Source organism: Aegilops tauschii, chromosome 6 (genome assembly GCF_002575655.3).
Source record: "Aegilops tauschii subsp. strangulata cultivar AL8/78 chromosome 6, Aet v6.0, whole genome shotgun sequence".
Taxonomy (NCBI): domain Eukaryota; kingdom Viridiplantae; phylum Streptophyta; class Magnoliopsida; order Poales; family Poaceae; genus Aegilops; species Aegilops tauschii.
In genome coordinates, this window is record NC_053040.3 from 130,884,979 (window position 1) to 130,957,067 (window position 72,089).

The 72,089-nt window shown below is 42.6% G+C and overlaps 2 protein-coding genes across 2 annotated transcripts; both read left to right on the forward strand.

Annotated features, from left to right (window-relative positions):
• Positions 1–43,491: 43,491 nt before the first annotated feature.
• Positions 43,492–46,468, forward strand: LOC109745928 (L-gulonolactone oxidase 3). The gene is made up of 2 exons (XM_020305044.4): positions 43,492–44,334; positions 45,312–46,468. Exons 1-2 carry the CDS (start codon positions 43,645–43,647, stop codon positions 46,386–46,388), a joined length of 1,767 nt encoding a protein of 588 aa, XP_020160633.1. The 5' UTR covers positions 43,492–43,644; the 3' UTR covers positions 46,389–46,468.
• A 3,350-nt stretch (positions 46,469–49,818) lies between these two features.
• LOC109745764 (ubiquitin-ribosomal protein eL40 fusion protein-like) lies at positions 49,819–50,877 on the forward strand. The gene is made up of 4 exons (XM_020304882.4): positions 49,819–49,921; positions 50,060–50,270; positions 50,359–50,425; positions 50,499–50,877. The coding sequence occupies exons 1-4, from the start codon at positions 49,819–49,821 to the stop codon at positions 50,523–50,525; spliced, it is 408 nt and encodes a 135-aa protein (XP_020160471.1). The 3' UTR covers positions 50,526–50,877.
• Positions 50,878–72,089: the final 21,212 nt, after the last annotated feature.

Here is a 72,089-nt window from a genome sequence, read left to right on the forward strand (position 1 = left end):
CGGATCTACTCAAACATCATAGGATAACCATAGATCATTGGGAAATAATATATGGAGTTGAGCACCATGTTTAAGTAGAGATTACAACGGGGAGAATGGGTGTTACACCGCTGCATAGAGGGGGAGAGAGTTGGTGATGACGGTAGCAAGATTGTTGATGTAGATCGCCGTCCCGATCCTTACCTCGGCTGCACTCCCGCGCCACCAGGAGAGAGGGGGAGAGAGCCCCCTCCTTCTTCTTCCTTGGCCTCCCCCTAGATGGGAGGAGAGTTCCCCCTCTAGTCCATGGCCTTCACGGCGGCGGAGGGGCGGGAGCCCCTCCAAGATTGGATCTCCCTCTCTGTTCTCTTCTGTTTCGCGTTCCTCAGATCTGGCCAAAAATCATTTCTTATATTCTCGGAGATCCATAACTTCGATTGCGCTGAAATTTTAACACGATTTTTTTTTCCGGATATAAGCTTCCTTATGCCCGAAGTAGAGCCCCAACCAACGAACGAGGTGAGCACAACCCACCACCACGTGCCTGGAGCGTGGGGCGCGCCCTGGTGTCTCTTGGGCACTGTGGGCCTCCGTTTGCATTGATTCCAAGTCCCAAAACTCACATATATTCCAAAATAATTCTCTGTAAATGTTTATCGCGTTTGGACTCTGTCTGATATGGATTTTCCGCGAAACAAAAAACATGCAAAAAATAGGAACTGGCACTGGGCACTGGATCAATAGGTTAGTCCAATAAATCACATAAAATGTTGCCAAAAGTATGTGAAAGTTGTATAATATTGGCATGAAACAATCAAAATTATAGATACGACGGAGACGTATCAGCATCCCCAAGCTTAATTCCTACTCGTCCTCGAGTAGGTAAATGATAAAAAAGATAATTTTTTATGTGGAATGCTACCTAGCATAAACTTGATCATATGTCTAGTCATGGCATGAATATTAAGACACGAGTGATTCAAAGCAATAGTCTATAATTTGACATAAGGACATCAATACTCAGGCATCCCAACAAACAATCATGTCTTTCAAAATATCAACACTAAAGAAAGCTATCCCTACAAAATCATATAGTCTTGTCATGCTCTGTCTTCTTAACACAAAGTATTTATCATGCACAACCCCGATGACAAGCCGAGCAATTGGTTCATACTTTTTAACGCACTTCAGCTTTTTCAACCCTCACGCAATACATGAGCGCGAGCCATGGATATAGTACTACAGGTGGAATAGAGTATGATGATAGGGGTAAATATAGAGAAGACAAAAAAGTAAGAAAGTCGCACATCGACGCGGCTAACGAACGGGCTATGGAGATGCCCATCAATTGATATCAATGCGAGGAGTAGGGATTGCCATGCAACGGATGCACTAAGAGCTATAAGTGTATGAAGGCTCAACATGAAAACTACGTGGGTGTGCATCCAATGCCATGCAATGGGTGCACTAAGAGCTATAAGTGTATGAAGGCTCAACATGAAAACTAAGTGGGTGTGCATCCAACTTGCTTGCTCATGAAGACCTCGTGCATTTGAGGAAGCCCATCATCGAAATATACAAGCCAAGTTCTATAATGAAAAATTCCCACTAGTATATGAAAGTGACTAAATAGGAGACTCTCTATATGAAAAACGTGATGCTACTTTGAAGCACAAGTGTGGAATTAGCACGCCCTTCTCTCTTTTTTTTTCTTTTTTTTTCTTTTTTTCTCTCTCACATTGTCTGGAGTCTCATCCCGATGATGTCTACTATGCAACTTTATTCTTGTAGACACGTGTTGGGCCTCCAAACGCAGAGTTTTGTAGGACAGTTGCAATTTTCCCTCAAGTGGATGACCTAAGGTTTATCAATCGGTGAGAGGTGTAGGATGAAGATGGTCTCTCTCAAGCGACCCTGCAACCAAATACAAGAAATCTCTTGTGTCCCCAACACACCCAATACAATGGCAAATTGTATAGGTGCACTAGTTCGGCGAAGAGATGGTGATAAAAATGTAATATTGATGGTAGAAATATATTTTTTATAATCTGAATATATAAAACAGCAAGGTAGCAAATAGTAAACGGGAACAAAAATGGTATTGCAATGCTTGCAAACAAGGCCTAGGGTCCGTACTTTCGCTAGTGCAATCTCTCAACCATGCTAATATAATTGGATCATATAACCATCCCTCAATGTGCAACAAAGAATCACTCCAAAGTTCCTATCTAGCGGAGAACATAAGAATAAATTGTTTGTAGGGTACGAAACCACCTCAAAGCTATTCTTTCTGATCGATCTATTCAAGAGTCCGTACTAAAATAACACAGCTATTCTTTCCGTTCGATCTATCCTAGAGCTCGTACTAAAATAACACCAAAGCAAATTCATATTCATAATACTCAATCCAACACAAAGAACTTCAAAGAGTGCCCCAAGATTTCTACCGGAGAAACAAAGACAAGAACGTGCATCAACCCCTATGCATAGATTACCCCAATGTCACCTCGGGAATCCGTGAGTTGAGTGCCAAAACATATATGAAGTGAATCAATATGATACCCCATTGTCACCACGAGTATTCAATTGCAAGACATATATCAAGTGTTCTCAAATCCATAAAATTATTCAATCCGATAACAACGAAATCTCAAAGGGAAAAATTAATTCATCACAACAAGATAAAGAGGGGAAAACACCATATGATCCGACTATATTAACAAAGCCCGCGATACATCAAGACTGTGACATCTCAAGAACACGAGAGAGAGAGAGAGAGAGAGAGAGAGAGAGAGAGATAAGTTAGTATAAACTCAACAAGAACTCGTGAGATAAGTTAGTATAAACCAATACAAAAACCTTATCATTCTCTATTGTAGCTAATCACTAAAATTATTATTCAACATTGCATACTAAATGCCTCTGCATATTTAATACTCCTATCCTCAAATAGAATCATTAAACAAGCAAACATATGCAAACATAACAGCAATCTGCCAAAACAGTATAGTCTGTAAAGAATGCAAGAGTATCAATACTTATTGAACTCCAAAAATTATGAAAATTTACCACACTGCAGAAAATTTATCAGAGCTTATTGTGAAAAAAGTTTCAACATTTTATGACATTCTGATTTTTCTAGGGAGTTTTTGCAACAGCGGTAAACTTTCTGTTTTCAAACAGCAACATGTATACTTGCAAAATAAGCATGGCAAAGGCTATCATTGCCACTTTTATTGAAATAAAAGATGCAAAACATTATTCTAAATAACAGCAAGCAAATCCTAACAAAATAAAATGAGCTCCAAGTAAAACTCATATCATGTGACGAATGAAGACCTAGCTCCAAGTGAGGTTACCGATAATGTTGAAGACGAAAGAGGGGATGCCTTCCGGGGCATCCCCAAGCTTAGTTGCTTGGATATTCCTTGTATATTAACTTGGGGTGCCTTGGGCATCCCCAAGCTTAGGGTATTGTCACTCCTTATCCTCCTCATATCGACATCTCACCCAAAACTTGAAAACTTCAATCACACAAAACTTAACGGAACTTTGTGAGATAGGTTAGTATGATAAAGAGCAAACCATTTAACTTTTGGTACTGTCAAAGACAAGATTCATAATAGTTCTCACACAATGCCTACTGTAGCATATCATTTCCACAATTTATATTGAGCACTATAAGCCATAGAAACTAGAAAACAAGCAAACTATGCATTGAAAACAGAATCTGTCAAAAACAGAACAGTCTGTAGTAATCTGTACTCATACCATACTTATGCTACCCCAAAAATTATAAAAAAAATTATGACCACGTGAGAAATTTGTATATTAAACTTCTTAAAAGAGAATAAACTCAAAATCACTCTTCTGTTAAAAATAAGAATTATTTTCGTGAGGGCAAAAGTTTCTGTTTTCAGCACGATCAAATCAACTATCACCCAACATGATCCCAAAGGCTTTACTTGGCACTTTATCAAAACAAAAGCAATAAAACATGATCAATACAGTAGAATAATCATGATTTCAATGATGCTCGCATAAAAGATAAGAGTTGAAACACAAAGAGAGCATCATGAATCACATGGCAAGCACATTTAAGCCTAACCCACTTACTATGCATAGGGATTTTGTGAGCAAATAACTTTTGGGAGCTAGAATCAACTAGCATAGGAAGGCAAAACAAACATAACTTCAAGATTTTCAACACATAGAGTGGAAACTTGATATTATTGCAATTCCTACAAGCATATGTTCCTCCCTCATAATAATTTTCAGTAGCATCATGAATGAATTCAGCAATATAGCTATCACATAAAGCATTCTTTTCATGATGCATAAGCATAGAAATTTTATTACTATCCACATAAGCAAATTTATTCTCATGAATAGTAGTGGGAGAAAATTCAAAAAAATAACTATCATGTGATTGAAAATTAAAATCATGATGACAAGTTTCATGTTTATAATTATTCAATATAGCATATATGTCATCACCATAATCATCATATATAGGAACTTTCTTGTCATAATCAATTGCAACCTCCTCCAAAATAGTGGGTTCATCATTAAATAAAGTCACGACCTCTCCAAATCCACTTTCATCATTATAATCATCATAAATAGGAGGCATGCAATCATTATAACAAATTTGCACATCAAATCTTGGGGGACTAAAAATATCATCTTCATCAAACATAGCATCCCCAAGCTTATGGCTTTGCATATCATTAGCATCATGGATATTCAAAGAATTCATACTAACAACATTGCAATCATGCTCATAATTAAAATATTTTGTGCCAAACATTTTATTAACTTCTTCTTCTAACAATTGAGCACAATTTTCCGATCCATCATTTTCAAGAAAGATATTATAAAGATGATCAATAATATGATGCAACCTCAATTCCATTATTTATGTAGTTTTCTTTTATGAACCAAACTAGTGATAAAACAAGAAACTAAAAGATTCAATTGCAAGATCTAAAGATATACCTTCAAGCACTCACCTCCCCGGCAATGGCGTCAGAAAAGAGCTTGATGTCTACTACACAATTTTATTCTTGTAGACATGTGTTGGGCCTCTAAGCGCAGAGTTTTGTAGGACAGTAGCAATTTTCCCTCAAGTGGATGACCTAAGGTTTATCAATCCGTGAGAGGTGTAGGATGAAGATGGTCTCTCTCAAACAACCCTGCAACCAAATATAAGAAATCTCTTGTGTCCCCAACACACCCAATACAATGGCAAATTGTATAGGTGCACTAGTTCGGCGAAGAGATGGTGATAAAAGTGTAATATTGATGGTAGAAATATATTTTTTATAATCTGAATAAATAAAAACAGCAAGGTAGCAAATAGTAAACGGGCACAAAAACGGTATTGCAATGCTTGAAAACAAGGCCTAGGGTCCGTACTTTTGCTAGTGCAATCTCTCAACCATGCTAATATAATTGGATCATATAACCATCCCTCAATGTGCAACGAAGAATCACTCCAAAGTTCCTATCTAGCGGAGAACATAAGAATAAATTGTTTGTAGGGTACGAAACCACCTCAAAGCTATTCTTTCCGTTCGATCTATTCAAGAGTCCGTACTAAAATAACACAGCTATTCTTTCCGTTCGATCTATCCTAGAGTTCGTACTAAAATAACACCAAAGCAAATTCATATTCATAATACTCAATCCAACACAAAGAACTTCAAAGAGTGCCCCAAGATTTCTACCGGAGAAACAAAGACAAGAACGTGCATCAACCCCTATGCATAGATTACCCCAATGTCACCTCGGGAATCCGCGAGTTGAGTGCCAAGACATATATCAAGTGAATCAATACGATACCCCATTGTCACCACGAGTATTCAACTGCAAGACATATATCAAGTGTTCTCAAATCCATAAAAGTATTCAATCCGATAACAACAAAATCTCAAAGGGAAAACTCAATTCATCACAACAAGATACAGAGGGGAAAACACCATATGATCCGACTATATTAACAAAGCCCGCGATACATCAAGATCGTGACATCTCAAGAACACGAGAGAGAGAGAGAGAGAGAGATTAAACACATAGCTACTGGTACAAACCCTTAGCCCCGAGGGTGGACTACTCCCTCCTCATCGTGGTGGCCACCGGGATGATGAAGATGGCCACCAGAGATGATTCCCCCCCCCCTCCGGCAGGGTGCCGGAAAGGGTCTAGATTGGTTTTCGGTGGCTATAGAGCCTTGCGGCGGCAGAACTTCTGATCTAGGTTCACCCCGAAGGGTTTTGGAATATTTGGGATTTTATAGGGCAAAGAGGGGGTGTGGGAGGCCACCGAGGTGGGCACAACCTACCTGGGCGCCTGGGGGCCCAGGTGTGCCCTGGTGGGTTGTGCCCCCCTGGGGGCACCCCCCAGGTGCTGCTCTGGCCCATCCTGGGTGTTTTGGTCCATAAAAATTCTCCAAAAAGTTTCGCTGCATTTGGACTCTGTTTGATATCGGTTTTATGCGATGTAAAAAACAAGTAGAAAACATCAACTGGCACTTGGCACTGTCAATAGGTTAGTCCCGAAAAATGATATAAAATGATTGTAAAATGCTTGTAAAACATCCAAGAATCATAATATAACAGCATGGAACAATAAAAAATTATAGTTGGAGACGTATCACCCGACTTGTGGGGGAATCATAGTCTCCATCATCCTTTCCTCACTGGGGCAATGCTCTAAAAATGGATAATGATGATCATCACACTTCTATTTACTTATAACTCAAAAGAAATAAAAATTACAACTTGATACCAAGAACAAAATATGACTCTATATGAATGCCTCTGGCAGTGTACCAGGGTGTGCAATGATCTAGCATAACAACGATATCAAAAAAGGACAAGCCATGTAAATATCATGCTAGCTATCTTACGGTCATGCAAAGCAATATGACAATGAATGCTCGAGTCATCAAAATGGAGGCGGTGGAAGTTGCATGGCAATATATCTCGGAATGGCTATGGAAAGGCCATAATAGGTAGGTATGGTGGCTGTTTTGAGGAAGATATAAAAAGGCTTATGTGTGATAGACCATATCATATCACGGGGTTTGGATGCACCGGCGAAGTTTGCACCAACTCTCGAGGTGAGAAAGGGCAATGCACGGTACTGTAGAGGCTAGCAAATTGCGGAAAGGTAAGAGTGCAAATAATCCATGGACTCACATTAGTCATAAAGAACTCACATACTTATTGCAAAAGGGTATTAGCCCTTGAAGCAAAGTACTACTATGCATGCCCCTAGGGGGATAGATTGGTAGGAAATGACCATCGCTCGTCCCCGACCGCCACTCATAAGGAAGACAATCAATAATAAATCATGCTCCAACTTCATAGCATAACAAGAGACTATACGTGCATGCTTCGGGAATCACAAACCTTAACACCAATATTCTTACTAACCACAACCGTTTACTAGTACCTCCCACATATTCCATCTCTATATCGCAAAACTATTGCAAGGAATCAAGCATATCATATTCAGTGATCCACAAGTTTTATGTAGGATTTTATGACTAACCATGCAAATGACCAATTCCTGTTGACTCTCTAAATAGATATAAGTGAAGCATGAGAATTTATTTCTTTATACAAAATACCATGCTCTAATAAATATAAGTGAAGCAAAAGAGCATTCTACAAACAACGGTTTTCTATGTGAAGAGAAACAGGCAATCCAAACTTCAAATGATATAAGTGAAGCACATGAAGCATTCTATAAAGCCATACTCAGAAGATTTAAGTGAAGTGCAATGAGCATTCTATAAATCAACCATGGACTATCTCATACCAGCATGGTGCATGAAAGAAAAGTGAAAAACTAAACAAAAGACGCTCCAAGATTTGCACATATCACATGAACGAAACGAAGACGAAAACATACTGATACTTGTTTAAGAAAGATGGGATGCCTTCCGGGGCATCCCCAAGCTTAGATGCTTGAGTCTCCTAAGATATTTACTTGGGGTGCCTTGGGCATCCCCATGCTTGAGCTCTTGCCTCTCCTCCTTCTCCTCATATCGAGACCTCCTCGATCTTTGATCACTTCATCCACACAAAACTCAACACAAAACTCGGTAAGATCTGTTAGTATAATAAAGCAAATCACTACTATAAGTACTGTTGCAAACCAATTCATATTTTGTTTTTGCGTTGTAGCTACTGTAATATAACTTTTCCATGGCTCATACCACCGATAAAAATGATAATTTCATCAAAGCAAGCAAAACAATGCATCAAAAACAGAATTTGTCTTAAATAGGACAGTCTGTAGCAATCTGAACCTCTACCATACTTATGGTACTCCAAAAATTCTGAAAAATTAGGAAAAAATAAACAATTTGAATAGCAATACTGTGCAAAAAAGTTCAGAAGCTTTTGACGTTCCAGTAAAAAGTGTAAATTCACGCACTACAGCCAAAGTTTATGTTCCTGCACCGCACATACCAACAAGCAATCTAATCATCCTAAAGGCAAATATTGGCGCAATAATTTTACAATAAAATGGATTTGTACAAGGGGATAATTATTTTTGTTGAAAATTTTCTGTAATTAAGATTCACAAAGTTTCCATGGGCATGAATAAAGTTCAAGGCTAGCTCCCACTTTCACAATGCTCGTCCCTCTCACTTTCACTTTTCTTTTTGTGAAGTTTTAAGTTCCCCTCTAATTTTTTTGTTTTTAAACTTTATAAAAGCACTCAACAGAAATAAATGACTCTCTAAAACTTCAGGTTTGTCTCACTGGCAACGCTTTCTGTAAAGCCATTAAGCTAGGCATAAAGTGCTCAAGTAATGGATCCACCCGGGTCCCAAGGTATATCAAAGCCAATTTTAATTAACAATGATTTAGCATTTAGTAGTGAGCACAGAGAAACATATATCATGCAATGACGAAGTATAACTCTCTTCCTATGCATCGGCATGTCATAAAAGAACAATTCATGCACATCAAGTAAATGCCAATACATAGTATAAGCAGTTTCTTGCAATTTTATCGTGTTGGAAACATAGAGAGGCGGAGATATAGTTCCTCTCTCATAGTAATTGAAAGTAGGAGCAGAAAGCACATGCATATTATAATCATCATGTGCAACGGTAAAAGGCAACCCATCAAATCCTTAATAAGTGCCAACTTCTCCGATATAGTGGAGTTTGGAGAATTCAAAAAGATAATAGGACTATCATGTGTGGGTGCAATAGCAACAATTTCATTCTCAACATAAGGAACTATAGCAAGTTCATCTCCATAAGCATAATTCAAATTGGCATCTTGGCCACAAGCATAGCTAGCATCAAGTTCATCAAAAAGGGATATTTCAAAAGAATCAACGGGATCATAGCAATTATCATAACATTCATCCTTCGGTAAGCATGAAGGGAAATTAAACAATGTATGAGTTGAAGAGTTACTCTCATTAGAAGGTGGGCACGGGTAGCTAATCTGCTCTTCCTCCTTTTGTTCTTCGCTCTCCTCATCATCTTTTTCATCCAATGAGCTCACAGTTTCATCAATTCCTTCTTCCATAGACTCCTGCAAAATATTAATCTCTTCTCGGACAACAGAGATTTTCTCAATAAATTCATCAATATCGAAATTGTATTTATAATTTTCGTAACAATATTTAAGGATGGAAAATTTTTTAGGTCTATAAACATCATCATCAAAAGCTTAAAACTTTTCAAACAAAGATTCAATTTCATAAGCACCGTTAAAAGCAACAAATTCTTCTATTCGTTCCGCATCATAGTAATCATATATACCATTAGCATAAGAAGCCAAGGTTTCATTATCATTAAATTTGCATGAAAAGGGAAGGTGTGGAGCCTTCATCCTAGAACAACAAGTATATGTAATCATATCTCTGGCATAAATTCCAAGCATACCAATGCAACATATCAATTTGATCCCATAATAGTTTCCTTTTTGAGTCAAGCGATAATCCCTAAAGTATTCACGTTGATCCAATGTTACTCCCATTATCAAGTTGAATGGGGTTTTCTCAGGATTATCAAAGTAGTGCATAATATTTTTCACATAACAAGCATCGAGGGTTTTAGGAGGTTCCCCATCTCCATGAGTAGCAATGACCACTAATTTTTTGGTGTTTCGTGTTCCATATCCATAACTAAAGATAGAGAACAACTTAGAACAAGAAATAAAAACTACTTAGTGATAAAGCAAACAAGCACACACAAGAATATTCACCCCATGCTATTGCTCCCTGGAAACGGCGCCAGAAAAAGGTCTTGATAACCCACAAGTATAGTTGATCATTTGTAGCCTTCTTCGATAAATAAGAGTGTCGAACCCAACGAGGAGCTAAAGGTAGAACAAATATTCCCTCAAGTTCTATCGACCACCGATACAACTCTACGCACACTTGACGTTTACTTTACCTAAAACAAGTATGAAACTATTTGGTAGGAATAAAACTACGAGTACTTTGCGAGAATAAAACTATGAATAAATCGCGAGATAATAAAAGTAGATAGCTTTTGTCAACAAGAAAGTCATTTGTCCCTAGCCAATCGATAACAAGTACCGGTAATCCTTCTTGTAATTTTACATGAGGGAGAGGCATGAGCTAACATACTTTCTCTACTTGGATCATATGCACTTATGATTGGACCCCTAGCAAGCATCCGCAACTACTAAAGATCATTAAGGTCGTAAAACCCAACCATAGCATTAAGAATCAAGTCCTCTTTACTCCCATACGTCATAACCCACTTATCCGCGTTTAGGCTGCTGTCACCCCCGCAACACCGACAATAAGCAAACCATGAACATATTGCAACACCCTACAGCGGGGCCCCCTCCATTTGCGACACATGGAGGGCACCGTAGGACAACACCATAATAAAATATACAATCATAGCAACCAAGATCACGATTAACCCACAGGACAAAACGGATCTACTCAAACATCATAGGATAACCATAGATCATTGGGAAATAATATATGGAATTGAGCACCATGTTTAAGTAGAGATTACAGCGGGGAGAAGGGGTGTTACACCACTGCATAAAGGGGGAGAGTTGGTGATGACGATAGCAAGATTGTTGATGTAGATCGCCGTCCCGATCCATGCCCCGGCGGCACTCCGGCGCCACCGAGAGAGAGGGGGAGAGAGCCCCCTCCTCCTTCTTCTTCCTTGGCCTCCCCCCTAGATGGGAGGAGAGTTCCCCCTCTGGTCCATGGCCTTCATGGCGGCGGAGGGGCGGGAGCCCCTCCAATATTGGATCTCCCTCTCTGTTCTCTTCTGTTTCGCGTTCCTCAGATCTGGCCGAAAACCGTTTCTTATATTCCCGGAGATTGGTAACTCCGATTGCGCTGAAATTTTAACACGATTTTTCCCGGATATAAGCTTCCTTGCGCCCGAAGTAGAGCCCCAAACGATGTACGAGGTGAGCACAACCCACCACCATGCGCCTGGAGCCTGGGGTGCGCCCTGGTGTCTCTTGGGCACTGTGGGCCTCGGTTTGCGTTGATTCCAAGTCCCAAAAATCACATATATTCCAAAATAATTCCCCGTAAAAATTTTATCGCTTTTGGACTTCGTTTGATATGGATTTTCTGCGAAACAAAAAACATGCAAAAAACAGGAACTGGCACTGGGCACTGGATCAATAGGTTAGTCCAATAAATCATATAAAATGTTGCCAAAAGTATGTGAAAGTTGTATAATATTGGCATGAAACAATCAAAAATTATAGATACGACGGAGACATATCAGTATGCACTGTTGCCAAAGTTTGTCGTTTTGAAGCACCACGTGATGATTGGGTGTGATAGACTCTACGTTCACATACAACGGGTGTAAGACAGTTTTGCACATGTAGAATACTTGGGTTAAACTTGACGAGCCTAGCATGTACAGACATGGTCTCGGAACACTGGAGATCGAAAGGTCGAACATGAGTCATATAGTAGATATGATCAACATAGAGATGTTCACCACTGATGACTACCCCATCTCACGTGATGATCGGACATGGGTTAGTTGATTTGGATCATGTATCACTTAAATAACTTGAGGGATGTTTATTTAAGTGGGAGTTCATTAGTAATATGATTAATTGAACTTAAATTTATCATGAACTTAGTCTTAATAGTTTTTGCATATCTATGTTGTAGATCAATAGCTCGCGATATAGCTCCCCTATATTTTGATATGTTCCTAGAGAAAACTAAGTTGAAAGATGATAGTAGCAATAATGCGGACTGGGTCCGTGATCTGAGGATTATCCTCATTGCTGCACAGAAGAATTGTGTCCTTGATGCACTGCTAGGTGACAGACATATTACAGGAGCAGATGCAGACGTTGTGAACGTTTGGCAAGCTTGATATGATGACTACTTAATAGTTTAGTGCGCCATGCTTTATGGCTTAGAACCGGGACTTCAAAAACGTTTTGAATGCCACGGAGCATATGAGATGTTCCAAGAGCTGAAATTGGTATTTCAGACTCATGCCCGTGTCGACATGTATGACACCTCTGACAAGTACTTTGCCTACAAGACGGAGGAGAATAGCTCAGCCAGTGAGCATGCACTCAGAATGTCTGGGTACTACAATCGCTTGAATCAAGTGGGAGTTAATCTTCCAGATAAGATAGTGATTGACAGAGTTCTCTAGTCACTATCACCAAGCTACTAGAGCTTCGTGATGAACTATAATATGCAAGGGATGACGAAAACCATTCCCGAGCTCTTCAGATGTTGAAATCGGCGAAGGTAGAAATCAAGAAAGAGCATCAAGTGTTGAGTGTTAACAAAACCACTAGTTTCAAGAAAAAGGGCAAGGGAAAGAAAGGGAACTTCAAGAAGAATGGCAAGCAAGTTTCCACTCCCGGGAGGAAACCCAAAGCTGGACCCAAGCCTAAAACTGAGTGCTTGTACTGCAAAGGGAATGGTCACTCGAAGCGGAACTGCCCCAAATACTTAGCGGATAAGAAGGATGGCAAAGTGAACAAAGGTATAATTGATATACATGTCGTCAGGACCGGTTTTCGGGATATTGATTTCCCAGAAAATGGCCCTTGTGCTCACCAGCCCCAGGATTTCTGTTAGCTGATGAGGCACCAACTTGATACAGAAATTCCAAGCAAAGTACAAAATGTGTAGTACAAGACCATTGTGGCCTATGAGTACAACAATTGGTTTCTAGTGGTTGATGGCGGAAGCGGTTTGTTGTTCATCTGCATCTATGGGACTCCATTTCCCACAGGAACAGCTGACCAGGATAACCCCTATCTTCGCGAGGCTGCTATCATCATTGCGTAGGTTCCGGGGCTGTCATCGCAACGCTCCTCTCCACGCATAAAATCTGGCCAAGACAATAGCCAGGGACAAGCCAGTGAGTACTTTTGAATGTACTCGCAAACATTATGAACACTAGTATAATATAACAAGGGATAATCATGCTCCGAAATATTCTATGATCATAACGTCAGTCACGAAATAAAAATCCATGATGCACGCAAGCAGGTTATTCATATAAAACATGAATATGTAATACGGGAGTAGAAATAGGATGCATCGATCGGGTGTCTGAAGCGACGCCTCGAAAGGATAATCATGCCTCAGTCGGGCGTCTGAGCGACACCACATAAAGGGCTTATAAATAATTTAAATAACAAGCATGCCACAGTCGGGCGTCTATGCGACACCACATAAAGGGCTTATAAATAATTTAACTAACAAGCCTGCCACAGTCGGGCGTCTGAGCGACACCACATAAAGGGCTTATAAATTTAAATAACGAGCATGCCACAGTCGGGCGTCTAAGCGACACCACATAAAGGGCTTATAAATAATTTAAATAATGAGCATGCCACAGTCGGGCGTCTGAGCGACACCACATAAAGGGCTTATATAAGAATAATCACAGTGAATATCCAGGAGGTAGAACCGTCCCAGGGATATTCAACAATTCAAACAACATAATGGGTTAGTCCATAATAATAATAATCATAATCATCACAAGTCACAAGTAATGATCCAAGTTCTAGTTTAACAGTTTACTCCTCCGAGGACCGACACTAAGACCAACACTAAGACCGACACTAGACCCATCTCAGACTGTAGTCCTTACCCATGGACACGGCTATCCGAATAGATTTGACCTCTGCAGAGGGTGTACTCTTTACCCACGAGTAACGGATTTCTTTAGTCCATCGGGACTAATTCCATCTACGGTCTTTTAATTGAAAACACACCTGACCGCACACACTAGCCTAACTTACCGGTGTCTGGAATCACCCACGACACCTGTCAAGCAAAACTCTAAGTGGGGAGGCTACAACCTCGATTAGCATGGGATCACAAAATTTATAACGCGCAGAAACTAGGGAGGCCACTCCCCTCGGCTACAACCGGAAACACCCATGCCCCAGGACCAGGTGGCATGCCTACCGGATGCATCTGGTATCTTCCACCATGGCCTCTCTGTACGGTGTGTGCTAGGAGGGGTTGACAACTTACTGAACCGTACCCTACCTGCGGCAGGGACAAGAGGTAGTACGAAACAATTATGGGGGTTACTGGAACAAGACTCGATCTACGGCTGACTCAGGAGGTCCAAGTATTCCTTGATTGATTAGCATAACAAATATATTTCAACTAACAGACAGAATCACCACTCCTCATACCTCATCATGCCATATTGGACACACTCGTCTCGACGAGGAACTAGGGACAAGCTTGTGTCTACCCAAGACAGAGACTTTTCCCGGCTTCCTTCCGGTATGCATGAAAAGCTTACGAGGATGATTACTATCACCAGCATATCCATTTATAACAGCAAGGAATCTTCATTATGCACTCATGCGTATGATTGTATTGCCACATAAAATAACGAATGCTCCATGTCCAGGTGGTGTTGTAACCATATCAAACAACACACAAAAATATTATGCCAGGGTTCAGAATGCTTGCCTTCAAGTTGTGGAGAGGCAGGGTGCATTCCAAAACTTTTGAAAGTTTTCTCCTCTCTCCAATAAATCCTATCTTTGAAAATATTCAAATTAATGCATAGTTTAAAAAACAGTACAAAAAGTTGTTTGGAAAATTTCCAAATAAATATGAAAATAAACTAGACAAAATTTGAGAAACAACAAAAAAAGAATCAAATCAATTGGACTTATATTTAAAAAGTTATAGCCAGTCAAAGTTCTGTTTTTGAAATAAAACGGAAAAGAAAAACGGTTCGAATAGAAATACGTTTTCGAGACGGAGGAGACGTACTTCTGGATTTACGCTTTCACTTAAACCAGCGTGGACGGCGCGTGGGTCACTGACAGTGGGTCCACGGGGCCCACTGTTCAGGTTTGACCAGTCGCCTCTCCCTCCTCTTCCTCTGCCCGAGCAGAGGCAGGACTCCGGCGATCGCCGTCGACGAACGGCGGCTCCCCGCGGGATTCTGAGGGCGGGGATGGATCCGCTGGTCCAGGGCGGTCCTCCTGGTGGTCGCTAGGCAGGTGGGGACGGAGGGAGTCGCCGGCGGCGAGCTTCGCGGCGGACGGTGGTTCGGAAGCAGTTGGGGCTTCGGGCTACGGTGGTTCCCGATCAAGTTTGAGAGGTGGGGCGGCTCCGCAGGGTCTAGGAGGGTCGAATGGCGGCGCTGGATGGACCGGGGAGGTTCTGCTCGCGACGCAAGGTACCGGAGCGTGGCGGTGGCCGAACTGGCCGGAGACGAGGAAGAAGGCCCTTCCCCGTCGATTGCTAGCTGCGGGAGTGTTATGTGGATGGCTTGAGGTTGCCTGGGGGTTTGGAGGAGCTCGGGGGTCCTTATTTATAGCGGTCGAGGTCGGTTCCGCGGCGGCTGGGGATAAGAACGCCGGCGACCGCCATTCTGTAGCTGCAGGGCGACGTGGCGGCGACGAGCGCGTGTCGACGAGCTTGCGGATGAGCTCGAACTATTCCAGGGGCAGCTGGCGCGCGCGGGTGGATTGGGCGGCGCCGTCCATGGCAGAGGCTTGCTGCCGACGCCGGCGTGCTGCCAAGGGGGCTCTGACGGTGGCGCTGTAGGGCGCCAGGGTGGCTTGGAGGGTTCTGGCGAGCGGGCGAGGGTAGGGCGTGGCCCTGCGGGCGAGCAAAGGCCAGGGGCGCGACGCGGCGACCCGTGCGCACGCACGTGCAAAACGCGCGCTCTGGCCGCGCCCAGAGCACGCACGCTACGTGCTCGACGCAATGCCAGGGGGTGCTAGAGGACTTGAGCGAGGTTGGCAATTAACAGGACTATGCTAGAGTTTGCAAGGAGGTTAATTGACATGGTGGTTAGGTCAGGGGATCAAGTTTATAATGTAAACTAAAAATCATGCCAATTCTGGCTATGCACACAAAGTGTTTGACAAAAAGCTAAGTGCATCTAGGCAACTCTTGGGGTGGCCAAACTCTCCAGATCATATTCTCTTTAGATGATAAAGAGGGTGGCAAGGTTAGTTGGTCAAGACCAGAAACTTGTTAGTGCAAATATTTGAGAAAACCAATTTTGGGAAGAAACTAAAGGTTATTATCTCATGAACCAAAAATACTCCAATGGGTCCATTCTCCTGGACTTAAGGGTTTGGTAGGGAGGACTATAAGCAAGAATAAGAATCATGGGCAACAGAGCAATACAAAATGGAGTTGCAGTAGAAAAGGCCAATCTGGTCCAGAGAGTAAAAGAGGATGTTTTGCTCAAATTTTTCAAAGAACACTCATGGATTTTTGCATGAAGTTGAATTATATGCATCTACTGACCTCTCCAAACACTTGGAAGAATTTTTAAAGAAATATTTAAATAGGTTGTAGTGCAAAATTACCTACTGGACCAGATTTGAAAATTTGGCGTAGAGCTCAAAATCTCCAATGACCAAAAGATATTTTTGCATAAAAGTGATGTGGAAACATCACATGACATCCCCAAATTTTGGTTGGAATTTTAAATAAATATATCAAAGGGTTGCAGTGCAAAAGAGGCTCTAAAACTTATGGAAAACCATCTTAAAAGAAATAAGGTTCAAGGGAAATAATTTCAGAAAAAAATTCTACTGACAAAAAGAAATGGTCTTGGGAAGATAAACAAGTCCAACAATATTTTTGAAGGGTTTCCACCTAGAAGGAAAAACTCAGAACTTCAGAGGGAGAGAGTGATCTGAAATTTAAAAAGGGAAACCCAGGAAAATAAAAAAAAATCCTGGCAAAATTTTAATTAATAAAACAAGGTCAAAATTTTGGGGTGTTACACGTGTTATTGATGTGTACCTTACTAATGCTTGTAGCAGCGCCTGGGTATTTGATACTTGTTCGGTTGCTCATATTTGTAACTCGGAATAGGAGCTGCGGAATAAACGAAGATTGGCTAAGGACGAGGTGACGATGCGCGTTGGGAATGGTTCAAAGGTTGATGTGATCGTCGCCGGCACGCTACCTCTACATCTACCTTGGGGATTAGTTTTAGACCTCAATAATTGTTATTTGGTGCCAGCGTTGAGCATGAACATTATATCTAGATCTTGTTTACTGCGAGACGGTTATTCATTTAAATCAGAGGATAATGGTTGTTCTATTTATATGAGTAATATCTTTTATGGTCATGCACCCTTGATGAACGGTCAATTCTTGTTGAATCTCGATCGTAGTGATACACATATTCATAGTATTGATGCCAAAAGATGCAAAGTTGATAATAATAGTGCAACATACTTGTGGCACTGCCGTTTAGGTCATATTGGTGTAAAGCGCATGAAGAAACTCCATCCAGATGGACTTTTGGAATCACTTGATTATGAATCATTTGATACTTGCGAACCATGCCTCATGGGCAAGATGACTAAAACTCCATTCTCCGGAACAATGGAGCGAGCTAATGACTTATTAGAAATAATACATACTGATGTATGCGGTCTAATGAGTGTTGAAGCACGCGGCGGGTATCGTTATTTTATGACCTTCACAGATGGTTTGAGTAGGTATGGGTATATCTACTTGATGAAACACAAGTCTGAAACATTTAAAAAGTTCAAAGAATTTCAGAGTGAAGTGGAGAATCATCGTAACAAGAAAATAAAGTTTTTGCGATCGATCGCAGAGGCGGATATTTGAGTTACGAGTTTGGCCTTCATTTAAAACAATGTGGAATTGTTTCACAACTCACGCCACTTGGAACACCAGCGTAATGGTGTGTCCGAACGTCGTAACCGTACTTTATTAGATATGGTGTGATCTATGATGTCTCTTACTGATTTACCACTATTGTTTTGGGATTATGCATTAGAGACAACCACATTCACGTTAAATAGGGCACCGTCTAAATCCGTTGAGACGACACCGTATGAACTGTGGTTTGGCAAGAAACCTAAGTTGTCGTTTCTTAAAGTTTGGGGTTGCGACACTTATGTCAAAAGGCTTCAGCCTGATTAGCTCGAACCCAAATCGGAGAAGTGCGTTTTCATAGGATACCCTAAGGAAACAATTGGGTACACCTTATACCATAGATCCAAATGCAAGATCTTTGTTGCCAAGAATGGATCCTTTCTAGAGAAGGAGTTTCTCTCGAAAGAAGTGACTGGGAGGAAAGTAGAACTTGATGAGGTAATTGTACCTTCTCTCGAATAGGAAAGTAGCACATCACAGAAAACTGTTCCCATGATGCCTACACCAACTAGAGAGGAGGCAAATGATAATGATCATGAAACTTCAGATCAACTTACTACTGAACCTCGTAGGTCGACCAGAGCACGATCCGCACCAGAGTGGTACGGTAATCCTGTTCTGGAAGTCATGTTGTTAGACCAAGGCGAACCTACGAACTATGAAGAAGCTATGATGAGCCCCGATTCCGATAAATGGCTTGAGGCCATGAAATCTGAGATAGGATCCATGTATGAGAACAAAGTGTGGACTTTGGTGGACTTGCCCGATGATCGGCAAGCCATTGAGAATAAATGGATCTCAAGAAGAAGACTAACGCTGATGGTAATATTACTATCTACAAAGCTCGACTTGTCGCGAAAGGTTTTTGATAAGTTTCAGGAGTTGACTACGATGAGACTTTCTCACCCATAGAGATGCTTAAGTCTGTCCGAATCATGTTAGCAATTGCCACATTTTATGATTATGAAATCTGGTAAATGGACGTCAAAATTGCATTCCTTAATGGATTTCTTAAAGAATATTTGTATATGATCCAACCAGAAGGTTTTGTCGATCCTAAAGGTGCTAACAAAGTGTGCAAGCTCCAGCGATCCATTTATGGACTAGTGCAAGCATCTCAGAGTTGGAATATAGGCTTTGATGATGTGATCTAAGAATATGTTTTATACAGACTTACGGTGAAGCCTGTATTTACAAGAAAGTGACTGGGAGCTCTGTAACATTTTTGATCTTATATGTGGATGACATGTTATTGATTGGAAATGATATATAATTTCTGGATAGCATAAAAGAATACTTGAATCGAATTTTTCAATGAAAGACCTTGGTGAAGCTGCTTATATATTGGGCATCAAGATCTATAGAGATAGATCGAGACGCTTAATAGGACTTTTCTCAAAGCACATACCTTGATAAAGTTTTAAAGAAGTTCAAAATGAATCAGTCAAAGAAAGGGTTCTTGCCTGTGTTACAAGGTGTGAAGTTGAGACAGACTCAAAGCCCGACCACTGCAGAAGATAGAGAGAAAATGAAAGTCATTCCCTATGCCTTAGCCATAGGCTCTACAAAATATGCCATGCTGTGTACCAGACCTATTGTGTACCTTGCCATGAGTTTGGCAAGGGTGTACAATAATGATCCAGGAGTGGATCACTGGACAGCGGTCAAAATTATCCTTAGTTACCTAAGTGGACTAAGGAAATGTTTCTCGGTTATGGAGGTGATAAAGAGTTCGTCTTAAAGGGTTACGATGATGCAAGCTTTGACACCGATCCAGATGACTCTGAGTCTCAATCTGGATATGTATTGAAAGTGGGAGCAATTAGCTAGAGTAGCTCCATGCAGGGCATTGTAGACATAGAAATTTGCAAAATACATACAGATCTGAATGTGGCAATCCCATTGACTAAACCTCTCTCACAAGCAAAACATGATCACACCTTATTACTCTTTGGGTGTTAATCACATGGCGAGGTGAACTAGATTATTGACTCTACTAAACTCTTTGGGTGTTAGTCACATGGCGATGTGAACTATGGGTGTTAATCACATGGTGATGTGAACTAGAATATTGACTCTAGTGCAAGTGGGAGACTGATGGAAATATGCCCTAGAGGCAATAATAAAATGGTTATTATTATATTCCCTAAATCATGATAAAGGTTTATTATTCATGCTAGAATTGTATTGATCGGAAACTTAAATACATGTGTGAATACATAAACAAAATATTGTGTCCCTAGTAAGCCTCTACTAGACTAGCTCGTTTATCAAAGATGGTTAAGGTTTCCTAACAATGTACATGTGTTGTCATTTGATAAGGGATCACATCATTAGGAGAATGATGTGATGGACAAGACCCATCCGTTAGCTTAGCATATTGATCGTTCAGTTTATTGCTATTGCTTTCTTAATGTCAAATACATATTCCTTCGACTATGAGATTATGCAACTCCCGCATACCAGAGGAATACCTTATGTGCTACCAAATGTCACAATGTAACTGGGTGATCATAAACATGCTCTACAGGTATCTCCGAAGGTGTTTCTTGAGTTGGCATAGATCGAGATTAGGATTTGTCACTCCGAGTATCAGAGCGGTATCTCTGGGCCCTCTCTATAATACACATCATAAGAAGCCATGCAAGCAAAGTGACTAAGGAGTTAGTTGCAAGACGATGTATTACAAAACGAGTAAAGATGCTTATCAGTAACGAGATTGAACTAGGTATTAAGATACCGACGATCGAATCTCGGGCAAGTAACATACCGATGGACAAAGGGAATTACGTATGTTGTCATAAGGTTCGACCGATAAAGATCTTCATAGAATATGTAGGATCCAATATGGGCATCTAGGTTCCGCTATTGGTTATTGATCGAAGAGGTGTCTCGGTCATGTCTACATAGTTCTCGAATCCGTAGGGTCCGCACGCTTAACGTTCATTGACGATATAATGTTATATGAGTTATATGATTTGGTGACCAAATGTTGTTCGGAGTCCTGGATGAGATCACGGACAAGAAGAGGAGCTCCAGAATGTTCCATAGGTAAAGATTTATATATATGACGATGGTATTCGGACACCGGAAGTGTTTTGGAGTGTACCGGGTAGTCATCGAAATACCGGAGGGGTACCGGACACCCCCGGGAGGGTAATGGGCCTATTGAGCCATTAGAGGGGAGCACATCAGCCCACAAGGGGCTGGCGTACCCCCCTATGGCAGCCGTCCAAGTGGGAGAAAGGAAAGGGGGATTCGGCCTCCCCCTTCCTTCCCTCTCCCCCCTTTCCTTCCCCCCTCCGACAAATATGGTAAGGGAGGAGCCACTTGGGAAGGACCCCAAGTAGGATTCGGCCTACTTGGGGGCGCCTCCTGGCTGCTCCCTCCTTCCCCCACCTATATATAGGTGGGATGGGGCTCCTAGCACAACCAGAACAATTGCTTAGCCGTGTGCGGCGCCCCCCTCCACCGTTTACACCCTCGGTCATATTTTCGTAGTGCTTAGGCGAAGCCCTACGGAGATAGCTTCACCATCACCGTCACCACGCCATCGTGCTGCCGGAACTATCCACTACCTCGCCGTATTGCTGGATCAAGAAGGCGGAGGACGTGACCGAGTTGAACGTGTGCTGAACGCAGAGGTGTCGTATGTTCGATACTCGATTGATTGGAGCGCGAAGAAGTTTGACTACATCAACCGCGTTAACAAACGCTTCCGCTTACGGTCTACGAGGGTACGTAGACACACTCTCCCCTCTCGTTGCTATGCATCTCCTTGATAGATCTTGCGTGTGCATAGAATTTTTTTTGTTTTCCATGCAACGTTTCCCAACAATATGATATTAATGTTGTTTTACTTGTTTCTGTATGTCATAAGTATTTGATACTAATTGATTGCTTTTAATTGAAATTTGCAATTTCTTAAAGAACTACAGAAAGCTCAGAAGTTGAGAAGAAATAAAGACAAGATGATTGTCAAGGATGGTGATGGGATTGCTACTCAAAACTGATGGAGTCTATCTTCAAGATTTATCTTGGGATCGAATAATAGTTATTACGTTCCAGAGTTGTATAAGACATTATATTTTGGATTATGCAGTGGGCATTCTTATAAAGTTTTGAACAATAGTTGTTGAATTTATTATAAAAATCTGTTTTGGATTTACCACAAGTTTGATGGTTTATTCTTGAAATCTTGATTTAAAATATTACAACATTTATGCTAAATGTCTTAAGAAGACTGATAAGTTCCACATGAATATATCTCTGCCTGGATACATCTGGGAATAATCTTCATATAGATGAAGTATTCGATCATCGTGATCGATAAAATACATAATGATGTACAAAACCGATAGACAAAACATAGTATGTTGGATAAATCAACTTCATTAAAATAAGTAAAAAAATTACTCAGACTGAAATACTTGAATAGTTCAACAGAATTTTAGAATCTATTTGAAGAGTTCAAATATTTTAATGAAGATTAAGGATCATTATGACAATTGATATTGTGATTCTTCATTTGAAGAAATATACCTACAGTCATAAGTTTAGCAAGATCGTTTAAATAAAAATGAAATTATTCTATCTACTATTCATAACCGGGGTATAACCAAAACAGCAAAATATACATTGAAATAGAAAACCACGTATAGATCTTGTTAAAGTGAAATCATATGAGATATGAACATTATTTAACAAGATGATAGTTGAATTATAGGTTTATGTGATTTCTCCCAATAAAATATGCAAGAGACAAAAATATTTGTCACGGATAGACATTGTTTAAGAAAAGGGTTTTCTTGTCAACGGAATAAGTGGGAGGATGTTAAAGCTTGAAAAACCAGTGTATCTTTAATGGTACAAAACTAATCGGAATTTGTTCTGATAAATTATTTACAAGACATACCGTTAATTCCTACATTATATGTAGAAAAATTCTAGAAAGCTAAAACATGATCATGAACATCGCTGAATTTATGAAATGACACAACAAAGTTTTTCATCTTGTATGAAGATGAATGTGAACACTACAAGGAAACAAAGGTGGCGCCTAGCTCATATGAAATGGCCCTTGGTCATGCACACTAGAATGAAAATTCAATCAAGTTTGGAACTTAGTTGTTATTTTGTGACAAGTTTAAAAACTTGACAATACTTCAAAGAGTGTGAAGTAAAAGAAGGATTTCAAAACAAGTTCCCTTAATTGGGAAAAGGATGTATGAATGATACAACCAGAAAAGTTTTTATCCTCGAGATAACCGGATGAATGTGCAAACTTCAAAAACCCGTTTGAAGATTTGAACTAGCATTGTATTTTGGACTTGTCCAAAAGTATTTTTGTGTAAAATTCAATGGGAACTATATAATATTTCTAAGTCATATATGTAATACATATCATGAAACAGAAATAATATAAAACTTCCAAGTACTGACAAAATAGTTTTGTAGAACTCAGTGGGAGCTGTATAAAGTTTTTGATCCTATATGTAGATGACATATTATGGAATAGAAACAATATAAAGTTCCTAAGCACATAACAAAATGATTTTGAATCAAAATTTCCATCAAAGTGTAAAGCAAAAAATTGGGCATGAAAGGATCTATGAAGATAGATCAAGATGTCTGATTAAGCTAAAAACAAAGTTTATATATATTTTGACAAAATTTTAAAAGGGGAGTTTTAAAGTAAAGAGAAAATCATTTTCTGTAAATGTCATATAACTTGATGCTTATGAATGATAAGCTTGGAAGATAAAATTATCTTGATAAGTTATGATATATAATGGCCAAAGTATATTTACTAAAAGTTAGTAAATAAAAGCATCAAAGGATAAAAATGTTTATTTCAAGGTATTGAGGTTGAAATTCATTATTAAGAATATATGAATATCAAACTTCATAGTTGGGCTATAATAATTCAGAATTATATATGATAAATTTGTTGAATCTATAAATGATAAGGATATACGCCTTGAAAACATGAGATGTTTCAATTTTTATTTGAATCAAGAATTGTTTTGATATAAATGTTTTGTCTGAATAGATGTTGCAAGAGTTGTAAGTAACCCATAAAGGTTATGCAAGAAGAATCTTTATAAAATGGGTTAATTCAAGATATGATCAAGAAGAGTCTTGACATAAGAATATTATGATCGTAAACCCAATAATATTTATATTATGAATAAAATATTATGGCTGAAAAGCTAGACGGATTAAGATGTGAGAAGCAGACAATACTAGCACAAATATCACAAAGTTTTGAGTTTTTCAAAACTAATGACGAAGGCCCTGCCACAAGCAATGCATTAATAACACAAGATAAGTTGTTAAGTGTTATGCAACTAGATTATTGACTCTAGTGCAAGTGGGAGACTGTTGGAAACATGCCCTAGAGGAAATAATATTGTATTATTATATTTTCATTATTCATAATTAAGAGTTTATATTTCATGTTATAACTGCTATGATCCCGGAATATGCAATTCAGTGGAAAACTCATATGCACGTGTGGAATGATAAACGGTCAAACAATAGGTTCCCAGCCTAGCCTCTAGGACTGGCTTAAGTCTTTTTGGTGATCATATTTTCTGGATCTTAGGATATCGTTAGGTGCAATGATAGTCCTAAAAACAACATTGAGGGCATGACGTTAGAAGAACAATCATATTGTATCGACCCAATCTTGTATGTTATACTTTGTGATCATATCGTCTGAAATCATCTATTATAACACGAAGTGTTAGTATGTTTACTTTAGTTCCTCAGACCATGAGAGTGTATCGTTTACTTCTTACCAGACGGTGGACTTTGGGGTTGCTCAAACGTCATCTATAACAAGGTGATCATAACGACAACTTTCAGGTTCACCGGAAAGTTTGACAAGTGAACGAACAGCTCGAGAGTGGGATTTGCTCCTCCGACGATGGAGAGATATTCTTAGGGCCCTCTCGGTGTGATGGCATCAATCATCGTCTGGACAGACATAGGTGACTACGTCACGGGGACGTTGGAAGTTGGAACACGTCGACGAGAAAGAAGAACAAAACCGGTAACAGGAGCAACGGTATAGTGGGCATGGTGATGACCCAAGAGGATACTGATGCGCACTGGGTTTTGTAAAGTATCGCAAAGCAAAGGGAACATCACATGATAACCAAAGGTTCACTCGAATATCATTCGTGTAATCATAGGGACCGATATGGATGTCCATGGTTCCGCTATCGGTCATTGAACGAAGGGGTTTCGTTCATGTCTATGTTTTACCGAACCTACGAGGTCACAAGCTTAAGTAATCACGATCTGCTAAGAGTTAGTGGAATGTTAATGATGGGAATATATTTGTGAAATAATTTCATTAATATCCGGAATAGTTCTGAGAGGTTCCGGAAGCGTTTCAGGGTCACCGGAAGGGTTTCGGTGAATATCGGGTAATACCGATTAATTATATATAGGTGGAAAATGTTTCCAAGGATGTCAAGTTATATATATATATATATATAATGCTCTGAATTTTTTTAAAGTATTTTATATATTAATTAAATATCAACGGGCCTTAAAAGGCCAAGAAGGGGAAGTAGACTTGGGCCATAAAGGCCCAAGTGGAAGTGGCGCCCCCTCTTTCCTTGTGGGGGGGGGGGGCGAATCCTACTAGGGGTGGGGGTTGGACTCCCCCCATAGGCCGGCGCACCAAGGGAGGACTTTCCTCCCTTGGTGGCTGCCCTCTCCTCCCTCCTAAACCTATATATACTAGAGGTTTTCCACCCTTTGAGTACAAGTTTTTGGGGCGCCTCTTCTAGTTGATCTAGTTCCAGTTCTAGTTCGTCCTATACTAATTAGAGCTAGCCATAGCCACCTCTAATCCTCATAATTAGAAGCCCAGTGTGGTTCTAATCTCCTCCCTCTAATTCTTCGGTGACGATTAGCTCTGGACGGCGAAGCGCTGCCAGATCGTGAAGACCGTACGCTTGCAACCAAGTAGAGAGGTCGTGCTTTTGGTCTTCTGTTCGAGGGATCGTTCGAGGGCGGTTCACGGGATCATCATCATGGTTCGAGAGACTTCGAGCATGATCTACACCGACTCTTATTCTTCCCCTGCACTCCGGAGTTGGTAATGATCGTTGATCCCAACCATTATGCTTCTTCATATTGATCTTGGTGATCGTAGGTGCGATTTTTTTGTTTTCTACTACATTTCCCAACAAATTTTGCTTACCAAATTCCACTCACCAAATGCGCTTCACATTCCGGCAATGACGCGAGAAAATATCCTTGATGACCCACAATTATAGGGGATCAATCGTAGTCCTTTCAATAAGTAAGAGTGTCGAACCCAACGAGGAGCAGAAGGAAATGACAAGCGGTTTTTAGCAAGGTAATTTCTGCAAGCATTGAAATTATCGGTAACAAATAGTTTGGTAGCAAGATAATTTGTAACAAGTAACAATAGTAAAAATAGGTGCTGCAAGATAGCCCAATCCTTTTTGTAGCAAAGGACAGGCCGGAACGATCCCTTATAATAAGTAAAATGTTCTTGAGGACACATGGGAATTTCATCTAGTCACTTTCATCATGTTTGTTTTATTCGCGTTCGCTACTTTGATATGTGGGTGGACCGGTGCTTGGGTGTTTTTCTTACTTGAACAAGCCTCCCACTTACGATTAACCCCTCTCGCGAGCATCCGCAACTATGAATGAAGAGTTAAGATAAAATCTAACCATATCATTAAACATATGGATCCAAATCAACCCCTTATGGAATAGTGCATAAACTAGGGTTTAAGCTTCTGTCACTCTAGCAACCCATCATCTAATAACTACTCCATAATGCATTCCCTTAGGCCCAAAGATGGTGAAGTGTCATGTAGTCGACATTCACATAACACCACTAAGGGAATCACAACATACACATCATCAAAATATCGAACGAATACCAAATTCACATGATTACTTATGACAAGACTTCTCCCATATCCTCAAGAACAAAAGCAAATACTCACAAATAATATTCATGTTCAAGATCATAGGGATATTAAATAGCATAATGGATATGAACATATAATCTTCCACCAAATAAACCAACTAGCATCAACTACAAGATGTAATCAACACTACTAGTCACCCACAGGTACCAATCTGAGGTTTTGATACAAAGATTGAACACAAGAGATTAACTAGGGTTTGAGATGAGATGGTGCTGGTGAAGATGTTGATGAAGATTGATCCTCCCATGATGAGAGGGTTGTTGGTGATGACGATGGCATCGATTTCCCCTCCCGGAGGGAAGTATCCCTAGCGGAATCGCTCTACAGGAGAGCAAAAGTGCTCCTGCCCAAGTTCAGCCTCGAGATGGTGGTGTTCCGTCCCGAAAGTCCTCTCCTTATTTTTTCTAGGGTAAATGGGCTTATATACCAGAAGATGGGCACTAAAGGCTGGCCAGTGCCTCCACTACCCACCAGGGCGCGCTATGGGGGGGGGGGGGGGTAGGTGCGCCCTGGTGCCTAGTGGACACCTGGGTGTCCCCATCTGGTATTTCTTTTCTCCAATAATTGTTATATATTCCAAACAATTCTCCGTGAAATTTCAGCTCATTTGGAGATGTGCAGAATAGGTATCTCTGACGTAGCTTTGTCAGGTTCACAATTCCAGCTGCCGGCAATCTCCCTCTCCATGTAAATCATGCATATTAAGCGAGAAAATGCATTAGAGTTTCTCCATAAGGTGTTATAATGATTAGAAACACTATAAATAACAGTAGGAAAACATGATGCAAAATGGATGTATCATCCATCTTGAGGATTGCCTAGGTGAATCCGAAGAGTTCACACGCCGGGCATCTGAGGAGCCCCCTTAAGTTCTTGGCCTTTATTAATGCCTTGTTATTTTTACGCCACACCTCGGGTTTAAAGTGTTTCCCGTGTGGCGGTGTCCTCTTGCATCCGAGCTCCAACGCTGGATTGCATCCGAGGTGTCATAGATCACCTTGATTTGAAAAAGTTTAAGGAGTTCAGCTGACCTTAATGTCAGGTCCCTTAGCTAGGGAGCCAGCCACTGCATCCGAGCTTCATGCCGGGCTGCTTCCGAGGTGGTACAACGCTGATTTTTTGCGGAATTTATTTTTGATCGGTGTAATTTATTTACTGTCAATATGTATAGCCAGTAGCTAGTTGACAGGGAAGCTTCGGGAGCTAGTTGATGCAGCGGTGAGAAGAGGTGTTGATATCCTTTGCGTCCAAGAAACCAAATGGAGAGGACAGAAGGCGAAGGAGGTGGAGGATACCGGCTTCAAGCTGTGGTACACGGGGACGGCTGCAAACAGAAATGGCGTAGGCATCTTGATCAACAAGAGCCTCAAGTATGGAGTGGTAGACGTCAAGAGACGTGGGGACCGGATTATCCTGGTCAAGCTGGTAGTTGAGGACTTGGTTCTCAATGTTATCAGCACGTATGCCCCACAAGTAGGCCACAGTGAGAACAACAAGAGGGAGTTCTGGGAAGGCCTGGAAGACATGGTTAGGAGTGTACCGGTTGGTGAGAAGCTCTTCATAGGAGGAGACCTCAATGGCCACGTGGGTACATCTAACGCAGGTTTTGAAGGGGCGCATGGGGGCTTTGGCTATGGCATCAAGAATCAAGAAGGAGAAGATGTCTTAAGCTTTGCTCTAGCCCACAACATGTTTGTAGCTAACACCCTCTTTGAATCACATCTGGTGAATTTTAGTAGTGGCCAACACTCTAGCTAGATTGATTTCATCCTCTCGAGAAGAGAAGATAGGCGTGCGTGCCTAGACTGTAAGGTGATACCTGGAGAGAGTGTTGTACCCCGGCATAAGCTGGTGGTTGTTGACTTTCTCTTTCGGATTCGTGTCCAGCGGGATAAGCGTGCCAAAGTCGCTAGAATGAAGTGGTGGAAGCTCAAGGGGGAGGTAGCTCTCCTTTTTGTTCCCATCGAGCTTTCTTGCCTAGTGACTAAGGATTTTCACACTTGTTGTGTCTATAAAAGATTTTCTCATAAAACACTAACAGAAGTAGATGCAACATTATGAATGGTGTGATCCGAAGTCTTACTATTTACTCAAAATTGACTCAAATGGTTGACTGAACTTCACAGAGGACTAAAGCCAGGAACTAGCAAGAATCACAGCGTTACCTTACCTTCACCATGATACGGACTCCAAGTTCTTATGGCAGAGCACGAGGAGTTTTCGTAGGATCGGTCCAAAGCGCGGCTGAGTTGACGTTGATAGACTTGTGCGTGCTCTACCGCTCATAACCTTTTTTTCCCATCGATCGAATTGAGGTCAAAGCGGAGGAAGGGCGCGCAGCAGGTACCACGAGCCCTCTGTCCCACACATCAGGCATTCAAGGAGAGGGTCATTAAGGAGGGTCCTTGGGAGGAAGGAGGGGATGCAGACAATGTGTGGATGAAGATGGAGACTTGCATTCGTAAGGTGGCCTCGGAGGAGTTTGGAGTGTCCAGGGGAAGGAGAAGCGAAGATAAGGATACCTGGTGGTGGAATGATGATGTCCAGAAGACGATTAAAGAGAAGAAAGATTGCTTTAGACGCCTATACCTGGATAGGAGTGCAGACAACATAGAGAAGTACAAGATGGCGAAGAAGGCTGCAAAGCGAGCTGTTGGTGAAGCAAGGGGTCGGTCATATGAGGACCTCTACCAACGATTAGGCACGAAGGAAGGCGAAAGGGACATCTATAAGATGGCCAAGATCCGGGAGAGGAAGACGAGGGATATTGGCCAAGTCAAATGCATCAAGGACGGAGCAGGCCAACTCTTGGTGAAGGACGAGGAGATTAAGCATAGATGGCAGGAGTGCTTCGACAAGATGTTCAATGGGAAGAATGAGAGTTCTACCATTGAACTGGACGACTCCTTTGATGAGACCAGCATGCGTTTTGTGCAGCGAATCCAGGAGTATGAGGTCAAGGAGGCTTTAAAAGGATGAAAGGAGGCAAGGCGATGGGCCCTGATTGTATCCCCATTGAGGTGTGGAAAGGTCTCGGGGACATAGCGATAGTATGGCTAACCAAGCTTTTCAACCTCATTTTTTGGGCAAACAAGATGCTAGAAGAATGGAGATGGAGTATATTAGTACCAACCTTAAAGAACAAGGGGGATGTTCAGAGTTGTACTAATTACCGTGGAATTAAGCTGATGAGCCATACAATGAAGCTATGGGAGAGAGTCATTGAGCACCGCTTAAGAAGAATGACAAGCGTGACCAAAAATCTGTTTGGATTCATGCCTGGGAGGTCGACCATGGAAGCCATTTTCTTGGTACGACAACTTATGGAGAGATATAGGGAGCAAAAGAAGGACTTGCATATGGTGTTCATTGACTTGGAGAAGGCCTATGATATACCGCGGAATGTCATGTGGTGGGCCTTGGAGAAACACAAAGTCCCAGCAAAGTACATTAACCTCATCAAGGACATGTACGATAATGTTCTGACAAGTGTTCGAACAAGTGATGTCGACACTGATGACTTCCCGATTAAGATAGGACTGCATCAGGGGTCAGCTTTGAGCCCTTATCTTTTTGCATTGGTGATGGATGAGGTCACAAGGGATATACAAGGAGATATCCCATGGTGTATGCCTTTTGCGGATGATGTGATGCTAGTTGACGATAGTCGGACAGGGGTAAATAGGAAGTTAGAGTTATGGAGACAAACCTTGGAATCGAAAGGGTTTAGGCTTAGTAGAACTAAAACCGAGTACATGATGTGCGGTTTCAGTACTACTAGGTGTGAGGAGGAGGAGGAGGTTAGCCTTGATGGTCAGGTGGTACCCAGAAGGACACCTTTCGGTATTTGGGGTCAATGCTGCAGGAGGATGGGGGTATTGATGAAGATGTGAACCATCGAATCAAAGCCGGATGGATGAAGTGGCGCCAAGCTTCTAGCATTCTGTGTGAAAAGAGAGTGCCACAAAAGCTAAAAGGCAAGTTCTACAGGACAGCGGTTCGACCCGCAATGTTGTATGGCGCTGAGTGTTGGCCGACTAAAAGGCGACATGTTCAACAGTTAGGTGTGGCGGAGATGCGTATGTTGAGATGGATGTGTGGCCACACGAGGAAGGATCGAGTCCGGAATGATGATATACGAGATAGAGTTGGGGTAGCACCAATTGAAGAGAAGCTTGTCTAACATCGTCTGAGATGGTTTGGGCATATTCAGCGCAGGCCTCCAGAAGCTCCAGTGCATAGCGGACGGCTAAAGCGTGCGGAGAATGTCAAGAGAGGGCGGGGTAGACCGAATTTGACATGGGAGGAGTCCGTTAAGAGAGACCTGAAGGATTGGAGTATCACCAAAGAGCTAGCTATGGACAGGGGTGTGTGGAAGCTTGCTATCCATGTGCCAGAGCCATGAGTTGGTTGCGAGATCTTATGGGTTTCACCTCTAGCCTACCCCAACTTGTTTGGGACTAAAGGCTTTGTTGTTGTTATGTATAGCCAGTAGCCCTCAAGGTGCGTGTCGGCCTAAAATCTAGGATGCACCTGAAGAATAAAATGAAACCGCTGATCCTAGTAGCCCATGAGACTCATGTCGATTCGCAAAATCGGCCTGAGAATCAACTCCTTGCTCGGTAGCATATATACTTTAGGAATAGAAACGCGGTGTGCGGTAGCCTCTGAGACCCAGGTTGGGTTCGGCTGACCAACCTGAGGATCGTAATCTCCTCGGAAACTATATTGCACTTTGATTTTTCTGCATTGAATCGTCAATGCATTAGCCCCGGAGACTTGGGTTGGGCCACAAGGAGTAACGACAGCCGGCGAGTGTATCTGGGGCATTACAAGTTGGTCTTAGAGCCGACCCTCGTGGTTACACGAATGTTTGCGGGTCAGGTGCGCGGTCATGTTGTGCATGACGTTTGTGACCCATCGTGGCACACGGCATGACACATGTACCGGACTGCTCGCACAAACGTATATGCCAAGAGGGAACGTTCATGTTGCCCAACGAGGACGTTGGTTCCTCTGAGTGAGGGTGTATGTGATAGCCTGGCTTAATTGGGATGATAGACTACTCATATCAATAAGGAATTCCTTCTTTTTTGGGAGCCCATTCAAAAAGAACTCCAAAGTTAAGCATGCTCAGCCTGGAGTAAATTCAGGATGGGTGACCGACCCAATGAGGACGTTGGTTCCTCTGAGTGGGGGTGTATGTGATAGCCTGGCTTAATAGGGATGATAGACTACTCATATCAATAAGGAATTCCTTCTTTTTCGAGAGCCATTCAAAAAGAACTCCAAAGTTAAGCATGCTCAGCTTGGAGTAAATTCAGGATGGGTGACCGACCGTGAAGTTGTTCTCAGGTGCCCACGAGTGAGGACAAAGTGTGCAGAAAAGAGTAGTATTGATCTATGAGGCTAGTCTAGATCTTGCGAGGAGTAACGACCGCCGACCAGTGTATCTGGGGCGTTACACAGCACCTCAGTTCATCCGGGCTACTCGCCGTCTTCGATTGCTGGATTGAAATTAGTTCAATGGAACATCCCTGAATAGTGCCTTCACGCAGCCGAACTTTACCTTTCGAGCCGCCTTCAAGGTGACACAAGCCACCTTGGTCCTTGGAAATGTCGAAGAGAGAAAACCGAGCTACACGTCGGAAAGTTTTCCCGCACAACTCGTCACTAAGCAAGACAAATTCTCACGCAGCGCCTCGAAAGCTCATCTGCATGGTTCTGACAGACCAGGCCGGTCTTATCCACGGACCCGGCTGACCACGTGATTGCCTTGACTTGATGGTCAACGTAACGTGCAAGAGTGGGTCAGGGGACCACCAAGGCCACATCCCATCAAGAGGGAGTGTGTGACTCGATTCCCACATGAGGATTAACAACCAACATGGATTGTTTTGCCATTAACACATAGTCATGGGGATGCGAAGAGATTTGTTTTGCCGCATGGCGGCACTAAGCTGTCGTCACTACAGTTTTCCCTCACTATAAAAGGGAAGCGGCGATGCGGGTGAGAACATGCTCTCATTTCCCCCTTAAAAATGTTCATGGATTTGAAAAAGTTCACGAATTTGAAAAGGTCCATGAATTGGAAAATAACCACGAACTCAAAAAAACTCCACAAATTTGGTAGAAACTTTGGAATTTAAAAATTGTTTGCAAATTTTGAAAAAAGTCAGATTTGGAAATGCTTACAAAATTTGAAAAAGGTTCATGAATTTGTAAAATGTTTATGACTTAAAAAATAAAAATAAAAATGGGAAAATAATCGAAAAGACTACAAGAAATCCTCCCAGATAAAGCCAGAGAAAACTGGCACGGGAAAAATACGTGAGAAAAAAACGTTAGTCAGCCCGTACAGGAACTAGCGCACATGACTATGTGGGCACAGCGTACAGTTAAAGCTAACGAGCGACCATTGATGGGTTGCCAGACGGACTGGTTGACCGTGAATTTTTTGAGAAAAATGGAATTTTTTTAAAAGACCATAAATTTGAAAAAAAACTCATTTTAAGAAAAAAACTAAATTTTGAAAAAGATCATGGATTTTGAAAACATATGAATGGAAAAAAGTTCATGGATTTTGAAAAAAAGGTACGCAGGTTTTGACATAAAGTTCATGGATTTGGAAATATTCATGCATTTGAAAAAAGTTCATAGGCTTTGGAAAAAGTTCGTAATTTGACAAAAGGTCACAAAAATTAAGATAAGTTCTTATTTTGGAAAATGACCGCAGATTTGAGAAAAAGTTCACAGGTTTTGGGAAAAAATCATAATTTAAGAAACGTTCACATAAATTTAAAGAAGTTTGTAAATTAGAAAGAATGTTACACCATTCGATTCTAATTAATTGTTGCAGCTTTAGTATAATTTTGTACTAAAATTATACTAAAGTTACACAATTAATTTGGATTAGACGGAATGATAAAATTTGGAAAAAATCATGAATTTAGGAAGTTCACGAAACTAAAAAAACACGCATTTGAAAAAAAGACAAAAAAGAAAACAAAAGGAAGAAATAAGAGAAGCAAAATAATATAATGAAAAAAAAAGAAAAAACGTAGAAGAAAAACGAGATAAATGGAGCAAAACCCATACTTAAAAAAGACTAGAAGGAAAAGTCATCTGAAAAAACCGGCCAAATGTTGAAATTTACACTAATGAGAATGTAAATATACATTAGATGGCCCATGCCCAAGGTGGAGGGGGGGGGGGGGGGGGGTGCGCAGTTGCCAAATAGCCTTTAGCTGGAGCATAAGGCGCCAAATAGGGCTTGGGTATGTCAAGCGTCAAATAGGAAACCCACAATGGAAGCTAGAGACTTGACAAGGCCACAAGAGTTCAGCATAGGTTTAGCCTGCTGACACTCGAAGGCGACGTCTAGCGGGCTGGCCAAAAAATTCTTCAATCGGGAACATGATGCTCCAACGAATTCAAATGATGGATTAAACTATCTAAAAAAACTGATCGATCAAACATAACCTTTTTCAAAGCAAGTCGTCCGCTCGGTTGGCTGGTTTATCAATTGAGCAGTTGGCCGTCTCACATGTTGAGGATTGAAAAAAGTTCATGAGTTTGGAAAAAGTTTTCCAACTCAGGAATTCGAAACAAAGTTTGATGATTTGACAAAAGTTCATCGATTTTCAATAAAAAATAGTGGATTCAAAAAAAGTTTGTCAATTTTGAAAAAAAGCTCATGAATTCGAAAAAAGATCACCCAATTTTGAAAACAAATCACGGATTTGAAAATAGTTCATCAGTTTTGAAAAAAATATTAACTAAATTGGGAAAAGTTCATGGATTTTTTTAAAGTTTGCAAATTCAGAGAATGTACGTGATTTTAAAAAAATCACAGATTTCGAAAAAGTTCATCATTTTTTAAAAGTTCACAATTTTTAAAAATTCATCGGATTTTGAAAAAAAGTCTACAGTTTTTCAAAAAAAGTTCAGGGTTGGAATAAAGTTTCAAATTGGATGGAGTTCATGTATTTTGAAGAAGGAAAAAATAGAAAAAAAATGAAAAGGAATAAAATCGGTCCATAAAAACAAGAAAAAACCAATGAAAGTCTTGGGGAACGTCTCAGAAATGAGCGACCGTGCGAAACAACCTGTGGTTGGATGGTTAGAAGGACTGTGGTATCCCCAGCCCACTAGGGTTCAAGTCCTGGTGCTCGCATTATTCCTGGATTTATTTCAGGATTTCCGGCGATGTGCTTTCAGTGGGAGGAGACGTTCCCGTCGACGACGAGGCGCCTACGGTGACTTCGTAAATTTCAAGATGACATGCCGGCTCAGTCTCTCGGGGGTGCTCATAGGGGTAGAGTGTGCGTGTGTGCGTTCATAAGGATAAGTGTATGTGTGTATGTATGAGCGCTTGCGTCTATGTTGATGTTAAAAAATATGAGCGACCCTATATGGGCCGGTGCACTAAAAACTTATGTTGATTTTTTTAGAATAAAAAAACTTATATTGATTTTTATTTTTGAGTGGAGCAGTGCCCCGAAACAAATCAGATTACAATGGTTCTCGGGATACCTAAGCCCTCAGGCGGATCTAAGGGCCAAACATAACGGCCAACATTACTTCTAACAGAAGAACGAGCTAGCTTGTGAGCCTCCACGTTTGTGCTACGCTTCTCATGGCAAAACTCAATGCCATCAAACTGATCACCCCTTCCCTTGATCTCCTGTATAATATGGTAGTAGCTCGGCTTCGAATCCTCGTTCAGCGCGTTAATCACCCGTAGGCAGTCCGAAGCGATCTTAACCTTTTGAGTTAGCAGGTCGTTCGCTAGAGAGATGGCCTCCCTGATCGCTAGTGCCTCGACAATTTCAGAATCCACCAGTCCTGAAAAAACCACTGAAGATGCTCCCAAGAACTCACCATTACTTCTCCTAACAACAGCCGCTACGGCCGATTCGTCGTCCAGTTTACCCATGGCTCCGTCCACATTGATTTTAACCCATCCCGCAGGAGATGGGATCCACTCATTCATGTTAGCCTCCACTTGTCTTGTCCTGCCCTCCTGTTTCTTCATATGGTGTACCACTCCAAGTTCTTCAAGGAAGTTTGTGTTGGAAATATGCCCTAAAAGCAATAATAAAATGATTATTATTATATTTTCTTGTTCATGATAATTGGCTATTGTTCATGCTATAATTGTGTTATCCGGAAATTGTAATACATATGTGAATACATAGACCACAACATGTCCCTAGTGAGCCTCTAGTTGACTAGCTCGTTGATCAATAGATGGTTACGGTTTCCTGACCATGGACATTGGATGTCATTGATAACGGGATCACATCATTAGAAGAATGATGTGATGGACAAGACCCAATCCTAAGCATAGCACAAGATCGTGTAGTTCGTCTGCTAAAGCTTTTCTAATGTCAAGTATCATTTCCTTAGATCATGAGATTGTGCAACTCCCGGATACCGTACGAATGCTTTGGGTGTGCCAAACGTCACAACGTAACTGGGTGGCTATAAAGGTGCACTACGGGTATCTCCGAAAGTGTTTGTTGGGTTGGCACGAATCGAGACTGAGATTTGTTACTCCGTGTGACGGAGAGGTATCTCTGGGCTCACTCGGTAGGACATCATCATAATGAGCTCAATGTGATCAAGGAGTTGATCACGGGATGATGTGTTACGGAATGAGTAAAGTGACTTGCCGGTAACAAGATTGAACGAGGTATTGGGATACCGACGATCGAATCTTGGGCAAGTAGCGTATCGATTGACAAAGGGAATTGTATACGGGATTGATTGAATCCTCGACATCGTGGTTCATCCGATGAGATCATCGTGGAACATGTGGGAGCCAACATGGGTATCCAGATCCCGCTGTTTGTTATTGGCTGGAGAGATGTCTCGGTCATGTCTGCATGATTCCCGAACACGTAGGGTCTACACACTTAAGGTTCGATGACGCTAGGGTTATAGGGAAAGTTTGTACGTGGTTACCGAATGTTGTTCGGAGTCCCGGATGAAATCCCGGACATCACGAGGAGTTCCGGAATGGTCCGGAGACAAAGATTTATATATGGGAAGTCCTTATTCGGTCGCCGGAAGTGTTCGGGGGTTTATCGGTATTGTACTGGGACCACCGAAAGGGTTCCGGGGTCCACTGGGAGGGTCCACCTTCCCCGGAGGGCCCTATGGGATTAATATGGAGGGTAACCAGCCCCTAGGTGGGCTGGGCGCCAAACCCCCCTAGGGCCCATGTGTTGGGGAACGTAGTAATTTCAAAAATTTCCTACGCACACGCAAGATCATGGTGATGCATAGCAACGAGAGGGGAGAGTGTTGTCCACGTACCCTCGTAGACCGAAAGCGGAAGCGTTAGCACAACGCGGTTGATGTAGTCATACGTCTTCACGATCCGACCGATCAAGTACCGAACGCATGGCACCTCCGAGTTCTGCACACGTTCAACTCGATGACGTCCCTCGAACTCCGATCCAGCCGAGCTTTGAGGGAGAGTTCCGTCAGCACGACGGCGTGATGACGGTGTTGATGATGCTACCGACGCAGGGCTTCGCCTAAGCACCGCCATGATATTACCGAGGTGGAATATGGTGGAGGGGGGCACCGCACACGGCTAAGAGATCAATGATCAATTGTTGTGTCTCCAAGGGGTGCCCCTCTCCCCGTATATAAAGGAGTGGAGGAGGGGGAGGGCCGGCCCTCTCTATGGCGCGCCCTAGGGGAGTCCTACTCCCACCGGGAGTAGGATTCCCCCTTTCCTAGTAGAACTAGGAGCCCTTCCAAGTAGTAGGACTAGGAGAGAAGGAAAGGGAAAAGAGAAGAGAAGGAAGGAGGGGGCGCCGCCCCTTCCCCTAGTCCAATTCGGACTAAGCCTTGGGGGGGAGGGGCGCAGCCTCCCCTCTCTCTTTCCCCTAAAGCCAAATAAGGCCCATATACTCCCCGGCGAATTCTCGTAACTCTCCGGTACTCCGAAAAATACCCGAATCACTGGGAACCTTTCCGATGTCCGAATATAGTCGTCCAATATATCGATCTTTACATCTCGACCATTTCGAGACTCCTCGTCATGCCCCCGATCTCATCCGGGACTCCGAACTACCTTCGGTACATCAAATCACATAAACTCATAATACCGATCGTCACCGAACTTTAAGCGTGCGGACCCTACGGGTTCGAGAACTATGTAGACATGACCGAGACACGTCTCCGGTCAATAACCAATAGCGGAACCTGGATGCTCATATTGGCTCCCACATATTCTACGAAGATCTTTATCGGTCAAACCGCATAACAACATACGTTGTTCCCTTTGTCATTGGTATGTTACTTGCCCGAGATTCGATCGTCGGTATCTCAATACCTAGTTCAATCTCGTTACCAACAAGTCTCTTTACTCGTTCCGTAATACATCATCCCGCAACTAACTTCATTAGTTACAATGCTTGCAAGGCTTATAGTGATGTGTATTACCGAGTGGGCCCAGAGATACCTCTCCGACAATCGGAGTGACAAATCCCAATCTCGAAATACGCCAACTCAACAAGTACCTTTGGAGACACCTGTAGAGCACCTTTATAATCACCTAGTTACGTTGTGACGTTTGGTAGCACACAAAGTGTTCCTCCGGTAAACGGGAGTTGCATAATCTCATAGTCATAGGAACATGTATAAGTCATGAAGAAAGCAATAGCAACATACTAAACGATCAAGTGCTAAGCTAACGGAATGGGTCAAGTCAATCACATCATTCTCCTAATGATGTGATCCCGTTAATAAATGACAACTCATGTCCATGGCTAGGAAACTCAACCATCTTCGATTAACGAGCTAGTCAAGTAGAGACATACTAGTGACACTATGTTTGTCTATGTATTCACACATGTATTATGTTTCCGGTTAATACAATTCTAGCATGAATAATAAACATTTACCATGAAATAAGTAAATAAATAATAACTTTATTATTGCCTCTAGGGCATATTTCCTTCACCATGCGCCTAGGGTTGGGGGGAAACCCTAAAGGGGGCGCCTCCCTTGACTTGGGAGGCAAGCCTCCCCCCCTTGTCCGCCGCCCCCCCTCTAGATCCATCTGGAGGGGGCCGGGCCCCCCTCTCCCTTGCCCCTATAAATAGAGGGGAGGTGGGAGGGCAGCCGGACCACATCCAAGGCGCAGCCCTCCCCCTCTCCAACACCTCCTCCTCCTTCCGCGGTGCTTGGCGAAGCCCTGCCGGAGTACCACATTGCTCCAACACCACCACGCCGTCATGCTGCTGCTAGAGTTGTCTTCCCCGACCTCTCCCTCTCTCCTTGCTGGATCAAGGCGTGGGAGACGTCACCGGGCTGCACGTGTGTTGAACGCGGAGGCGCCGTTGTTCGGCGCTTAGATCGGAATCAACCGCGATCTGAATCGCTATGAGTATGACTCCTTCATCCGCATTCTTGTAACGCTTCCGCATCGCGATCTTCAAGGGTATGAATATGCACTCCCCTCTCTCTTGTTGCTAGTCTCTCCATAGATTGATCTTGGTGATGCGTAGAAATTTTTTAATTTCTGCAACGATCCCCAACAGTTTGTGACAAAACAATGAGTAGATAAGGGGCTTTGAAACAAGTTTTCATGAATAGCCTTCCGCCGCGCATGCCATATTGCCCACAGGGTAAAAAAACTTCTGCCATTTCATGTGAGGGCAATTTTTCTATGAGCTGAAAAATCCAATCTCTTGCATTTACCTGTTGCGTTAAAGCAACTTGTTCTGCAGAGTTTTCCGATGCCAAGGCCCAAACGCACTTCGCCATCGTACACTCGATCAGCGAATGCTTCCAAGAGTCAGTTTCTCCACATATAGCACACTTGTCATCATCCGCCATGTGCCTGTCCTTGCGGATATCATTCGTTGGCAGAGAATGCCTTGCTAACCTCCAAAGGAACGTTTTTATTTTCGAGGGAACTTGGATTCGCCACAGGGAAGTCCACTGTTTTCGTTCCTTCTTTGTGTCTGAAGAAGAGGTTGAACCTTCCAGCCAAGATTCTCTAGTAGTTTTTGTCTGCACCAACATTTTGTAAGCTGACCGAACTGTGAACATACCTTTGTTGTCATAATGCCATGCCCACTCATCTTGCTGAGTCCTAGTTGACAGTGGGATATTTAGGATTGTCTCCACATGCATCGGCAAGAAACATTGGAGAAGTTTCTCACGGTTCCATGTAGCTGTAGTATGATCTATGAACTCACTGACCTTGGAAGGAACGTCATCCACTAGGCATGCTATAGGGCGCAGCCCGCTATCTCTCGGTAGCCAGTTGTCGTTCCATGGATCAGTCGTGTCACCCGTCCCAATTCTCTTTATGATCCCTTGTTTCAGGGTATCTCTCCCATCCATTATAGCTCTCCATACATGTGATGGCCTCGAGCCTAACTCAGCTTGCAGAAATTCAGTCTCGGGGAAGTACTTCGCCTTCAGTATTCTCGCACTAAGACTCCCTGGTGATTGCAAAATCCGCCATGCTTGGCGTGCCAAGAGGGCTAAGTTGAACAACTCTATGTCCCTGAACCCTAGTCCTCCCATGTACCGAGGCTTTGTCATCTCTGACCATGCCACCCAGCACACTTTCGCTCTCCCGCCTTACATCCCCACCAGAACTTGCGAATGATGGAATCTATTTCCTGACACAGTCCTCTAGGCAGTCTGAAGCACGGCATGGAGTATGTTGGGATCGCCTGTGCTACGGACTTAATCAGAACATCTTTTGCTGCATCAGATAGTGTCTTCTCAAACCACCCCTGAACTCGTTTCCATATCCTATCTTTAAGGAATTGGAATTTGCCATTCTTGTCATGCCCCACATCTGTTGGCATACCTAGATATTTCTCATTCAAGGTCTCAGTGTGGACATCTAGGTTGTCCTTTATTTCTTGTCTCAATGCTGTCGGGCACCCTTTGCTGAAGAATATAGATGATTTTTCAAGGTTTACTCGCTGCCCTGACGCATTACAGTATAACTCCAGCACCTCCCGAATATGACTCGCACTCTCCTGGTTTGCCCTGAAAAACAACAGGTTGTCATCCGCGAAAAGTAAGTGGCTTATTGCCGGAGCCGACCCGCCACTTTAACACCCTGAAGAGTTGATGACTGACAACGATCTTTAATTAGGCTTGACAAGCCCTCTGCTGCTAACAGAAACAAATATGGAGAGATTGGGTCCCCCTGCCGAAGGCCTCTCGAGGGAAGAAAATCTTGAGACTTCACACCATTGAAAAGAATAGAAAAAGAGACAGTAGAAACCAGCCTCATCAGCATATCGATCCACCGTTGGTGGAAACCAAGCTTCAACATGATCACACGCAGGTAACTCCATTCAATTATGTCATAGGCTTTCCTCATATCCAGCTTTAGAGCACAAAATCTGTTCTTCTTTGCTTTGTTCCCCTTCATAAAATGGAGACACTCAAAAGCTGCAATGATGTTATCTGTTATAAGGCGTCCCGGGACAAACGTCGATTGCTCCTCTGCTACTATATCGGGGAGTATCAACTTGAGCCTATTTGCCAGAACTTTAGAAGCAATTTTGTATAGTACGTTGCACAAAGCAATAGGTCTGAATTGACTGAGGTCATCCGGGCTGGCCACTTTTGGGATCAAAACTAAGAAAGTATGATTAATAGTTGCCATATTATCCTCGCCTCGCAGCAGTTGCAAAACTGCCATGGTTACCTCCTCTCCACACACGGACCAGTGTCGCTGGAAAAAATGGGTTGGGTACCCATCTGGACTGGGAGATTTTGTGGGAAACATCTGGAATAATGCTGTCCTCACCTCCTTTTCATCAAAGGGGGATATCAACATCTCGTTCATATCTTGGGTCACCCTAGTCTGAACCACACTCAGAACCTCTTCCAACCCTTGAGTTGGCTCAGATCCGTATAGCTCAGAATAAAACACTGTTGCTAGTGCGCACATTTCCTCATCTTCTTCTGTATAGGTTCCATTCTCCCTCTTCAGACGAGTAATACGGTTTTTCTTCCTTCTCTGACTAGCCCGGAGATGGAAAAACTTGGTATTTTTATCTCCCTCGACTAGCCATTGGATCCTTGATCTTTGGCGCCACATCACTTCTTCTCTGTGTTGAAGCTTTATGAGTGTATCACTGATCTTAATCTCAGCGTGGCTTGGGCCGACCCGTAAAGGATCAGCTCTCAACCTTCCTAACTCGGAAGTAAGCTCATTGATCCGCCTCTTCACGCTCCCAAAGGTATCTCTGTCCCAGACCTTCATTTTGGTTGAGATCGCCTCCAACTTCTGTCCAAAACTTATATTGATGGCTCAGAGGGGTGCGCCGATTTACAGCTTTGACTGTAACTGGCCGAATGGGATTCCTCGCGCAAGGCCACAGCCTAAAACCAGCAAACAGATAGCCAGGCCGGGCCAGGGGAAACAAAACGGGCTGAACACGTAGCCGCGCACGCTAAGAAAAAATACTACACATTGCTCCATTGTGGTTTTTTTTAACACAGTACAGACGCAAGCGCTCATATACATGCACATACACTTACCCCTATGAACACACACGCACACCCTATCCCTATGAGCACATCCGAAAGACTGAGCCGGCATATCATCTTGAAAAAATAGTACACGTTGCTCCGTTGTGTTGGAATGTAAAATGGAAGGTAAATATTCGAATTGTCTCCTAAAAAGGTAAATATTCGAAGATTGATTAGTATATAACATTAAATAGCATTTTTATTCTTTCCTTATTTACCTTCAATATTTAAGTGCGCTATAATCTCTTCATAGTTACCCGCAAAAGAAATATCTTTCCTAATTTTTAGACATAAATAAATCCCTAATAGCCCTGCACAATCATTAACATATTCTACTTTTTCTTTGATAAAAAACATGTTTACTTTTTTTGCGGGAATTTTAACATATATATTACCTTTTTTTTTTGACAGGTTAACATATACTGTATATATTAGTACCTCACAAGAGGTAATACCGTAATAGTAATGTTAGCAATTGAATCACACAAAAATGATGGCTCGCATGGATTTGAACCATTTTTTAAAAGCTCGTCTTAGAAAGGCTAATCCCTCTGAAAGGGAGCGGAGGGCATAACAAATTGCAATGTATAAATCGGATTATAGGAACCATGGCTGACCGACGGTCCAATAGAAGGTCTCTGTATACTGGAGTATAGTGAGTATATAACATTTTAAATTTGACGCGTTTGCTGATCAAAGGCGGTCCAAAAAGTTACACACAAAATGCTATACTTTATACTCGAACAAGGAGAAGGCCGATGCACCACGAATCCTTATAAGGCAACCCTGGCGAACCTTTCCAGCCAAACACGCATTGCTTGACGGAGCAGCCTCCCCACCACCACCGCCGCAACACGAGGAAAGCAAAAGCAGAGCCAAGCTCCAGCCTACAGCCTACAGCTAGCCAAGGCAGCGCGCACTCGCACTCGCACGCACGGGCCGGTGAAGAGGAAACACAATGATCGCCGCTTTTCTCCTGCTCGTGCTCTGCTCGCTGGCCCCCGCCGCCCTCTCCGTCCCGCCCCGCCCGCCGGTGCGCTGCGGCGGGGGTGGAGACGGCGACGGCGACGCGGGCTGCGTGCTCTCGAACGCGTACGGCGCCTGGTCGAGCGACCGCGCGGACTGCCCCGTGGCGGCCGTCACGTACCCGGCGTCCGAGCGGGACGTGGTCGCGGCCGTCGCGCGCGCCAGCGCGGGCGGCATGCGGGTCAAGGCCGTCAGCGGCTTCGCGCACACCATCCCGAAGTTGGCCTGCCCCGGCGGGAACGGGAACGGCAGCGCGGCGTCTCTGCTGATCAGCACGGCCAGGTACGCCGGCGTGGAGGTGGACGCGGGGGCGCGGACGGTGACCGCGGACGCCGGCGCCCCGCTGCGGGCCGTGATCGACGCGGCGGAGGCGAGCGGGCTGAGCCTGCCGGCGTCGCCGTACTGGGAGGGGGTGAGCGTCGGCGGGGCCGTGAGCACGGGGTCCCACGGCAGCTCGTGGTGGGGCCAGGGCGGCGCCCTCCATGATCATGTCGTGCGGCTCAGCCTTGTCGTGCCCGCCGGAGCGGCCGACGGGTGGGCCAGGGTGCTGCCGCTCGCCAAAGGTGACGCGCTCTTCCCCGCCGCGCTCGTCTCGCTTGGCCTGCTCGGGGTCATCTCCAAGGTTAGTATACTGAACTACTGATCACTACTGTACTGTGCCCTCGATGTGAACTTCAGAAAAGGACCAAGAATGATTGTCGAGCGTGTGCCGTAGTTCAGACTTCATGCATGGACTACATTTTGTTGTACTTGTCCCACTAGCCTGTCGGTAAAATCTGACATGTAGTACGGTTTGTACTCTGGCGTTCTATTTCGTACTGCTAGAAAGACAAGAAAATCTCATGTATGTGCTACCATGCTTTAGCTGAAAACGCTGATTCTGAGCTTTTGGTACTTACAAACATGTGATGTACTGGCATAGATACACAATGACAGAAGACAAAAACAGATTTAATATGTGGCATATGTTAAATGTGATAAAACGGATGGAAAATCTCTTAAATGGGGGCAAATCCTGTAAACAAAATGTCAGAAGAGAGGGTACAAATTGAAATTAACTCTATTATCAATATGAAAGATGTAACATAATAAATCAACTCAACTATACTGTTTCTTCTCAGAAAATAATATGGATTCTTTGATTGCAATTTTGGTCCTGTGAGAGTTGGAATGACCCGTGTGACGCATACTAGTCCAAGTGGCCCTGGAAGGCCGTACTAACTCTTCGATTAGCAATTGAGTGCGGCCAACCACTAATGCTTTCTTGACTAGATGAAGCATGAAACATCACCAGATCTAGATCCTAATCCGAGAGAGACAGGTAGTACATGTTGTTAATACACAGTTGCCTATTGCCGCCGAAATGTTGAGTGGCAAATGCTTTGCTGTCGCTATGAATGCAGTGCAGAAACTTTCAGCAGAAAAACAATGTAACATGACAACTCTGAAAAGACAGGAAAAATGCATGCTTGCACGCATTGTCATCCTGAAGAGGTCACATGCTCAGATGCAAGTTTTGTTTTACTCATGTTTCATCATGTCCAACTCCCGACTGATGCATGGAATGATGGAAGATATACTGTTGGGGCGCAACTGCAGGTCACTCTGGCGCTGGAGCCGAGGTTCAAGAGAAGCGTGACCTACGACTACAGGGACGACTCCACCTTCCAGGACGACTTCGCGGACCACGCCGCGCGCCACGAGTTCGCCGACATCGCCTGGTACCCGTCCCAGCACCAGGCCGTGTACAGGCTCGACGACCGCGCGCCGCTCAACGCCACCGGCGACGGGGTCAACGACTTCATCGGCTTCCGGTCCACGCTCATCGCGGTCTCTCAGGGGGTCAGGGCGCTGGAGACCGCGCTGGAGGGGTCGAGGAACGTCAAGGGCAAGTGCGCGATGGCCACGGCGGAGATCGCGGCGAAGCGGCTGATCGGCAACGGGCTGCGCAGAAAGGACGGGCAGCTGTTCACCGGCTACCCCGTCGTGGGGTTCCAGGGCAAGATGCAGACGTCGGGCTCCTGCGCGCACTCGGCGGCCTCCAGCCCGCTCAAGGCGTGCGCGTGGGACCCCAGGTTCAAGGGGCTCTTCTTCTACGAGAGCACGGCCGTCTTCTCGCCGGCGCGGTTCCGGTCCTTCATCCTCGACGTGAAGAAGCTGCGCGACCTCGACCCGGACAACATGTGCGGCGTGGACGTGTACAACGGCCTGCTGGTCCGGTTCGTGCGGAGGTCGGAGGCGTGGCTGGGCCAGCCGGAGGACTCCGTGGTGGTGGACTTCAACTACTACCGCGCGGCGGACCCGTCGGCGGCGCGGCTCAGCCAGGACGTGTGGGAGGAGGTGGAGCAGCTGGCGTTCGTCAAGCACGGGGCGCGGCCGCACTGGGCCAAGAACAGGATGGTGGCCTTCCGGGGCGTGCAGGGGAAGTACCCGGGATGGGCCAGGTTCGCCGCGGCGAAGCGGCAGCTGGACCCAAGGGGACTGTTCGACAGCCCGTGGTCCGACGACGTCGTCGGCGGCAAGGAGCTCAGCAAGGACGATGGGTGCGCGCTGGACGGGCGATGCGTCTGCTCTGAGGACAGACACTGCAGCCCGGGGCAAGGGTACTACTGCAGAACGGGGCTTGTGTTCACAGAGGCCAGGGTATGCAGATACTCTGCCTCGCAGCTTGTATAGGACATGCACCCTCTGTTCCTAAAAACAGAGATAGTACTATACCACTTCTGTTCTAAGTATATTTTTCTAAGTGGCCTGAATTTTAAGTTTGGGTCAGTCGATTTCTTGACCGTTGATTCTGCTACGTTGTGCTGTGCTTTTTTTCGGGGCTGTTCTATGAGCAATTTTTTTAGGGAGCAATTAACGAACAAGTACTCGTTCGGGAGCCCCGCAAGGTCATCTGGGATGGGCTGAGAGCGCCCACTTGGCGTGCTCTCAGCGGCCGCCACATGTCGTGCTCTATGTGCTCCCTCCTATTTTTTATTTTTTGTTTTTCGCACGCGTTTTTGGCTTTTTAGATGATTTTTTTTACTTTTCGGTTTTCCACCGGTGTTTCTGAGCTTTTGAAAAAAAATAAAAAAACATTTTGCGCGAAAAAATGAGTTTTTTTGCTTCCGCAAGAGGCACGGCCATGCCTATAGGAAACAAAAAAATGTTGTGTTTTCCTTTCTTTTTACTTTTACGAGAGGCACGGATTTGCTTCCGTGAGGGGCATGGATTTAGTTCCGCGAGAGGCAAGGCCGTGCCTCTAGGAAACAAAAGAAATGTGTTTCCTTTTTCTTTTTTACTTCCGCGAGAGGCACGGCCGTGCCTCTAGGAAAAGGAAAGGAAACACATTTTTTTTCCTTCCGCAAGAGGCATAAATTTGTTTTCATGAGAGGCATGACTGTGCTTCTCGGAAACGAAAAAAACACACTTTTTTGACTTCCGCAAAAGGCACGGCCGTGCATCTTAAAAAACCGCATTTCCCCCTTCCGCGAGAGGAACGGGTTTACTTCTAGTAGAGGCACGGATTTGATTCCCCAAGAGGCGCGGTCGTGCCTCTTTTAGAAAGGTAAAAAACATGCTCCCGATTCGATTTTTTTTGTCCGGTCTTTTTCGTGAAAAGAAGTTCGTCAAAAACTATCAACATGGGATCTAGTTTTAAGATCTCGACGCGAGGAATTCAACAGTGAAAACGATTCGAGATTTGGACGCTACAAAAAAAAGGAAAACTCACAGGTTGCAACAAGTGGTGCACATGCAGTGCGTCACTTGTCGCAACCTGGGGAGGTGGGAGTACCCCTTACAAAGATTGCTTCTTAATTAGTGATTTCATTTTTTGGGGTGTTCTAAGAGCTATATTGGACTGCTTTTTTTTACTAACCACATGTTTGGGCTAGTATATATGCTACCGGGTGAAGCCCAATTATTTGTAGGCGGCTGCTGGGCGCCGGTGCGCCGGCCGAAAGTTTCGGCCGGTCGAGCCCCAGCCGTTGGATGTGAGCCGTGCAACCTTTGAATTTGGTCAAAAAAAAAAGAAACAAAACGCCGCAGCAGCTTCTTCCTCGCGTGGTCAGGCTAGATCCGCATCTCTCGCTCGGGGGAGCGCGGCGCTGCGCCTCCTGCTCCCTTCAGTGGCCATCCTCGTCGCCGGGCCCCACCCCTCGCTGGCCTTCCTCATTGCCGGTCCTCGCCCTCGCCGGCTGTCCTCGCCGTCGCCTCGACCCATGCAACAGCTCTACCTGCGGCTGCAGCTCTCGACGACGATGGTTGTAGCTCCGCCGCCACCCTCGCCGTTGATGCTGGCTGCAGGGGATTGCATCGACGACGGCCGCCAGTTAATCAACGCCGTTTGAACGGATGTAGCAAAAAACTTCACCGGTAGTAGCAAAAAACAACTACGGTTGCAGCAAAAAACGTCGTCGCGAGGTCGCAGCGGTAGTAGCAAAAACCTTCGGCGATAGTAACAAAAACCTATTATGGTTGCAGCAAATCGCCATTGCCGCCGTCGCGAGGTCGCAGCTCCGCCTTGATCGATGTAGCAAAAAACTTCGCCGGTAGTAGCAAATCTAACTACGGTTGCAGCTTTTCCTTGTTGTGCAGTGCCATTGAAGCTTTTCTGTATCTATGGTTGAAGCTTTTTTCAACAGTTGTTGAAGCTATTCTAGGTGACGGTTGCAACACTTGTATACGTGTGTGGATCCGGCCATGGCGGCAGGCAGCCATGGCATCTCCTTGCTGGTTCCAGCATTCTCCCAGGACATTTTCAGACCCCATGGCCACCTGTGGTCACTGTCGTCAGGCCCCAGTTGCCATGGTGCAGCGCGTGGTCACCGCCATGGGTGTCTCCGGCCGCCGGCGAGGGAGCGCCTGGCCGCCGGCGATGGAGCTCGTAGTGGCCCAGTCACAGCACGCAAAAAGGAGAAATGCATAAAACAGAAAAACAAAAAACAAAAACAAAGGGAAGGAGGGGTGAGCGGGGTACAAATAAGGGAAACGTTTTGGAACGGCGCACCGGCCGAACTTTCAGCCGACTCGTACGCACGCTGGCCCAACGAGTGCACACAGTGGCCCCGCGCGACTGCCTCCTTCCCGACGCGGCTCTGTCCCCTACCTCCAGTAGTATTTTTCTTCACGCGCGTGCATCCCCTTCTGCCCCCTTCCCCCTCCTTTTTGCGTGTCGTGACTGGTAAATATATACGCATAAATACTACTCCCTTCGTTTCTAAATATAATTTTTATAAAGATTCCACTATAGACTACATACGGAGCAAAATGAGTGAATCTACACTCTAAAATGCATGTACATACATCCGTACGTGATTTATAGTAAAATCTTTAAAAAACTTATATTTAGGAACGGAATGAGTATTCATTATGCCGTACCGTGTGCTTTTTTCTCTCCCACCCCTCCTTTACTTCATGCCGAGCGCGCCTGGCTCACAGTGTTGTTTAAACGGCCCGGCCTGATTCAGCCTAGATAAACATGTATGTTTCTCTTTTTTCTTTATTCCTAAAGTTTCCAAAATCATATCTCACTCATTTTAAATCCAAATCTAGTGATTTTTTTTTCTAAATTCAAGCTTTCTTCAATGACACCACTTCTCTAAATTTTGGGGTTTCCTGTATATTTTCTTATTTTCCTTTTTTGGCGATTAGTTATTACTCGGAAACAGATCTGTACCGGAAATAAGGTTGTTGCGGTTGGAAATATTGTTGTATGGAAGCAAATTGCATGAGGCCTTGTTAAATAGATGTACCGTGATTTCACTAAAAAAAAGATGTACCGTGATTTATGGGAGTAGTTATCAAGGAAACTATGAAGAGATTAACGAGACTTCTTTCTCTTTTGAGTTTTTCTGGCGGACCTGTCGCGCAAGATCTTTGGTCTTCCCCTGAAACCGATGAAAAAAAGAAATTATTAGTGTAATATTCTCCATGCAAACTAACTAATTTGATGTGATCATGCATTGGGTTTTCGTAGCGCTTGCGTTTCCTACCCCCTCCCCACTTCTATATAAGGGCGCCACCCACCCCGGCCATTCCCCGTTCCCATCACGACCACCGTCACCTACGCGTATCCTACCTCTTGGGCTCGAGCGAGAGCGCGGTTGGTCGTTCCGGCGAGATGCAGATCTTTGTGAAGACCCTGACGGGGAAGACCATCACCCTCGAGGTCGAGAGCAGCGACACCATCGACAATGTCAAGGCCAAAATCCAGGACAAGGAAGGTAGGTCGATTTGTCCTTTGCTTCGTCTCCCGGCTGATCGATGTGCCGGCCACTATCATGGCCGCCATTTCTCCGGCCGCGTTTACTAAATGCATATGCTTTGCGCTGAGTACTTGTACATATTTGTCGTGAGTGCAGGGATCCCGCCGGTGCAGCAGCGGCTGATCTTCGCCGGGAAGCAGCTGGACGAGGGCCGCACGCTGGCCGACTACAACGTCCAGAAGGAGTCGACGCTCCACCTGGTGCTGCGCCTCCGTGGCGGCAGCCGCGGCGGCCGCCCCACCTCTATCCCGCCCAACCTCCTGCAGCTCGCGCTCAAGCACAACGAGAAGAGGATGGTCTGCCGCAAGTGCGTATACGATCGACCATTGCCGTGCAATTGAGTTCACGCGTGCGTGCCTATGACTGATTCTGTTGCTGTATTTTCTTGGTTGCAGGTGCTATGCGCGCCTTCCCCCCAGGGCTACCAACTGCCGCAAGAAGAAGTGCGGCCACACCAACGAGGTGAGCTAGCGTAGTATAATCAACTTATGCTGTGTGTTGATGCCTTGATCTGATGTACTGTATTAATTTTCAGCTGAGGCCCAAGAAGAAGTTTGTTTGAGCGAGCGAGAGAGCAATTCTGCTTCGTCTGCTATTCTTTCGTTGGCGTCGTCCGGCATGGACCAGCTGAATAAATCGTCTTAGCATCGTGTCCGTGTCACGGTTTTAAGTTTTTTTAGGGTGTCAGGGTTTTAAGTTGAGTCGATCGTTAGTTTCATAGTCAAGTTCAACGCAATATAAAATGTCAGTCCGGATATTGTAATCCTTCGCAACCTGTTTTTCTCCTTCTTCTTTTTCTTCTCAGTTTTATCATTCACCTTCTGACGCAATCGGCCTGCTACAACAAAATCCGAGTTAAATTGAGATGTAATTTTAATCCATGACAAATTATCATTGAAGCATTCATCCCTTTATGGTAAGTCACCTATTAATCTATTTGAAACTTGATGATTTAAAAAAAAACAATTTCCCGAATAATTAACTAATATTATATGATAGAGCCCTGTATGGCATGCAATTTTATATTGTTTAACTTGATAATGGAGTTGCTGACCAGGAACAGTTGGACAGAACCCGAATAACCCCCCACACACAAATAACGATAGATTCCGAATAAGATCAGATACAAATTCTAAATGGGGAAACATCAAAGTATGTCTAGTCGAGAAAATCCATATAAGGAGACTGCTACATGAAGAAATCTTCCACTTCATGAATTGCTAAATTTGCTTTTTAAATAATTTTCTTGCAAATGGATTAATTGGACTAGACGACTAGTTACCCCATTGTGTAAAACAATGTGCAGTAACCTGGACTGTAGACGATACCCAGTGCATTGCTGCCGGAATTACTTGAAATTATGTTAATGGGATATGGTTGCATGAACATTTCTTGGATTAATAATACTAAAGATTGAAACAAAAACTCATGAAATTCATTGTATTTAATAGTTTTTTGGAGTAAGTAAATAATTCCACTTAGGGGGTCTCATTAGCCCTACATGAATAGTCAATAAATCCCAAGGCGGTTAAAGAAAACGAACCTAGAAGGAGAATCAAAGCAGAGGGTAACGAGCGCAAGATCATGCCCTAACTGTCTAATCGGAAGTCATCCCAGTCTCCTAAAATGTGTTTTGAGATCAGCAGTGTCACTAAGCGATGGTCTATTTGTTCGGAGGGCGGATGTGAGGAGCGGATCAAGATGATAAGACACAAGACAACGGATTTCCCCACATTAGGGCCCTTTAAGTGGAGGTAAGACCTTACTCCTACCTTTGATGGTTGTGTTGCTCGAGTGCTTAGAATAATGACATGACTGAATAGAGGTAAAACAAGCTCAAATGACTGAGACATAGATATCAATTGAGATAGAAGAATGACTAAGTAGCAGTACATATAGCAAAGTGGCAAACTACCTTTAGAAAAACATAAGCGAGGACAAAGCTAAACTAGCATGCACAACGGAAATGCAAAGTACTTCCGAACAATCACAGACAAAGAAGACGGGGAGAAGATCTTCGAGCACATGCAAATTATAAAAGTAAATGAGATTGGACAAATAGAACCCGTAAGCTCGACGAAGACAAAGATTTGCTCGAGCGGTTCGAGTTGATGGCACAACTCTGTGTCTTGTTGGAGGCGCTGAGACTTAACTCAAAAGAAAGTCTTCACCCTAAAACTTAAACTCCACCCGACCTTCACATACTTGTTCTTTGGCAGTTCACATCACTCTTGGACGCTTGAAATAGACACCTAACCGTCTAGTGGATGCACACTCCACAAGAGTAAAAAAAGGTTAAGTCAAACTTCGATCAAGTTCTTTAATGATGCTCAATCATTTAGCACTTTTTAGGCTCTCGGTCTCTTCTCTCTTAGGATCCTCAATTTCTAATCGGGAGGATGATCAGTCAACCATCTGAGTTTCAAGTGGGATGGCTATTTATAGAGAGACATCATGAGGGCCTATATGACTGTTGGAGGCACTGGCCCAGCAAAGTACACGCAACATGTGACGAAACGGCCGGATTTCCAATGCAGCCAACAGACTAACTTACGTAACAAGTAAATCAAACTCCTATGGGAGGATTTTTCACCTACGATGTCTCAAAGAACTTCATCTCACACACCATAGAGAAACAAACTACATCAAAGAGATTTCAAAGTTTTCACTCAAAGAAATAGGTTTGGATCGAGCATACACAGAAGACCTAAATCTCAACTTTCACTTAGACTCACCTTAATATATAGTACAGTTTGCCCTATGACTCAATAAGAAAAAAATGGAAGACAAAGTCTTCACTATGGCTTCATTTTTCTTGCTGCCAGTTAATTGTTCCTCAAATAGGCATTTTGAATATATTCATTGTCACCAAAAAATTTTAGGGGTCATAACTCTCATGTTAAACCAAATGTTGAGGGGATTTCACTTGTCTATACTCACAAACACATTAATTAGTTCCCTAACTGTTATGGCATTAATCATCCAAAACCCTCTAGGAGGCACTAGACACACTTACAGGGCAGATGTCCCACTCTATAGAAAGGGTCGGACCATCTGAGGCAGGTCGAACTATTGGAGTAGTCGGAACATCCGAGGTGACTCTGAGGGGTGTCCGACATGCACGAGGAAGTCCGGGACAAACTCGACACCAATAAAATTAATTTTTTGGCTCAAAATCCAAGGAAGGAAAAAATTGGTCTAACTCCATTCAATGGAAGGTAGGTCAACTAGTTTTGCATGAGATGTATGGATCAAAACCAACCAATACTCACAAAATCCAACAAATCACTCAAAATTGACTTTGGGCTCTTTGGGGAAATTTTTGAATTTGGGAAAGAAAAATCAAAGCAAGGCTAGCAAATGGAGGGAGGGCAGTTCCAAGTCATGGAAACCTTGCTCATGTTACCAAATGATATGTGGCAAGCCGTTGGGGGCGATCTTCATGATTTGGAGGTGCATTTGAGGAAGAACACAAAGAACACAGGGGAAAACGAGAAGAAACGCAAGGGAAACATGAACATATCAACATACAAGATGCAATACAAGATACACGTAGATCATAAGAGATAGAGGGAGTAAGATATCATTTCCCCCAAGTCCTAAGACAAGGAGGGCTTGAATTCCTTCCATGGTGAAATATTCACTTGTAGGTTCCTTTGTACTCCGCGGAGTCTTCAGCTCACAAGGTGGTCTTGTTCTCCATGAGGAGCAACCCCTAATGGACTAACCCACTAGGAGAGGCAGATGAGCTAAGCTCTGTATATCAACATGAGTTCTAGTCTTGGCTAACCCTACATCTAGGAGGGGGAATATATAGATCCATCCATGAAGGAGTAAGTGAGGAAGGTAAAGATAGATGAGTTGGGCCCATACATGTGTCTGTAGGTAGGTCGAATAGTCCGAGTAGGATCGGACGGTCCGGGCGGTGGGAACATCCGGGTCATATCCGGGGCATGTTCGACCAGGTCCATGGGCATTGCAGTAAGGTCGGACATGTGTCAGAGGATGCTCGGAGGGTGTGGTATGTTGGAGGTTATGGGCAATGTCTGAGGGGGTCCGGAAGGGTTGTAATAGAGCTGGACCATCCAAGGTATTTCCAACTTGACTGTTCTCCTTCGGGCACCGCCTTCGTGCTACATGCCTTCATCCTCGCGGTTTCTTCTTCACCTCCATGCTTCCCTTTTGGATGTTGTAACCATTCTATTATGCTTGACTTTCTTCAGGCATGTGTGATGTCTGAGTCAAATCAAATCTGAAGGTGCCCCAAGGCACAATGACAAGTAGTATACCATCTCTGAGAAAACCAAGTATACATCGGTAAGGAGAAGACTACACTTTATATGTATGATGTGAAATATGTGTGTGTCTCTTGACGATTGGGCATTTGACATGGTAATTACTCTAGGATGCTCCACGTCACTAAAGTGGTGTAATTACTAAGCCGTCAACGATACCTGGCGAAAACTGATAGTGAATTCGAGTGTGCATAACATTTTATTTTTATTTTTTTCTATCCCAAATATATGCATGTAGATGCCCATGTGGTTAGGCTATGACTGTATACACTATTTGAAAAGAAAAAGGGAAAGCAGGTGCTTGTGCTATCAAGCTTGATATGGCAAAGGTGTATGATAGGGTACAGCGGTCCTATCTCCGAGCAGCTTAGTTAAAACTTGGGTTTGCAGATAAGTGGGTTGAAAGGGTGATGGCCTGCGTGGAGACAATATCCTTCTCTGTTCGTGTGAATGGGGCATTTTCAGACTCTTTCAATCCCTTGAAAGGTATACGCCAAGGCGACCCAATTTCACCTTACTTGTTTCTTCTATGTGCAGAAGGTTTAACTTGTTTGCTAAAGTCGTATGGTTCTGCTCATTTACGAAAAGGAATCAAAGTTGGTATCCATGCCCCTTGGGTTTCCCACCTGCTTTTTGCGGATGACTGTCTAATCTTTACTCAGGCAACAAGTGAAGGTGCAGCCAGACTTAATGAGATTCTAGAAACATAGAGAGAAGGTTCAGCAGATTTCTGAATAAAGCTAAGTCGGCCATATTTTTTAGTGCAAATTGCACCGAAGAGATGAAGGCAACAACACATAATAGTTCAGGGATTGAAGTAGAAGCGTTTATTGAAAAGTATCTTGGGCTGCCCACAGCTATTGGTCGCTCATCTGAGAGTCAATTTGAGCACATTGTCACGCAGATCAAGAAGCCGGTTAATGGGTGGGCTCCAAAACTGATGAGTAGTGCAGCACGAGAAGTTCTAATCAAGTCCATATGCCAAGCAATCCCTACCTATTCAATGGGATGTTTTAGACTATCCAAGAAGACCTGCAAAAAGATCACAAGTATTGTAGCAAGATTATGGTGGGGGTGATAAGAAGAAAAACAAAATGCATTGGAAAAAGTGGCAGGACATAGGTATCCCAAAATGTGAGGGAGGAATGGGCTTTAGAGATTTTGGCCTATTTAATCAAGCCATTTATGACCCACAAGTATAGGGGATCTATCGTAGTCCTTTCGATAAATAAGAGTGTCGAACCCAACGAGGAGCAGAAGGAAATGATAAGCGGTTTTCAGCAATGTATTCTCTGCAAGCACTGAAATAATAGGTAACAGATAGTTTTGTGATAAGATAATTTGTAACGAGCAACAAGTAACAAAAGTAAATAAAGTGCAGCAAGGTGGCCCAATCCTTTTTTTAGCAAAGGACAAGCCTGGACAAACTCTTATATAGAGAAAAGTGCTCCCGAGAACACATGGGAATTATCGTCAAGCTAGTTTTCATCACGTTCATATGATTCACGTTCGGTACTTTGATAATTTGATATGTGGGTGGACCGGTGCTTGGGTGCTGTTCTTACTTGAACAAGCATCCCACTTATGATTAACCTCCATTGCAAGCATCCGCAACTACAACAAAAGTATTAAGGTAAACCTAACCATAGCATAAAACATATGGATCCAAATCAGCCCCTTACGAAGCAACGCATAAACTAGGGTTTAAGCTTCTGTCACTCTAGCAACCCATCATCTACTTATTACATCCCAATGCCTTCCTCTAGGCCCAAATAATGGTGAAGTGTTATGTAGTCGACGTTCACATAACACCACTAGAGGATAGACAACATACATCTCATCAAAATATCGAACGAATACCAAATTCAGATGACTACTAATGGCAAGACTTCTCCCATGTCCTCAGGAACAAACGTAACTACTCACAAAGCATATTCATGTTCATAATCAGAGGAGTATTAATATGCATAAAGGATCTGAACATATGATCTTCCACCAAATAAACCAACTAGCATCAACTACAAGGAGTAATCAACACTACTAGCAACCTACATGTACCAATCCCAGACTTGGAGACAAGAATTGGATACAAGAGATGAACTAGGGTTTTGAGAGGAGATGGTGCTGGTGAAGATGTTGACGGAGATTGCCCTCTCCCGATGAGAGGAGCGTTGGTGATGACGATGGCGACGATTTCCCCCTCCCGGAGGGAAGTGTCCCCGGCAGAACAGCTCTGCCGGAGCCCTAGATTGGTTCCGCCAAGGTTCCGCCTCGTGGCGGCGGAGTCTCATCCCGAAAGGTTGCTTAAGATTTTTCTTCGGACAAAAGACTTCATATAGCAGAAGATGGCCACCGGAGAGCTAACATGGGGCCCACGAGGCAGGGGCGCGCCCAGGGGGTAGGGCGCGCCCCCACCCTCGTGGACAGGTGGTGGCCCCCCTGATGTATTTCTTCCGCTCAGTATTTTTTATTATTTCCAAAATAACTTTCGTGGAGTTTCAGGACTTTTGGAGTTGTGCAGAATAGGTCTCTAATATTTGCTCCTTTTCCAGCCCAGAATTCCAGCTGCCGGCATTCCCCCTCCTTATGTAAACCTTGTAAAATAAGAGAGAATAGGCATAAGTATTGTGACATAATGTGTAATAACAACCCATAATGCAATAAATATCGATATAAAAGCATGATGCAAAATGGACGTATCAACTCCCCCAAGCTTAGACCTCGCTTGTCCTCAAGCGGAAGCCGATAACGATAAATATGTCCACATGTTTAGAGGTAGAGGTGTCGATAAAATAAAGTACGGACATGAGGGCATCATGATTATTCTCATAACAGCAACATAAATGAATATTGTCATATGATTTCTTATGCTCAAGTAATAATCTATTCACAATACCAAGTATGAATCAGAAACTTTATTGAGAACTAACAAACTATAATCTCAGTCATTGAGGCAATTGCAATTTATCATAACATCAGAAAGAGTCTATGTCAGAGCTTTCTAGCAAGTCCACATACTCAACTATCATTTAGTCTTTCATAATTGCTAACACTCACGCAATACTTGTGGTTACGGAGTTTTAATCGGACACAGAGAAAGATAGGGGCTTATAGTTTCGCCTCCCAACATTTTACCTCAAGGGTAATGTCAACAATAATAATGCATGCTAACTTACATCCAATTAGATATATCTATCAGGATCTTTCCAACACCATGTGCTTGCCAAAAGATAAAATGTAAAAAGGAAAGGTGAAGATCACCATGACTCTTGCATAGGGTAGAAGGTAATAATAGAAGATAGGCCCTTCGCAGAGGGAAGCAGAGGTTGCCATGCGCTTTCAAGGTTGGATGCACAAAATCTTAATGCGAAAGAACGTCACTTTATATTGCCACTTGTGATATGAACCTTTATTATGTAGTCCGTCACTTTTATTTCTTCCACATCACAAGATCGTATAAAGCTTATTTCCTCCACACCAATCAATCATACATATTTAGAGAGCAATTTTTATTGCTTGCACCGATGACAACTTACTTGAAGGATCTTACTCAATCCATAGGTAGATATGGTGGACTCTCATGGCAAAACTGGTTTAAGGGTTTTTGGAAGCACAAGTAGTATCTCTACTTAGTGCAAAGAATTTGGCTAGCATGAGGGAGAAAGGCAAGCTCAACATGTTGGATGATCCATGACAATATACTTTATCTCAGATATAGGAAAACATAACCCATTACGTTGTCTTCCTTGTCCAACATCAACTCTTTAGCATGTCATATTTTAATGAGTGCTCCTAATCATAAAAGATGTCCAAGATAGTATATTTATACGTGAAACCTCTCTTTCTTTATTACTTCCTATTAATTGCAACGATGACCAAAGCTATGTTTGACAACTCTCAACAAATTTTAATCATCATACTCTTTCTATGTGAAGTCATTACTCTTAATAAGATCAATATGATCTCTTTATTTATTTTTATTCTTTTCTCTTTTCTTTTATCCACTCAAGATCATAGCAAGATAATCAAGCCCTTGACTCAACACTATTCTTTATTATATAGCTCATGGACTCGGTTACATAGAGGGATCATAAAGAAAAACTCAAAACTAGATCATGCCATAAACTTTATTCTACTAGATCAACATACTACTAAAAGGATCGAACTAAGAAAAATGGTAAAGATAGGAGTGTGATGGTGATACGATACCGGGGCACCTCCCCCAAGCTTGGCAGTTGCCAAGGGGAGTGCCCATACCCATGTGATTACGTTTCCTTCTTCGGGAATGGTGATGTGATATTCTTGGCGATAATGCCCTTCAGGATACGATTCTCTTCCTCGAGCTTATTGAGTTGCCGCTTGAGATCCATTATATCCTTACGAAGCTTCCCTATAACGGCTAAAGCTCCTTGCACCCAAGGATGCTGCATAGCTACGGGAGAACAACTGACACTCTTCTTCATATTTTCATAAGAAAGAAATCTAACATTGGAAGGGATAACCGAGTTTGGAATAGCTGAGCTCTGTAGTTCCCCCATCGTGAACCTAGCTCGGAAGTGAGAAGTGACTTCTTGATCCTCCATGGCATCTATCCTCATCAAATCAGCCTCCATCTCTTCCTCCGTTGTTGGCCCAAAGTGGTCAGCATCGCTGTTTGTCCTTGGTCTTGATGCCGGATGAGACACGCGGCTCTCTCCGACTGACTCTTGAGAAGATATCTTGCTCTAATCGGCAGCAGCAACAGCTCGAAACAAGAACAGAGGATATTTGCGTGATACAGGAGTCAAAACCTCCGGGAGATTATATAATGAATTTTTACCGACCAAAATACGTAACGTGCAAGAAAACGGAGTCCGGAGAGCACACGAGGTGCCCACGAGGTAGGGGGCGCGCCCTCCACCCTCGTGGGGCCCTCGTGTCCTTCCCGGACTGCTTCTTATTTTTCTATTTTTCTAAATATTCCAAAACGGAGAAATATTGCCCTAAAAACTGTTTTGGAGTCGGTTTACTTACCGTACCACATACCTATTCCTTTTCGGAGTCTGAAACGTTCCGGAAAGTGTTCCTTATGTATTCCTCCGGGGTTACGGTTTCAATAACATTGGTTTCAACATTTATAGGATTACCTGAGATATAATGTTTGATTCTTTGACCGTTCACCACCTTCGGATTTGTGCCTTCGAAGTTATTGATTTTTATGGCACCGGAACGATAGACCTCCTCGATAACGTAAGGGCCTTCCCATTTAGAGAGAAGTTTTCCTGCAAAAAATCTTAAACGAGAGTTGTATAGCAATACATAGTCACCTACATTAAACTCACGCTTTTGTATCCTTTTGTCATGCCATCTTTTAACTTTTTCTTTAAACAATTTGGCATTCTCATAAGCTTGGGTTCTCCATTCATCAAGTGAGCTAATATCAAATAACCTCTTCTCACCGGCAAGTTTGAAATCATAATTGAGCTCTTTAATAGCCCAATAAGCCTTATGTGCTAGTTTGAGAGGTAAGTGACATGCTTTTCCATAAACCATTTTATACGGAGACATACCCATAGGATTTTTATATGCAGTTCTATAGGCCCATATTGCATCATCAAGTTTCTTGGACCAATTCTTTCTAGATCTATTAACAGTCTTTTGCAAAATTAATTTGAGCTCTCTATTACTCAATTCTACTTGACCACTAGACTGCGGGTGATAAGGAGATGCAATTCTATGATTAACATCATACTTAGCAAGCATTTTTCGGAAAGCACCATGAATAAAATGTGAACCACCATCAGTCATTAAATATCTAGGGACTCCAAACCTCGGAAAAATAACTTCCTTAAGCATCTTAATAGAAGTGTTATGATCAGCACTACTAGTTGGAATAGCTTCTACCCACTTAGCAACGTAATCAACAGCAACTAAAACATGTGTATATCCATTGGAGGCAGGAAAAGGTCCCATATAATCAAAGCCCCAAACATCAAATGGTTCAATAACGAGTGAATAATTCATAGGCATTTCTTGACGTCTACTAATATTAACAATTCTTTGACATTCATCACAAGATAAGACAAACTTACGGGCATCCTTGAAGAGAGTAGGCCAATAAAAACCAGATTGCAATACCTTATGTGCAGTTCTGTCTCCAGCGTGGTGTCCTCCATAAGCTTCGGAGTGACACTTGCGTAGGATCTGTTCCTGTTCATGCTCAGGTACACAACGTCTAATAACACCATTTACTCCTTCTTTATAAAGATGTGGGTCATCCCAAAAGTAATTTCTCAAATCATAGAAAAACTTTTTCTTTTGCTGGTATGTGAAACTAGGTGGTATAAATTTAGCCACAATATAATTAGCATAATCAGCATACCATGGAGCAGTACGAGAAGCATTTATGACATTCAATTTCTCATCAGGAAAGCTATCATCAATAGGTAGTGGGTCATCAAGAACATTTTCTAACCTAGACAAGTTGTCTGCAACGGGGTTCTCAGCTCCTTTTCTATCAACAATATGCAAATCAAATTCTTGTAGCAAGAGAACCCATCTAATAAGCCTAGGTTTAGCATCTTTCTTTTCCATCAGATATTTAATAGCAGCATGATCCGTGTGAATAGTTACTTTAGAATCAACAATATAAGGTCTGAACTTATCACAAGCAAATACAACTGCTAAGAATTCTTTTTCAGTAGTAGCATAATTTCTTTGAGCATTGTCTAGAGTTTTACTATCATATTGAATAACATTTAATTTCTTATCAACTCTTTGCCCTAGAACAGCACCTACAACATAATCACTAGCATCACACATAATTTCAAAAGGTAAATTCCAATCAGGTGGCTGAACGATAGGTGTAGAGATCAATGCTTTCTTAAGTATTTCAAATGCTTCTACACAATCATCATAAAAACAAATGGTATATATTTTTGTAATAAATTAGTCAGAGGCCAAGAAATTTTTGAGAAGTCCTTAATGAACCTCCTATAAAAACCGTCGTGACCAAGGAAACTTCTTATACCTTTGATGTCCTTGGGACATGGCATCTTTTCAATAGCATCAACCTTGGCTTTATCAACTTCAATACCTCTTTCAGAAACTTTATGCCCCAAGACAATACCTTCATTAACCATAAAGTGGCACTTTTCCCAATTCAAAACAAGATTAGTTTCTTCACATCTCTGCAAAACTCGATCAAGGTTGCTCAAGCAATCATCAAAAGAGGATCCATAGACGGAGAAGTCATCCATGAAAACCTCACAAATCTTTTCACAAAAGTCAGAGAATATAGCCATCATGCATCTTTGAAAGATAGCAGGTGCATTACATAAACCAAAAGGCATACGTCTATAAGCAAAAGTACCAAAAGGGCAAGTAAAAGTAGTCTTTGATTGATCATTGGCTGACACGGGTATTTGAGAGAAACCAGAATAACCATCTAGAAAGCAAAAATGTGTATGTTTGGATAGTCTTTCTAGCATTTGATCGATAAAAGCTAAGGGGTAATGATCCTTTTTAGTAGCCTTATTTAATTTGCGGAAATCAATTACCATCCTATAACCTGTAATAATTCTTTGCGGAATCAATTCATCTTTATCATTAGGAACTACGGTAATACCTCCCTTCTTAGGGACACAATGGACAGGACTTACCCACTGACTATCAGCAACGGGATAAATTATACCTGCCTCAAGAAGCTTTAGTATTTCTTTTCTTACCACTTCTTTCATCTTAGGATTCAGCCGTCATTGATGATCACGAACTGGTTTGGCATCTTCTTCCAAATTTATTTTATGTTGACATAGAGTGGGACTAATGCCCTTAAGATCATCAAGAGTATATCCAATAGCAGCACGGTGCTTCTTCAGAGTTTTCAATAATCTCTCTTCTTCATGCTCTGAAAGGTTAGCACTAATAATAACATGATATATCTTTTTCTCATCAAGATAAGCATATTTAAGAGTATCAGGCAATGGTTTAAGCTCAAACACGGGATCACCCTTGGGTGGAGGAGGATCCCCTAGGATTTCAACAGGAAAATTGTGTTTCAGGATGGGTTCCTGTTTAAAGAATACTTCATCTATTTCCCTTCTTTCATTCATAAACATATCATTTTCATGGTCTAGCAAATATTGTTCTAAAGGATCACTAGGAGGCACGGCAATGAAGCAAGACCAATAATTTCATCCTTACTAGGCAATTCCTCTTCACGGTGTTGTCTACGAAATTTAGGAAAGTTAAACTCATGAGACATATCACCTAGACCAATAGTAACAATATCCTTTTCGCCGTCTATCTTAGCATTAACGGTGTTCAAGAAGGGTCTACCGAATATAATGGGACAAAAGCTATCTTGTGGGGAACCAAGAACAAGAAAATCAGCAGGATATTTAGTTTTCCCACACAAGACTTCAACATCTCTAACAATTCCCATTGGTGATATAGTATCTCTATTGGCAAGTTTAATTGTGACATCAATATCTTCTAGCTCAGCAGGTGCAATATCATGCATAATTTCTTTGTATAAGTCAAAAGGTATTGCACTAGCACTAGCACCCATATCACATAAGCCATGATAACAATGATCTCCTATTTTAACAGAAATAACAGGCATGCCTACCACAGGTCTATGTTTATCTTTAGCACAAGGTTTGGCAATTCTAGCAGTTTCCTCACAGAAATAAATAACATGCCCATCAATATTATCAGACAGGAGATCTTTAACAATTGCAATATTAGGTTCAACTTTAATTTGCTCATGAGGTGTATAAGTTCTAATATTGCTTTTACGGACCACAGTTGAAGCTTTAGCATGATCCTTTATTCCAACAGGGAAGGGTGGTTTCTCAACATAAGAAGTAGGAACAATAGGATCATTATAAGTGATAGTCTTTTCTTCAACTTTAATAGGTGCAGCTACTTTTACTTCTATGGGAGGATGATATTTAAACCACTTCTCCTTGGGGAGATCAACATAAGTAGCAAAAGATTCACAGAAAGAAGCTACCATCTCAGAGTCAAGTCCATATTTAGTGCTAAATTTACGGAAAACATCGGTGTCCATAAAAGATTTAACACAATCAAACTTAGGTGTCATACCTGACTCCTTACCTTCGTCGAGATCCCAATCTTCAGAGTTGCGTTTAATTCTATCCAATAAATCCCATTTGAATTCAATAGTCTTCATCATAAAAGAGCCAGCACAAGAAGTATCGAGCATGGTGCGATTATTATCAGAAAGCCGAGCATAAAAACTTTGAATAATTATTTCTCTTGAGAGCTCATGATTGGGGCATGAATATAACATTGATTTAAGCCTCCCCAAAGCTTGAGCGATGCTTTCTCCTTCGTGAGGCCAAAAATTATATATATAATTGCGATCACGATGAACAGGATGCGTAGGATAAAATTTCTGATGAAATTCCAATTTCAATCGTTTGTAGTTCCATGATCCCGTATCATCACATAGCCTATAACATGTCAATGCATCTCCCTTCAAAGATAAAGGGAAGACCTTCCTCTTAATAACATCACCGGGTATACCTGCAAGCTTAAATAATCCACAAACTTCATCCACATATATTAGGTGCTCATCAGGATGCTTTGTTCCATCTCCTGCAAAAGGATTAACTAGCAGTTTTTCTAACATACCCGAAGGAATCTCAAAGTGAATATTTTCATTTTCATTTTCAGTAGGTTCAGTCGGTTGAGGAGCAACTCTTTGCTCTACTGGTCGGGGTGAAGATACCCCGAACAAGCCCCTCAGAGGATTACTTTCCATAGTAACAAGTCATAGTAAATTTCAGCACACTATATAAATTTTTCCTTACCAAATTCCACCTACCAAAGGCGCTTCACTCCCCGGCAATGGCGCCAGAAATGAGTCTTGATGACCCACAAGTATAGGGGATCTATCGTAGTCCTTTCGATAAGTAAGAGTGTCGAACCCAACGAGGAGCAGAAGGAAATGATAAGCGGTTTTCAGCAAGGTATTCTCTGCAAGCACTAAAATAATAGGTAACAGATAGTTTTGTGATAAGATAATTTGTAACGAGCAACAAGTAACAAAAGTAAATAAAGTGCAGCAAGGTGGCCCAATCCTTTTTGTAGCAAAGGACATGCCTGGAAAAACTCTTATATAGAGAAAAGCGCTCCCGAGGACACGTGGGAATTATCGTCAAGCTAGTTTTCATCACGTTCATATGATTCGCGTTCGGTACTTTGATAATTTGATATGTGGGTGGACCGGTGCTTGGGTGCTGTTCTTACTTGAACAAGGATCCCACTTATGATTAACCTCCATTGCAAGCATCCGCAACTACAACAAAAGTATTAAGGTAAACCTAACCATAGCATGAAACATATGGATCCAAATCAGCCCCTTACGAAGCAACGCATAAACTAGGGTTTAAGCTTCTGTCACTCTAGCAACCCATCATCTACTTATTACTTCCCAATGCCTTCCTCTAGGCCCAAATAATGGTGAAGTGTTATGTAGTCGACGTTCACATAACACCACTAGAGGATAGACAACATACATCTCATCAAAATATCGAACGAATACCAAATTCACATGACTACTAATAGCAAGACTTCTCCCATGTCCTCGGGATCAAACGTAACTACTCACAAAGCATATTCATGTTCATAATTAGAGGAGTATTAATATGCATAAAGGATCTGAACATATGATCTTCCACCCAATAAACCAACTAGCATCAACTACAAGGAGTAATCAACACTACTAGCAACCTACAGGTACCAATCCCAGACTTGGAGACAAGAATTGGATACAAGAGATGAACTAGGGTTTTGAGAGGAGATGGTGCTGGTGAAGATGTTGATGGAGATTTCCCTCTCCCGATGAGAGGAGCGTTGGTGATGACGATGGTGATGATTTCCCCCTCCCGAAGGGAAGTGTCCCCGGCAAAACAGCTCTGCCGGAGCCCTAGATTGGTTCCGCCAAGGTTCCGCCTCGTGGCGGCGGAGTCTCGTCCCGAAAGGTTGCTTATGATTTTTCTTCGGACGAAAGACTTCATATAGCAGAAGATGGCCACCGGAGAGCCAACAGGGGGCCCACGAGGCAGGGGGCGCGCCCCCCACCCTCGTGGACAGGTGGTGCCCCCCGATGTATTTCTTCCGCTCAGTATTTTTTATTATTTCCAAAAATAACTTTCGTGGAGTTTCGGGACTTTTGGAGTTGTGTAGAATAGGTCTCTAATATTTGCTCCTTTTCCAGCCCAGAATTCCAGCTGTGGGCATTCTCCCTCCTTATGTAAACCTTGTAAAATAAGAGAGAATAGGCATAAGTATTGTGACATATGTGTAATAACAGCCCATAATGCAATAAATATCGATATAAAAGCATGATGCAAAATGGACGTATCAGCCATGTTGGCTAAACAAGGGTGGAGGCTATTGACTAATCCTGACTCACTTTGTGCAAAGGTGCTCAAAGGCCGATACTACCATGATTCAGATTCTTGGCAGCAACAAAAAAGAGGAACTCTTCTCATACTTGGAGGGCAATACTACATGGGAGAGTATGTTTGAAACTAGGGCTGATTAAACGTATTGGGAATGGAGCGAGTATTAAGATCTGGGAGGACCCTTGGATACCCTCCAATCACGGCTATGGTCCAATTATTCGGTTACCGGGGGTTGCATGCACCAATGTGGAGGAGCTTATTGATCATGAGAATAATAGTTGGGATCTTAATGTCTTGGAAGCAAACTTTGTAGCACCTGATGTGCAGGCCATTGCTAAAACGCCCATAGGTAATTGGGGTGAAGATTGTTGGGCCTGGGAGTTGGAGAGAAATGGTAACTTTTCTGTTCGATCGGCGTATAATTCTGAGCACAAGCACGAGACATTCCTATGAACCTTCTTCGTCAGGAACAGCAAGAAATGCCTTATGGAACATACTATGGAATATATCGGTACCACCAAGAGTTAGGAATTTTTGGTGGAGAGTTATCAAAGGATTTGTGCCCTGTAAATCTGTCCTACTTACTCGACACATAGAAAAGACCCCATTCTGCGACCTATGTGTCAAGGAGGAAACTATAACCCATGCCATGTTCGAATGCACTTGGGCGAGACTCTTCTGGAAGGAGATGAAGACCATGATGCAGATAGAAATCTTAGTGTTACATCCACAATTGTGGGCTTCAGATTTGATTGAAGGAAAAATGGGATTGGACCATTTTGTATGCATGGGCGGTATGGTCTGAAAGGAATGCTCGTACTCATGGTGATAAGGGAAGATCAGTTCAAGCTTCTGTTCGGTGGTCTCAGTATTTCACGGAAAGCCAACAAGGAATTCCGTTAATAACCGACCGTTTTGATTATTTAGAACAACTCGATGAATTTAGTAGATCCTTTTAGGAGGCCCTCAATGACCATAGATCGAACCTATCCTATTTTTACAGTGCGATGGCTGGCTATTCATGGACTAGCTGTACCTACTGTTTTTTTTCTTGGGATCAATATCAGCAATGCAGTTCATCCAACAATAAACCAAATTCCAACTATAGAACTATGACACAATCAAACCCGAATGAACAAAATGTTGAATTGAATCGTACCAGTCTATACTATATTTCTTGGTTCGGAATCCAATCCAGTTGAAAACAAACAATTGCCTGATGGCAAAGTCAGATGAAAGGCAAGGAGTGTAAACCACGTATGAGCGTGGCGCAGAAAGCAAAATGTTTTGCAGTGAGTCAAGCGTAATACGATCAAAAGGAAATGGGGTCGATGCTAAAACTCAAACAGTTCCCCAGAGGGGGCCCCGGGTTGAAAGAGCGAGCTACATTCTTTCATAGAAGACAGAAAATAAGAGGACTGCTGCTTTCTTACTTCATCTTAATATAGGGATTATAGCATTGGAATTATGGAATTTGAATGGATTGAGTACATCAAGATGAAGAAATTAACGTAATAAGTGATATTCTCAAAAGATTCGGTCATGCCAGAAACTTGACCTTAGAACAACAGGGGAAACTACTCAACCTGTGGTAACTAGGGAGGAAGCTAGCTGGCAAGCACCGGAACAAGGGACTCTGAAAATCAATGTGGACGTGGCATTTCTTGAGCAGGCAAGGTGCGGAAGTACAGGGCTGGTGGTACGAGATTCACAGGGCAACCTAATTAGAGCGCATGCCTTGCGGTATTGTTTTGCATCAAGTGCTCAAACGATGGAGCTATACGCTATCCGGGACGGGATTCAACTAGCCAGAGACATGGGTTACTCACGGATATGTGTTGAAAGTGATGCTCAAGAGATGGTTAGGATGTGCAACTCTGAACTTTCAGAGAGAGCAAGGAATGCAGTTGTTTGCCATGAAATCAAAGAGCTTTTAGGAGGATTTATGAGCTGTGTTCTGGTGTTTGTGCAAAGGGAAGCCAATGAAGCAGGCCATCAGTGTGCAAAGCAAGCTACAGAAGAGAGGAGGAGATGTTTGTGGATAAATTATATGCCTCCTTTCTTAGCTAACTAGATAGGAAACGCGCCTTGGCGCGTGGTGCCTGGCTCAACCCATTATATAAGCGTATAAACAAAGTATATATTATTGCGAGAAAAGTTGCCGAGAATGGATCAGTTTAATGCATAGAAGCGGAAAATTGCCTTTATAGATAACATGGTTGTGTCCAATACATGGCATATGCCCAGACAACACTAAATGGGCAGTGCAATCAGTCACACCAAATGCTCAGCAGCATTTTGGCACCAAAAATAAACCAACATGACAGGGCACACATAATATATATTTCAGAGGTAACAAATGGCACACATAATATAGATAACTGAACCATCATATGAATTTCTAAAAGTAAGATGCTTGTGATAGTAATGGTTCAGTTATGATAGACGATTCGGATGACATGTCTTCCAAATGCCGAGGTCACAGAAATTGTAACATGGAGAGAAACGATATGTACAGTCCATCTACGACTTATGTCAATAGCAGTGTATCATATAACTTTGTCTGAACATCTCGCCCGCTCGGGTGTTGGGACGAAGGACCTGCTGATGGTGATCATGTGCTCGCCCCGTCTCGCCGATGTGGTAGGCCATGGCGAGCAAGCCTCGCCAGAGTTGCTCGGGTGTTGTGATGTGAGGACCTGCCGATGGACATATCATGTCAGCAAAAGAATTCAGTGTGTTTTATTTATAGTGAGAATATAATTCACGCATCGACCTTCTCATAGCTTATTAGTATAGCTCCACATGCCAGCCTAACGATCATCCTCGCCATCATAAATAAGTGGATCTCACCATTGCACTATGTCTGGCATCAAGGATCTATTTTTCTGAAACATCTCAATGTACACCTAGCATCAATTGGCCCAACAGTAGTGCTGCAAATAAAATGTGCCACTGTTAGAGCATGCCCCTATTTTTTACTCTAGCCAACAAATGAGAAAATATGGTAGTTCATGTAGTCTTAGAGCTTAGATTAAAGCAGATTTTATTTTGGTACATAACCATAATATGGTAGTTCGTGCCAGAGTCTAATTCAGTCACCCAATGAGAATTGATATTTATAGAGAACCACAATATTTAAATAATATAAGTACTTTGACTAACAATAAATATTACAATTACAACCATACCATTCTGAAAACCCATATAGACTAAAATATTTTAGTACTGCAAGCAACACAAGTGGCAAAAAATCTGGAATGAGATGGCTACATAGTACTCCAATTTTTTTGAGTAGTGAATAGAAAAGACCACAGTACATGAAGACACAAAAGCATGGAAACACATTTGTAAATTGGCAAATAGATCTTAGAGGCATATCCTTAATATTATCAATCAAAAGGTACATGAAACTGAAACTATACAAGAACATTTATATACTAAGAGCTAGTTTCAGTTCCCATTAGATCTGAAACTCAACCAAACGCGAGATTCATGTCCAGAACAGCAAGCAGACTAACCAGATGTTTTCCCTGGACCTGCATTTCAATCATTAAGGGGTAGGTATGCCTTTCTCCTCTCCGGCAGATAGTGATGTATCCCCCACCATTGCGAGCCTCCTCGTCGCTGGCCTGCGTCGCTGCGAAGGAGTGGTGGCAGCGGCTGTACCTCCTCTTGATTGCCGAGGAGCGGCGGCTGCCAAAGTCCAGCTGCGAGACAACATACGAATCAGGAAAAGACACACAACAGACAGCTAGGAGATGACCGGACGAGAGCAGAGGAAAGACTACATGCAATTGTGAATAATTATTAAGGTTGTTCCAGATTCACCGAGACATGAAAAACTGGTACAGTAGTTTCTGATTTTCAGAAGACCTTGGTTATTTTCAGCTTTACATTACCAAGGAAACCTACATGTACCTACTCTATGGGCAACCAATAATAATATATAGTACTATCTATCCATTTCCGGCTTTGTACAGAAACATCAGAACCATTGAATAAATATTGATGCCAGATACAAAAAAGCATAGAAGATATAATAGACGACTGGAGCATTTTTCATGCTTGCCTTACCCTTGATGCCACAAAAGCAGTCTTAAGCCCGAGCATATCAACAAAGGACTCACAAAGAAGGTGAGAACCTCACCATGGCAAAGCTATACCATTTCTTCTGCTTCATGGTGATGAACTGATGATTATGAGCTCCATACTCACCGCCGCTCCGCCTTGATAATCTTCTTGATATCCACAGCATGGCACCTCGCATCAAAGAAATAATTTTAGAACCTGTAAAACCATATTTGGAACTAAGGAGACCTAACATTTTGTAAGATCGGAGTCGTTGAGAGCAATCATAGCGACTGAAACTATATGCAAATGTGCAGGAAAACATCGATTGTCTCCTAAATTGGCTAAAGCTAAAGAGAATAATCCATACTTGTCCATGGACTCAACATGCCAGAACTAAATTGGCAAACACTCGGTATACACCCTTATCAGGGACATGACAAGTATAAGCAAAACATAAGTTCGCGACCAACTCGCCACCTCAGACTGAGTTCCTTAGTGGCTTGTAGCAACACAAGTTTTTAAAACATCTCTCTTAGCAACACCCAGTTCCCTTCCCCGAGTAAAGTTGGAGAGCATATCTCTGTTCGGCTTGAAGTTCTACTCCAATGGGTGAGCTAGCTGACAATGTTGAATGAATAACAGGTCCAAAAATCTTTATAAGTTCCAATAGCATTTCGAAAGCAACAATAGCGTTCCTACAAATTTGAGGCGACATAATTAGAAGACACAATAGTTGCTGCTAAGCTAACCATTTTCTACAGCAGGATGCCAATATAAGCATTCTTTCACATATTGCAGGATAAGTATATGGGTCTGAACAACACAAGATGGTTTTTCTATTTCAATAGTACAGATTTGCAAGACTAAATAGTATAAGTATGAACAAGAAAAAATACAAAAAAGAAAAATGAGCATGAACCTTCCACTCTCCTATATTATCTGAAAAACAATGCTGCTGAATCAAAACAGCGAGTCAGATTTTTTAGTTCATATAAGCAATCAGAAACCACGTCTGCTTAGTGCTTCGAACATTGCAACGACTACGTAATGGCTGATCCAACCCTAGATAGCACTGAAGGAGCCATTGAACTTTGCTTCACAGCAGTCACCCAACAGTCTTCAACGCTTCTATATGTGTACACAGCAAAGGATCAATGGAGGATAGATGAAGTTCAGCATCCAGTCTGCTGCCGTTTTTGTAATCCAGCCTCTGCTTTTCCAGCTCTCATGTTTCAAAATTTGAATCAAATGGACACATCGTGCGCAGGTGAACTGATGCAGCTTACACTTGTCAGCATTGCAACACTCAATGGAGTAGGACCATTAAGCAAGCAAAACTACAGAGGCAAGCATGATGCAAAACTAAACCCCATGGTTACATAGCATGGCATTTTGAATATTAATCAACTATACGTACACACTAAAATTATGCCAATTGATTCCCTCAATGATGATAACAGGATATGCACATATTATAGAAATTAAGTAATTCCTTAATATTCAGAACATCAAATATTCAGAAACCATATAGGAATCCAATGAAAATTAAGAACTATGACTATCACCAGAGATGCATTTTTAGGATGGTACGGAACACCGATATATTGACTCAAATTAGCATTGGTACTATAAAGGATATCCACAATTCAGGAAAAAAACTCTAGTGCTCTCTGTGAGATTACCATTTGTGTTGTACAGATTCTGTACTGATGAAGCAAATAGTGAGTTAGTTGTTCCCTTTGTTGTTGGAACTCTAGTGCTCTCTATCAGATTTTCATGGTGTTTGTCTTGCATTTCTTTGCAACCTTACGCTGTTCTGACACAAGGCTCTTAGGAACTTATCGTGTCACTCAGGCTAGCCAAACATATAGGATCATCTTCTATTTCCCCATGTGCAGTGGTTCGGCTTTCTTTATGTCATATCTTCTGCTACAGTCAAAATTTTATGAATCTCATAAATACATACATATGCATGCTTGTAATCAACAATTATAAATTTAATTTTCTTACTTATTATTTCTTTCTGTACCTGGCCTTTATTCGCCCATATCAGAATTCAGTATGACAAAAATCAAGCAACATTGCAATCCTTTTGTAAGCATCAGCTAGTTGCACCTGAGTGGATACTTTGCGCTTTACCAATTTTAATACTCTTTGCATAACATGCTCTATGGTGTGTCTCAACAGTAACAAGGTAGGATTTAAAGAACCACACCAGTTTCAGATTATATGTATACGCACTTTACTTAGCTATATATTACTAATTCTGCAAATGCAGTCATGGCAAAAGTGAGTACCATCTCTGCAGTCCAATTTTTGCAATTGCATTCCGCCCTGATT

Bases quoted from the DNA above. Each gene is read 5' to 3' on its own strand.
- LOC109745928 (XM_020305044.4), top strand. From the start codon at position 43,645: ATGATCGCCGCTTTTCTCCTGCTCGTGCTCTGCTCGCTGGCCCCCGCC. The intron at 44,335-45,311 runs GTTAGTATACTG...GCGCAACTGCAG, and splicing joins TGCTCGGGGTCATCTCCAAG to GTCACTCTGGCGCTGGAGCC.
- LOC109745764 (XM_020304882.4), top strand. From the start codon at position 49,819: ATGCAGATCTTTGTGAAGACCCTGACGGGGAAGACCATCACCCTCGAG. The intron at 49,922-50,059 runs GTAGGTCGATTT...TCGTGAGTGCAG, and splicing joins CAAAATCCAGGACAAGGAAG to GGATCCCGCCGGTGCAGCAG. The intron at 50,271-50,358 runs GTGCGTATACGA...TCTTGGTTGCAG, and splicing joins AAGAGGATGGTCTGCCGCAA to GTGCTATGCGCGCCTTCCCC.